General features: G+C 45.2%; 4 protein-coding genes across 10 annotated transcripts in view; 1 reads left to right on the top strand and 3 right to left on the bottom strand.

Annotated features, from left to right (window-relative positions):
• RNASEH1 (ribonuclease H1) overlaps positions 1–4,945 on the bottom strand; it is an 11,559-nt gene extending 6,614 nt beyond the window's left edge. Inside the window, exons 1-5 of the mRNA XM_061569161.1 lie at positions 4,546–4,945; positions 3,105–3,177; positions 1,640–1,701; positions 474–570; positions 318–372 (exon numbers count right to left, since the gene is read on the bottom strand). Of these exons, the coding sequence (XP_061425145.1) occupies positions 318–372; positions 474–570; positions 1,640–1,701; positions 3,105–3,166 (276 nt within the window). The 5' untranslated portion in view covers positions 3,167–3,177; positions 4,546–4,945. The remainder of the gene's footprint in view (positions 1–317; positions 373–473; positions 571–1,639; positions 1,702–3,104; positions 3,178–4,545) is intronic.
• A 14,155-nt stretch (positions 4,946–19,100) lies between these two features.
• Positions 19,101–52,975, bottom strand: LOC133353052 (zinc finger protein PLAG1-like). Of its 5 annotated transcripts, none has more exons than XM_061569147.1 (6): positions 52,845–52,975; positions 32,899–32,983; positions 25,859–26,008; positions 23,608–24,153; positions 22,772–23,070; positions 19,101–21,308 (listed from the first exon to the last, which is right to left on the bottom strand). In XM_061569147.1, exons 3-6 carry the CDS (start codon positions 25,946–25,948, stop codon positions 19,838–19,840), a joined length of 2,406 nt encoding a protein of 801 aa, XP_061425131.1. In that variant the 5' UTR covers positions 25,949–26,008; positions 32,899–32,983; positions 52,845–52,975; the 3' UTR covers positions 19,101–19,837. The 5 variants fall into 5 exon arrangements, with proteins under 5 accessions (XP_061425131.1, XP_061425129.1, XP_061425130.1 ...); XM_061569145.1 differs by having other exon boundaries at positions 32,941–32,983; XM_061569146.1 differs by lacking the exon at positions 52,845–52,975 and adding an exon at positions 51,410–51,596 and having other exon boundaries at positions 32,941–32,983.
• Positions 52,976–56,247: 3,272 nt separating this feature from the next.
• Positions 56,248–58,314, bottom strand: SF3B5 (splicing factor 3b subunit 5). The gene has a single exon (XM_061569165.1). The coding sequence runs from the start codon at positions 58,267–58,269 to the stop codon at positions 58,006–58,008; it is 264 nt and encodes an 87-aa protein (XP_061425149.1). The 5' UTR covers positions 58,270–58,314; the 3' UTR covers positions 56,248–58,005.
• Positions 58,315–58,364: 50 nt separating this feature from the next.
• Positions 58,365–68,891, top strand: LOC133353056 (regulator of chromosome condensation-like). Of its 3 annotated transcripts, none has more exons than XM_061569156.1 (11): positions 58,366–58,917; positions 59,838–59,932; positions 60,529–60,630; positions 61,883–62,070; positions 62,599–62,778; positions 64,148–64,244; positions 64,933–65,055; positions 65,862–66,017; positions 66,363–66,479; positions 67,081–67,233; positions 68,097–68,891. In XM_061569156.1, the coding sequence occupies exons 3-11, from the start codon at positions 60,540–60,542 to the stop codon at positions 68,261–68,263; spliced, it is 1,272 nt and encodes a 423-aa protein (XP_061425140.1). In that variant the 5' UTR covers positions 58,366–58,917; positions 59,838–59,932; positions 60,529–60,539; the 3' UTR covers positions 68,264–68,891. The 3 variants fall into 3 exon arrangements, with proteins under 3 accessions (XP_061425141.1, XP_061425140.1, XP_061425139.1); XM_061569155.1 differs by having other exon boundaries at positions 59,838–59,939; XM_061569157.1 differs by lacking the exon at positions 67,081–67,233 and having other exon boundaries at positions 58,365–58,917; positions 59,838–59,939.
• Positions 68,892–72,089: the final 3,198 nt, after the last annotated feature.

Here is a 72,089-nt window from a genome sequence, read left to right as displayed (position 1 = left end):
CCCTCAACCATTATATATACGGAGTGGTATCTCCTGTAATTCCTCATTTACTTGATACAGCTGTCGGGCTGTGACGGTTCCACCTGAAGACGGAAGCTTGTGTTGCCTCCGAAACGTCGTGATTTTTATTTTACTTTTATTAATTTTATATCCTTGACTCAATTCCCCCATGGTGTGCCACGGGTAAAAGCTTCTATACCCCCTGCATACAGATCAAATTCGACTTGTAACCTTTCGCAAGGCAGTGCTCAAAAGTCACTCTGATAAGCACAATTATTTAGCAGTAAAGGAGAACAATTAAAGCAGACGTTACTCACTTCTATTTCTGCCCTTTGGTTGGTCGGGCGTCCTCCAAGTCTTTCACTTACGTTCCTGCAAGTGAAAAAAAACGAAATTGGATCACCACATTACAGGCCTAGCAAACAAAGCGATTGCACGAGTGAAGAAGCCATTATGAAAGGAAGAAGACTTACATTGGGTTTCCTTCACCCCAGTACACGCCTACCCCTCCAGAGGCCCCTGGCTGGCCGTTCCTCGTGCAGCAACCGTCCGTATACACGGGCACGCCATCTAGTGGAACAACACTTACATTTTTCCACACTGCGTATTGTTTGGTGGTTGTGCTGCGTCGCCCATCGAAGTGTTTTTGGATTGTACCGTGTGTTGTATGGCACGATGTCTGATGTTTCGCTCGAATTACTGGGAGCTTCTTCAGGACTGATTTCAGTTCTTGACGTTTCCTGCCAAAGCTAATTTATTATCCTTACCAGTCAATAGGATGTCTCTGATTTGTGTCATTCTCTGACCCACGTGCTCCGCTTTCCATTTCTCAGCTGAATGCAGTTCCTGAATTTCCTGAAGCTTCCAGCATGTGTAGTCAAGACATCATGCCGAACAAATTATGCCAAACACGCGGTTCAATCCTCCCCACACCACGATTTGCTCATTAGATATTTACATTTTATGATAGCTTTTATATGCAGCTGCATACCAAGAAAACATAAGTAGACGAAAATGTATTTGCATAGAAGTGTGGAAAGGCAGCGAGGGCTGAAAGGAGAGAACCACTTAATGGCCAAGCTCGGAACAGGGAAACGTGGGTTCAGCACAAACAAGCTAAATATATATCACATTCTTTCGGTCTTTCGATACATACTTTGATACTGGCAAAATGGTTCCATTTTGAAGCTAAATATAAACACATCTGCTCAACCATCCAATTTACAGAGGACGAAACTGTTGAAATTCAATATTTACCTTTTAATGCACGATGGGTTTAATTTTTATTTAAAGCTTTCGTGACTGCAGGGATTCATCTTCTTGGTTCTTTCGGTAAAGTCACGTAGAAGGGAATAAAACAATATAAATATAAAATAACACAAGCAATCATCATCATAATGATTGCTTGTGTTGCAGTCAAAACGTCGTGAGAATGTTTATTGTTTCATATTAATATTATTTTATTATTTCCCTTCTACGTGACTTTACCGAAAGAACCAAGAATAATGATGGATTTGTTTACACGTTGAGCAGCTCAGCCTATCACTGGCTGTGGCTTCTACCCTTGCAACCACTACCATCGCCTGGGGTTGCCTGGGCCATTCGGAATGGAACTCATCCTTCCACTTCCAGCGTGTACCTGAACACTGCGTGTGTTCGTATCTCGATCCATATCCAGAATCATAGGAGTCGCGGTAGCCACTGTTGAATTCAGACAGAGCAATGCAAAGTTAGTAAAGGCGGGCCTCGCTTTTACGATACAATGCGTTCCTGGAAACAGCGTCGTCGCAAAATTGGACCATATTTTCCCCATGGACAAGTAGAAACATCACTTGTCGATGTATTTTTTCTTTTGTCAGCCATATTTAAGAGGCTTTAATTCGTAAAAATCCATAAAACACTTGAGAACAATACAAGTTCCACGGCAAGCCACATCAGAAACCAGACTGTTCAGTCAGGTCGAAAGAGGAGTTGTAAATCAAGTTTCCGAGCCATAAATTGATCTGTAGCAGCCCTATATAAACTTCGTAAACGTGGATTGTGGTAAACTGGACCATCGTAAACCGGCGACCGTCTGTATTATACAAAAAAAGTATTCCGTGCTGTCAATCTGTAGGGTCGTTGCAAAATGCTCCTTGAATTTAATTTCATAATGCACTACTAGCAAGCTCACATAGGGACAGTGAATGGTCAACTGCCTGAATGACGATTCTTTCCTTGACAAAGGATGGCTGGGTACAACATGGCATTCACAATCATAGGTGAGATCAGTTTCACAGTCGCCAATACACAACATGCCTGGACGTGTACATAACTGGCCAGATTGTGTTGGAAGAGATCGGAGTACACCAGTCACTGGGAATGGGTGCAATGCCATCCATGCCCACTCTGTGGCGCTGTAATTGCTAAATGTTGCTGCCAAATCAGCAGGTCTGGGGCAATAGGGGAGGGGGGGGGGCAACTGCAACGCTGCAGCGTTAAAGAGACCAACATAATTACAGTACATAGCGGCAGGCAGTGGGAGTAGAGCCGGGAATGGGACCCGGTGCGAGACGAACCGACTACATTCTCTGCTCGACAGTGAACCCAGCGACGGTAGTTTTCAGTGACAGCGCCATCAACATGCCGACTTGCCTTTGCCACTTTCGCTGTTGGACATCAGTCCGTGCGAGTGGCCGCCGCATTGGAAACCATTGGATTCGACGGCACGATGGGTTCTTTTCATATTTGGGGCGTCACGGTGGCTCCGAGATGTTAACCACCTCGCCTGGTATACACGAGGTTGTGGGTTCGATACCGACTCTGGTCGCCTGCTGCTGTATATTTGGAGTTTGCGCGTTTTCTCTCGCAGTGGTCGCGTGGATTTTTTTTCTTCTGGGTATTCCGGTTTTGTGCTATACTCGACTTTATTGAGCCAACATGTCTGTGTGTCCCGCGCATGACGTCACTCCACGTCGGCCAGCCCCCCTCATTAATCATCATGAGCGGGTGACGTCACTCCACATAGGGGGGGGGGGCGAGGCGCTTCCTCCCCCCCCTCCTCAGCTTCAACTCGCAACCCTCACTACACAGAGACATGGGGGGGGGGGGGCATGGAAGCTCACCGCGAGTCGTAGGGGTCCCCCCCCCTCTGGCCGCCGTAGGAGTTGCGAGAATTCCACGCCATTTGTGTTGTAGCTGGGCGCGAGTAACAACAACAAGAACACCGCACCAGTTGTCACGGCGTTACACCATCGCACGGCAAAACAGCACAAAGACAATGCACCATCAGGGAGTTTACGGTGTCTGTGCTGTATGTTGAACTTCTTTCGCACCGTACGTAGACAACCGTGCTAATCGGAGGTGCCGTCTCAATCCCGGTTACATTCTCTTAAATCAATCCCTCGTGAAATTCCATCACGATCCCCAAATATCCCTCGAACATCAAATGCCACCTACCCCACCACCACCATCATCATCCTATTGGTCGCATACATCAGCAATGACCGATCCACTGCTGGATGAAAGCTACCCCAATGATTGCCATCCTGTTTCTCGTGACGCAGTCCACAGAGTTCATCTCGCTATTGATACCCCTCCGTGTGTGGCCTCTCGTGTGTTCTCTGCCCTGTGTGGGTGTTGAACTTGTCTCGCACCTTGACGCACGACCAACCAACCTCGCCATCGGCATCGCGGGAGGCCTTCGTCCAGCAGGGGATCCACCATGGCCGATTAAACGATGGCCCAATTTTATTGGTTATTTCGGTAAAGTCACGTAGAAGGAAAGTAATAAAATAATAAAAATAAAATATAATATTTTATTATGTTCTTTTTTAAATTATTTTATTAAAAAATATATTTTATTTTTATTATTTTATTAAAATAACCAAGAAGATGAATCCCTGCAGTCACGAAAGCTTTAAATCGAAAGATTGCCCAATTTTTGTAAAACTGGATTACATTGACGTCCAACTAACAGCAGAAAGGATCGAACTTATAAACGTGCTTTATAATCTTAAATTAATATTGGATATTGAATTAACAATATTAAATGGACAGAGCGGGAATTCGTCATTTTCCCGCCAAATATCCGAACACCGCCAACCCGCACAATCCAAACAATTGCGAAATAAACAATTACACATTCGAGACATCGACTGCTAAAATTATAACTACGACTAAAGCAACCGACTAAGTTACCTAAGATGTCGACGTCTTATTTACGTTCGCGCTGAAACGCAATTGGTCCTCAACAGCACTGATCGATCGACTGCTGGATGAAGGCCTCCCTGAAGCCTTCATCCCTCGACGAGGCCCCCCATTGCATCGCTCCACATTCTCTCAAAACGCGTTCCACACCTAACCAGCAGAGTACGACTGCGTTGTTTTCCCGCACGAAGATTTAAAAAGTGTTCCCCTGGCATCCTCTGCGAGAGATGATTGTATCGACGAGCAAAGTGTATGCGCCATTAACGACCGAACACGTGGCACCGTAATCAAAAACAAGATGGCCACGTTGAAGTTGAGTCGTCTAAATTCACCGACTAAATCACGCTCACACCTTACCTGCTCAACGAAAGCCGGGACGACGGCAAAGAAATCAATCGAAGTGCGCTTATAATAATCGCGAACGTTAGCTTGTTAGAAGACTAAAGTTAGTTGCTACTACACCTTCTTGACTTCACTCTGACTGCAGACAAACGTCGGCGTGACTGGGTCGGGACTTTTATAGAGGGCGACGCTTCCATCACCAGCCAGAGCCCGCCCATCACCACACACAGGCAACGCCCTCCTCCTGCTCAACTCAATTCAGACCCTATTGGTCACACCGTGGTGCCCTTAAACATCTCAACATTCATCCTACAATGTCCCGGCACAAGCGAGAATAATAATAAAAAATAGACAAAAACATTTTTTGCCCGGTTTTGAAAAGGCTGTTTTCCGTGTGGACCTGAAAACTCAATTTCCCTTTACAGGAATACAGTTAAACCTCATGGGTTGGACACGGTATCAAATTTCCTCGTCTCATCCCAAAGGTGTCTCTCCACTCCCTCTGAAAAATAAAAACTTTCCTCTTCTTTTCTCAAATTCCTCACCTTGTCAATTTCACGTACAGTGTGTTGAACTTCTTTCGCACCGTACGTAGACAACCGGGCTAATCGGAGTTGCAGTCTCAATCCCGGTTCAATTCTCTTAAATCAATCCCTCGTGAAATTCCATCACGATTCCCAAATATCCCTCGAACATTAGATGCCACCCGCCCCACCACCACCATCATCATCCCCTTGGTCGCATACATCAGCAATGACCAATCCACTGCTGGATGAAAGCCTCCCCAAATGATTGCCACTCCTGTTTCTCGTTATGAAATCCATATGGTACCTACACGTGAACAGAGTTCATCTCGCTATTCATATCCCGCCGTGGTTGGCCTCTAGCATGTTCTCTGCCCTGTGTGTTGAACTTCTTTCGCACCGTACGTATCCAGCCGTGCTAATCGGGGGTGTGGTGGGTGAAGGGCGACACACTAAATACAAAAAAAGTTCTAAATTAACAAAAATCATTTTCGATTTAAAGGTGCAAAGCTCCCAGGTGGCTTCCTGGCTGCCACTCTCTCCATTGCCATTCTCGACTACGATATTTTGTAGAACGCTTAACTCTTTCTCAAAATAATAAAAATAAAACATAATAGAATAATACAATTCTCACGACGTTTCGGCCACAACGCAAGCAGCCGTCCTATTCTTCACCTGAGGACGGCTGCTTGCGTTGTGGCCGAAACGTCGTGAGAATTTTATTATGTTGTATTTTTGTTATTTTATTATTTCCCTTCTACGTGACTTTACCGAAAAAACCAAGAAGATGAATCCCTGCAGTCACGAAAGCTTTAAATCGACAAATCTTTCTCAAAAATCAACACTACATCTCTAAATAGCATTTGTCGCTTCCGATTGATGTCTCTCAGTGTGACGTCAAGTGTTCATCTCTCCCACGTTTCTTTGTGAAAGTGTTCAGTTTTTGTTCCATCCTCTTCAGTGTCCACGTGTCCAATCCACGTTGCAGCAGATCGTACGCATTCATTGAAAGCGTTCATCTACTGTGTTCGGGAAATCTGGACGGTGCCTTTGATTGTCAAATTCGGTTTAAAGAAAGTTAGGCACCATTGGGGGAAAATGTGTGACCGTACTTTTAGCACGTTTGTTACATTACAGTATACATCATATGAATTCTAGATTTGAAGCTTTCGTGACTGCAAGGATTCATATTCTTAGGTTTTTTCGGTAAAGTCACGTAGGTAAAACATCAAAATTAATAAAAAATAAAATAAAACAAAAATCACGACGTTTCGGAGGCAACACAAGTCTCCACCTGATGACGGAGACTTGTGTTGCCTCCGAAACGTCGTGATTTTTGTTTTATTTTATTTTTTATTAATTTTGATGTTTTACCTACGTGACTTTACCGAAAAAAAACCTAAGAACATCATATGAATGTTATACAATTATACTGGCATTTTACGCTATTCTACGTATTAAATTGTCATTATTTATTTCGTTTGTAAGCTATTCCAGTGAACTGTGCCGCGCATGATTCATCTCCTACTTGCGAAAAAAAAGAAACAATGAAATCAAATTGTATCTCAGCCGTCCGATGTCTGTCATCTACAAAGTAAAGGTCACGCGAGGTGGCCCCTAAACTGTGACCTCGTGATTTACGATCGCATTTCATAACGAGAGCGTGTGACACCTTCCCTGCCCAGCGGCTCACTCTGGGCGCAGTGTTTTTATTTGAGGATTCGCTGCCGTGCAGCATCAGCAGCAGCAGCTTCAGCAGCAACCCCATGTGGCATCGCTCGCATTCTCGCACAGCAAGAATGCGGTGCAGAGATGCGTAGACATTTAAAAGCATCCGCCGTTCACATGGCACCTGTAAGCCAATGTAGTAAAAGAAACACTGGTGGACATATCAACTTTGGAATTCACTCCAATCATCTCTCTTTCCACCAAGCTCTTATAACTTTTCACAATTCAAGAAGCGCATTGCCATATGCTTTGCATGAGGTGCACATTCCCCCCACTGTATTTTAAAGACAATGTTTGGGGTGTATCTTATAGTCTGGTAGCTGTGTGAGTATATTTGTATAACTACACGAACACGAGGCACAAGTATTCTTTGGGTCTTTCGGTAAAGTCACGAATATAGGTTCAAATTCATAATAAATAAATAAAAAAACACGACGTTTCCATCACAAGCGATGGTAATCTTTCTCCTGGTGACGATCGCTCGTGTTATGTTCGAAACGTCGTAATTTTCTTTATTAATTTGAACCTACCTACGTGACTTTACCGAAAGACCCAAAGAATATGAATTCCTGCAGTCACGAACGCTTTAAGTCAAGATCTTACTAGGCACAAGGTTGGGGTGCATGTTAACACATTCCTGCGGAGGGAGCTGGTAAGAGCGTTGGGTTGCTCGGTCAATGGCCAGGGTCAACGGCAGCGTGGTGTATTCCGCAAATATGCCCGACTGTGAGGGTGGGCACAATCCGGCGTGAGTAGATTAAACGTTGAATTTTATAAGGGCACCACGGGGTGACCAGCCCCTCCCCACCCAGCCCTACCCCTCCCAACCCCTCCCCTCCCTCCCCACCCAGCCCCTCCCTGCACGACGGACGGACACAATAATCCCCTGTGAGCTGGTGTAACCAGGAGGTTCCTACCAGTATAATGCAGAGAATATGGTAACTGCATGAGGTTCCTACCAGTATAATGCAGAAAATATGGTAACTGCATGACACCTTCAACGTGGAAGAGTAGGCCATGAGCAAGTAATTGCAGAGCTGTACCTGCACTTTTCGCACCTAAAATTGTAATAAAACGTCAAATCAAGATGTAATAGGCATGTTTGCTGCAGGCCGCTTGGCGATTTTGGCTTGTGCTCGGCGACTATTTATAATAATAAAAAAAGCTCCAGAGCTTCCGCGTTTTGCAAATACTGTACTTGAGGTGTCTGCTATGAAGGGACATTGCCTGAAACGTCTTTATTCATCTTCAGGACAATGTTGTTGACAAATATGATTTGTTCTTGAGCATAGCACAGTATTGTGGTTGTTTAAGCCAAGTACTGTAATGTACTGAAAATCCCTCGAGTCCTATCCGACGTTTGGGTTATATAACGTATGTTAAACTGTTGTTTGCTGTTACATAAGCCTTACCAACCTGCAATACAGAGCTGTAACGTCATATATATATGCAATACTCTCAGACAAGAGATAAGTCAATTATTCGAATGCTTGATCCTCCTGAAAAAAGTCTTAAGTCTCAGCGATATTTTAATCTGGATAACCAAATTGAATTAACTCGTCGCTTATTAATCCACTGCTGGATAAAAGGCGTTGCTATCGATCACGGTTCTGTGATGTAACAATCCATCCAGCACCTGCACACGAGCAGATTTCAGCACTCCATCCCTGCTATGTATGGAGTCTCGTACGTATTCCATTCCTTGGCCGCTATTCCGTCACTAATCTTGACCATTTCCCTAATTTTAACATCCCATCCCAGGAGGTTAAAGTAATTGTCATTGCGTATTTGGATACATTAATTTTCACTTAAGTTGGCGGCGTGCAGTTCTGTGGACATGCAAAATGCACCTAATGCACTGGTACTAGTTTAACATAATAGATTAAGTATAGGTATTATAGACTAAATCTGCCGGAATGTGCCTCCCCATATCTCGGAAGACAAGCAGGTTGGAGCCTGCAGTGCTTGGATGGGTAACCACCATATATAAGAGGTTGTCAAAGCTATTAGAAGCAGAGGACAGTGCAGAACAAACTATGGTTTGTAAGCATAAATCCAATAACCCGCACACTACACGGAGTCAAAGATTGTTGGATGCGGTTAATTGGATTTATGCTGTACTCTATGTCTGTGCTTATGCTTCTGCATCGATCATTACGGTGAAGTGCTGGTCAAATAACCTCCACAACCTCCACAGCACGATAGCCTCATCCAGCAGTGGATTAACAGAAGGGCTGTACACGTACGGTACTATAAACTGTTATGTGGCTATTAAAGGCAAGACACACACACATCATATTTCTAAAAAAGACGCACAGGGCAGACTAAACTTAATGAAATAATGGCACATGACACTGGCAGTCCATTGAAAAATAACTACTTTACTTGTTATTAGTCATACTTATATAGCACTTAGAACTTAAAACAAGCATAGTTTATCATACATGTGTAGAGGTTATGCTAAAACTGAGAACAATAACAAAATACCAGAATATGTATAGATTTTACAGGGTCAGGGTATAAAACTGAAAAAATATTGCACGTGTTGTGTATGAATAATACTTCTGCACTTTTGAACGAGTTTTTTTTCTTCTCTAAAACACTTTGAACAAGAAAAAAAAATACAGATGCTACTGAAAACTTGGGAGGAAAAATAAAATCGTACAAAAATAAGTATCCCATTTTACAATCCATAAGTACTTTAGCAATACACATTTATAATATACATTTTTCTGTAGATGTTTTCAAACTATATCTTAACGACATAAAATGTTAAAGCAAATGCAATTCTTATTGTCCGAAAGCACCTTCCGTTACGGCATAAAGAGAGTAACACACACACACACACGCGCGCGAGCGAGCACGCCGGGTACTGCAAACACGGGCCACCAACGCCTCCTTGTCCCCATGGATGTCTGGCTGTAGTGAAGGGTTTCCTGTCCCCATCCCTGTGTACGACAGCGTCCGCTCAGGACTCCTCCGTGACACGCGACTCCGCCAGGAGACAACGGAGAAGTTGCCACGCACAGAAGCGGCTCGGCCACTTAAGGCCGACTCGGTATGACGAGGGGTGTGGGGGGTGGTTTAAAACAGCGCACGTGGGAAAGCAGCGATGTGGCGATGCCGTCACATTTGTCATGAGCTAAGTTCCTCCTATCCAGCACAAACTGACTGTTAGACGGGCGTTAACAGTTGAGGTTTACATAAAGTGACTGAAAGGCACCAAGAACCACAACTTATTTTGTTTGTCGTCGTCTTTTCCTCCTTCTCATCCTCCAAAACAGCAGCCAAGGACATAAATAGAACAGAACCGATAAGAGACTTTTCTTTGGCAAAACTAACCTGTGCCCCGTGCTAAACGATGATACTTACATGAGATATAGTTGTGAGAAGTTATTGCGGCGATGTCAATGATTTGTAAGATACTGCAGAGTTTCTAACAACAAACAACAATGGCACAACACACTGAACAAACATCAGTAGTATGTAGGATATAAAATATGCAATATACAAAGACACAAACTTAATGTTTTTTGTCAGTATAACACTCATTGTATCAGTCAGGAACCAGCAAGACTTGTAACAGATTTATAGTGTTTGGAATGCTCCGACAACCCTTGCATCCTTCAGCTTCTTTTCAATGGATCGTTACTTATAAGTAAAAAAAAAACCTCTAGCAGCAAAGAACACTGGCCATGAAAGCCTACATAGCACCTCTTGGCTCTACCTGAAAGGGTCCGGATAAGCCAACGTAAAACGTCCCTTCAAAAATCACTTGCATTTCTTTCGTCAACAAATTCATGTGCCTGTACACGAGTTCAAAGTCGGCTTGTTGTTATCACAACAATCATACCATCATGAAGGCTAACAACAACAACAGTGCATCCCCCGCACGACAATAACACAGCACGGGATACACCGCCGTCTGACGGGTGGCAAATGCCGCAAACACGGAGCGGGCGACGGATGTTGTGATGCGACTCGCACGGCCGGAGACGTTGTTGATCTGCAGCGATGCAAGGCAACTTTTAAGAATCCGAATAACAGTACAGCTGGCTTCATACTCATAAAATCAAAACCAACTTTTGTAGGTCGTACATGCGTTCCATTAAACGAACACTAATCGTGATTTTTTTTTTACATGATAAGCATACTTCATTATCACTCAAGATGATTTGTTTTGACCCAAAAAGTTAATTTACTCGAGTGAATATGGTGCTCGCATGAATGCTTCCAATTTATTTTTTTGCCCAAGAAAACGCTTGCACTTAATGTGGCTTTTACACAAATAAACCTAATACGGTTCTGCTCTGATGTCCAGCCGCCCATAAACCACACTGTCGCCAATACTACTGCTGCATAAGTTATTTCTCAATGCTAGAACTGCAAAGTCTTCAATGACTTTAACGTGTCCGTCTTATCTCGGAGCGAGCAGTCTGGATAACTCGGAGGCACAAGGAAACCTATACATTTGCATCAACCTCTCACAAATTGTAACAACGCACCACCGCCTCTCTACCTGGTGCAACAACTCAGCAAGCGGCTCTCATGAGTTCTACAGGTTAGTAATGCACACCAATAATAATGTGCCGCTGTGAGAATAAGCAAAGTTAGAACTGGCAGACCGTGGACAAATTCACAGCTACTGCTGCGTAAACGTTCGCGGTTGTGCTGTGGCGCCTCGCCGGTGCTTCGTTGAGTTTGTGCCCCGCGTGTTACTCGTGCGTGATTATCCAGCATTGCACACCACGTGCCAGACAGGAGCTTCTTGAGAACCACACGCGGCACAACGCGAACCAATTACCAACACAACCGCCATTCGTCACTAAGTGACGGTGGCGTCACCACGACGCCTGTGCCAGGCCAGGTGCACTTTGAGGCCACGTGAAGTGTCGAAGGCTCGTTGACAGGAGGACAGACCCACGTGCCTTGGGTTGGCTGACTGAGATGACTGGTAGATGCACCAGCTGTACTTCCTACTATGCCAACTTGCTGAATTTTTTTCCGCCCAACGCTCCGCTCGTTGTTGTGAGCGTCGCTCCTCTGCTCTCCGTTGTTGTTGGAGGGTGACTGCCTCCAACTGCCCAGCAGCCTCCTCCATAGAGGCCGATCTTGACACCGCTGTTACCAGTCGTCGGCAAGTCCACTCTGAAGCTAATCCGCGGCGCAACGCGAACACACACACACACGTTGGGGAAGATCCACAGCTGTCCCAGTTCGTTGCTAATAGCACTGTCCATGAGCACTGTTGAGCGTTAGATCGCAGCCCAAACCCGGTCAGTAATTGCTATCCACTGCAGTCAGCAGGACGCATTCCTTTCTGAGAGCCGGTTGTTCTGGTGTGAAGAGGGGGGGGGGGGGGGGGAAACCCCCACACAGCTTTGCCAAACACAAAGTCACTCGCTCCTTTATACAATTACAGACGGTGGTGCGGCAGAAAGCGCTCAAAGTGAGAAATACGGAATGAGGTCCATTTGAACATCCTGACGCAAAATGTGAAACAATTTAAAACTATCTTATCATTCTCATATTGGGGAATATAGGGGCATATATAGATATATTTGGATTTCCATCTCTTTTTTATCTAAATATATATTTTAAAAAATACAACATACTATCAAGTATGCAACAATCGATTCCCACCCCCGCACTTAAAAGCTTCCTACAGTTATCCTATCAATCAGATGATAACTATAAAGTATGGGCATATACAATTAAAATTACTGGCATATTGGTACAATTAAAGGAACCGTTCATAAATTCCCAAATCAAATAGAGTATGTACCTCTAAAGATATACAAAATACGTTGGGTTAATATAATCGTCTGGGTATGTCTTTCCAATACGCAGTAACAAAGGGTACTTTCCCTGCTAATCTTTTTTTAAATTAAAAAAAGTTTTAAGGAGCTTACATATAAATCCGTTTTTTGTTTACCTTTTGGGTAAAGTTTAAAAAGGCTACAAAGGTAGATGGGTCATCCTAGTTAATGTTTGACAGGCTAGAGTCTCCACACACACATCAGGGACCATTGCAGCTTCTGAATTGATAACAAATTATATTATCCAAGTGTGGTCCTTGCAGCTTAGGCCGCGAGTTGAGTACATTTAGGGCTTAATTTATCAACTTTTTTTTACATTTAGAAATATTCGTTTAGAGTATTTGGTTGCTTTTCATTTCCAATTGGTTGAGCTATCGTTTGCGGCCAGGTCGCCTCTGAAACACAGCTCTAGAACTCGTTGGACCTTACCTGGTAAAATAAAAAGTAAAAAAAAATTGTCTCAATCGATTTCTTCCGGAACGCCATCAGGTTACTTTAGAGTAAAGGATTATTGGCGCAAAATACTCCGAGTAGTGTCCTCAAGTACATCTGCCAACCGTAAGCACTAATCACACCGTCGCAGTATCATGAAAGGCCAGACGGATGTGGCGTATCAAAATAATGTCCGACATGACTGTTCCGGTTGAAATTAGCCACCGAGCAAATCGCCCCACACATGAGTGCGTGGCAAAAGCTTGCGGGAAGATACGCTCAACACACAGCCCCAACCCGGAGCGAACCACACTTGATTTACGAGTGGCTATGAAAGCCTACGTGCTAAATGAACAACAAAAAATAGCCCAACGAAAATGCTTTGAAGTGGAGCAAAAGGTGTTATGGAATCGTCCGAACATAACGGCCTTAAGCATGCATTTCTATACTTTGCACCGAGCTGTGCGAACGCATATGGAACACATGCTAAGAACCTGCCAAACATTGTTCTCCACTTCAGATATGAGGAGAGGGGGGAGGGAGACACACACACGAGTGTTGCCTTTACAGAATAACTCCGTTGGGATATTGTATTTGTGGCGAGTGTCGTGATCGAGGCTGCTGAACCCAGGGGTCGTGCACCTATTCAAAAACAACAACCCGGAGGAAAATAATAAACAAGAAGTGTACTGCAGCCCAGCTCTTGCTACCAGGCTACACAACAAGCCACATCGAAAGTACCTCATAGAGCGGAACTGCAATCAGTGCTGTGGAAAGACACTATGCATATACGCAACTGTACTTTGAAAGGGGGTAGATAGTAATTTTTCTCTTCACGTTACTTACATTTGTAATCACTAAAACAAACGATGTTTTGTTTATTGCCACGTGGGTTTTGTTGACGAACAAAAGACACGCGTGCCCATTACTGAATAAAATTCAATTCAGCTAGGCTGAGGCACTGTATTTTGCTTTTATTTGGTAAGTGCTGAACCCAATGTGAGGAGTTGCCAAAAATCACAAAAAACAAGTGCTCTTGAGGGCAGCTGGCTGCAATAAAACTTACAAAACAATTACTCTATGCTTTTGCATATACGCTACTGCACGTATCAATAACAGGGTTTCGATATATTTTTTCTTATCTCACTTTCTCTCTCTCTCTAATTTCTCTTTGTACATGTTTACTAGCATTGAAATTTGGCCAATTGAACCTTATGGCGGTACCTCGCATAATTTCCGTGATGCAGTCATTTTTAGTCTGATGGTCGGCGATGCGGCAATCGATTCATCTCGACGAGCTGTACACGATGCACACTATTCAAAGTTGCATTTCTCGATAACGGATTTTTTTTATGCTGTTTGGCGTTTCGACATGGCGGTGTAGCACTGATTTCGGATTGATTGGTAACCCAGTCGCGGAGTTAAGTTACACCCCAGGAAAAAATAGTGTCCCAGAAATAAAATATTTAATTGCCTCGGCTATTTTGTATGATTTGTTACCCCGGGGTACCGCCATCAGGATCAATTGCTGCGCGTGCATCATTGACGCACGCGCATGTGACCCATTCGTGCCAGGCCGGCTTGTGGTGTGTGTGTGTGTGATGACGAAGATGAGGTAAGACGCGTTCGACAAGATGTGAATGTTTCACAATTACTCTCGAATTTCAGTGAGGCAGGGTAATTAATTCACCAGTACCATCTCAACTTTACCCTTTGCACAGATATGTGCAGTTGAGGGGGGGGGGATAAGTAAAACATTATTATTGTTTTGCTTTTAAGTGCCTGTACACAAAAAAAAGACAAAATAATAAATATTCTTTGAACAAACCAAAAAAAGGCACTTGTTCCTAATATGTGGCGATTCATGCCCACAATGTGTTTTTCTTAAACCACGGGCTAATGCGTTGAATATATCAGTCGTATCAGGCTCATAAGGTATCTTCAGTTACAAACAGGTAATAATGCAAGACATTCACGTCCGTATTAGTAACATCAACAAACTTCCGCAATTTCCAAATTAATGCCATATCAACGTGACTCCTGGGATGTCTAGAGTGTCTGCATGCTCTGTGTTCTGTAAAGCATGCCAATGACATATGAATCGGATTTCTTTTTTGAAGACTCGAGGCAATGTTGCAAGAGTCCGTCGTTTTACGGACGCGTTTAAAAAAACACACGGATATACCAACTTGGGTGTTGATATGGCTGCGACCTGGAGCTATAGGATGCAACCAGCAGCACACTTGTACGCAGAGAGATGACCGGACAGAGCGTATATATCGACGTAAGTGTGCGAAGCTCTTTCGCGCTCATGGATCGTGGACTTTGATGGCAAAGTTGCACGCGCAGAGAGGCACGCTGCAATCCGGGTACGGGCTGCCTAACCTCACCTCTGCATGCCGATTCTACAGATCCTGGCTACGCTCGTGTTATATACTGCAACTAATAAACTGTACATAGCTATAGAAATCTGCTGTAGTATAAAAAAATAAAACGGACTACACAGTGTCTATTTTTGAATGAGGCCATCACAGTTAAAATGGGCATATCTTCAAAAATAAAATCGAGAAAATATGCAAACGTTATAGAATACCTCTATGCATAAATACTTAAGGCTTATTTCCTTCATTTTAATGGCTATGATGAATATAGACTTTTTTGCAAAAGTAACAAATCTGATGTTTTAATGCCAACTCTCTCAACTCGTTAGTGTAAACGGCAGTGAAATGTGTTTTTTTTTCTCTCACATCCTCCTCGTTGCTGCTATGGATGAGAGCGGTTGTTGTTGTTCTCCTTCAATGTATCAATTCTGACTTGAAACATTTGTGATTTCATCGCACCCAGGAATCGTCGTCGATCGATCGGCACAACCTGTTTAGATAAGTGCTGCCCCCCCCCCCCCCCATGGTACACCGCGGCTCCCCGAGTGACGATGCTCAGCCATGGATCTGGCTACGCCATCGTGGTTGCTACAATTTACCAACGTTCACTTTTCCGTTGCTGCTGGAGCAACAACAGTTTACGTAAATAACATGCGTGTGATGGGTTGGGATTCCAGACGTCCGCAATATTCATCTTCTTGGTTCTTTCGGTAAACTCTGTCTTATCGACAGACATGTTCTTCACCTGAGGACGGCTGCTTGCGTTGTGGCCGAAACGTCGTGAGAATTATTTTATTATGTTTAATTTTTATTATTTTATTACTTCCCTTCTATGTGACTTTACCGAAAGAACCAAGAAGATGAATCCCTGCAGTCACGAAAGCTTTAAATCGAAATTTGTCCGCAATATTGTCTCCATAACGTATTTGGTGTGCAAACCTATCCGTTTAAACCACGCGAAAACATTGTGATGCTGCGTTGGCAGGAGTGCACAAAGCACACAAACTGGATACATTCGGTCAATAACACTGCCCAAAGCAGATTTTTTTTTTCAATTAAATAATCGACGTTTTGGGCAATGGCCCTTCTTCATAGCAGCAGGCGCCATGAACCCACAACGTCAACTAGAAAAAAAAGTTTCCCTCTTCAGGGCAGATTATTGACCAACGTGTCGATCACGCTTCTAGCTGGACTCCTTCAACGCCATCCACTTAATGCTCAGTCAAAAGCAAATCAGTTACCTCTAAGGAAAGTGTACAAGTAAAAATGCCACTTTTTGATGGATTTCGGAAAAGTTGTTACGTTTAACCAATACACCGTTATCCCCCTCGCATGCAAACTAAGTGCCAAATTGTTTTTTACTAAATATTTTAAAGATACAATTAAAATGTTAAACATGTACAGATGTAGTTAAGTGCTTACTATTAGATCATCTGCATCCCAGACTGCGGTAATAAAGCAAGTGCGCATTGCCTGAACCAGCCCACTGTGTCAATTGACGCCACGCTATTCGACTGGAACATCGTCGTCAGTCGTCGTCAGAAAAACACAGGCGCCTAACTGCCGCTGTGACCAAAACCTGACGCCAATAAAACTCTCCTTGGAAAAAGCAGTGCATCAAACGTACCTGGATCACATGGCAGCTTAACACATACAAGATGTAAAAACCCAACAACAAAAATTACATCACGGAATAAGAAAAAAAAAGAATAAGATCCGAGGGAGAATATGTCTTGGCAAATGTTGGCGAGGCGCGGTGGCGGCGGCGGCCCCTCCGTGCGACTCTTGTTCGGGTAGCGCAAGAGGGAGCGTGGAGGCTGGGGGAGGTTTTTGACAATTGGCACAGCGCTCCTTGGCCCCCAGCGAGTAGCACACCCATCCACAGCGCAGAGGATGGAGAGTGCCCTTACCCCCCCTCCCCACCCTCCATCTCTGCCCCCCCTCTCTCCGCTTACCGGCACAACTCCTGCATCTTTCTAACAGTCTTTTGAGCCACGGTGGTGGCTAAGCAGCAGCAAACATGGTTAATAACAATACATTTCAAATATGAAACATAAAAAAAAACCTTTTAAAAGTTCGCAATGTACAATAATTCACCCAATAACACTGTCCTGTCCCGAAGTAACAGTTACAGGGCTTCCCCCCCTATGAATTGCTCCGATCTTAACGGTATTTTGTCAAGTGCCCGCATTCTTCAGGTATTTTTTTTATTAATGCCTAGTTTCAAGCAATCCATGCCATGCTGCGCCGACTCAGATTCTGAAATGACAGAGGCATTTCGATTTTTGTGGGTTTTGAATCAAATATCTTTGGCTTAATATGTAGTCCAGGATTTTAAAATGTGTGTCATGGGTATACACTACAGTATGTCCAGTGAGTGTAATCGTCGAAAGTATGCATTTGGGCGATAAACATGTCATGTCATAAGCATGTCATGCATTTAACCAAAGGTAAAACAAAATCTGAGGATGCTGCCGCAGTGTAACGGTTAGCACATTTGGAATTGCAACCCAGATGGCAAAGGCTTGATAAGATTTTCCAACGTGGCAGTTGAACGAACCGATAGGGGGAGTTTCTTAACTTAACCCTCCGTCCGTGCAGCACTATAAATGGGTAGATCACAGTTCGTCAACCAGCAGGTCGTGTGTGATCGGGTGAAGTTTCAGTACTCCCACGACTTCCAAAACGCCTGGCCAGTGAGGAAGAACAGACCAAATACCCTCTAAAGGGGATCTCAAAAGCTCCATCTAGTGTAGCCTCTATTGGAGTAGCAAGCAAGCAAGAATGGCTGCACTTTCAAATTCACTTTTACAACCAAAAAAAAACCTACAAAAAATAAATGTTACCGAATCAGAACAGCTGAGTCCCCACAAGGCGTTGTATGGATTGCTCTGTTGCATTGTCAGTCATGATCACACACAATACCTACGAATCATCCCCAAGGCATTTTCAAAACTGTTGTGACGACTTTCATAGCAAAGACCTTGCTTTGGGTAAAGCAAAAGTCAAACACTGTAAACAACATGCCGCTTCAAGAGAACACAATGAGGCCAGGATGGAGATTAAACTCTTGAGCAGACAGTTAGATGAAGTGTGCTTCAGAAGGCCACGCGAGAGCACACCACCGACACAAAAGAATAGTCAAGGCACTAACAGGACTAATCCCACAAAAGTCCCAACCTTAAGGCGTTTGTTATGCCACGTGCTTCACATTCACACATTGGACATCATCACCCTTTGACATCAGGAGATAAGAAATACCTTACAGACTTTGGAAAGGAAAACCTGGCATCATGCACTATTTGTCAAATTGCTATATAGCGTTTTAATGCTTTACTGATAACTTATTATTACTATGATTACCACTTCGTACGTTTTCACGGTTGTGCTGACATCACTCTCCGATGCGTTGTTAGGGTTGTACCCCGAGTTTGTTCGGCTCGATCTCGGACGTTTGGAAGCTTCGTCAGGAACTTTGAGACATCACGCCGGACAGGATGTGGTACAACCCGAAGGTGCATGGGAAGGCATCGTTATTTTACATTATTGTGGATTTAAGTGCCCTTCTTCTTGGTTCTTTCGGTAAAGTCACGTAGAAGGGAAGCAATAAAATAATAAAAATAAAACATAATAAAATAAAATAATTTTAATATTATGTTTTATTTTTATTATTTTATTGCGTTCCTTCTACGTGACTTTACCGAAAGAACCAAGAAGATGGATCCCTGCAGTCACGAAAGCTTTAAATCGAAATTTAAGTGCCCTTGTTAAAGCAGTCGAAAAAAAACCCCAGCCAAAATCACGAGTTGTGTCATTAAAGTTTGCAAAAAATATAACTTTAACACTCTCTTTGATAGATAGGGGGAACATGATTCTGGCCAGTTCTATTTGGCATTTATATTTTTTTAATGCTGAATCAGTTAAGGATTAAATTAATACTTTCCACATTTCCAAAGTCTGTAATAACTTAGGTAGGCACAGACTTAATAAATGCTTTATCACACTGTCTGTAAAGTGACATTACAGGTGTCTTAATAAAATGCCCATCGACAGTAAGGTAAGAATAAAGGGCGCCCAACAGGTGCATACTAAAGTGCCTCAATAACCAGGCCACCATCAAACGCACTTAAATAGTGAAATCGGCAGAGTAATATAAGTCAGTGGGACCACCAACTTCCCTTTACGTACATTTGCTTACAATTTGAATAACTGCGGGTACTAAGCTGACAAGAACAACACATGCTTAAGTGAAATACGCAATGGCACTCTTTCTTCAAATATAAATGGAATTATTTTAAAACGTGAGCGAGTTAAATGCCGTCAGAGCAAGTTAGCGGTTCCACAGATTGCTATTGGCCCTGAAAAACAAGCATGCAGAGCAGGGCAGTGACAATAGCTCCAGCACGACCCTCCGCTCGCACTACTACTGGAAGGCCTGGTGGAAGCGTGGCAGTGACGGCGTGCCGACGCTTGAGGTATAGGGAGGAACCATGGGGTGCATGTGCCCCATGTTCAGGCCACCGCCGACCCCCTGCTCGCTCGGCTCCAGCGAGTCTTGCTCCAGCGCGCCACCCATGTGGCCGCCTTGGTCCTCTCCAGCCAGGTAGCCCCCTCCGCCGTCGCCGGCGGTCTCACCCATGTCATCGCCGGCCGGCTGGGCGGGCCCCGGGAGGCTCAGCGGCAGGAAGCTGAGCAGCTGCGAGAGGTCTACGCCGGCGGCGCTAAGCGTCTCGGCCATGGCGGCACTCTCCTTCTGCAGCAGCGGGTCAGACGAGCCGTCATCCATCGCGCCACCTGTGTTGTGGGCCGACGGTGATTGCTGCTGCTGCTGGTGCTGCTGCTGCTGGTGCTGCTGCTGCTGGTGCTGCTGTTGGTGCTGCTGCTGCTGCTGGTGCTGTTGGTGCTGCTGGTGCTGTTGCTGTTGCTGGTGCTGTTGCTGGTGCTGCTGTGAGAGGCGCTTGGCCTCGTCACTGCAAAATGAGGTAGATCCCAGCTGATACTTCTGCGTCGGCAACTCGTGGGGCAATGTCAACGGCAATCCGTGCACGTGCTGCGGCGTCGAGGAATGGATGGGCGACGAAACGGGTTCCATGCAGCCCAACGGCAAGCTTAGCGGATTGTGGTGCTGCTGGTGCTGGTGTTGATGCTGCTGCTGGTGGTGGTGGTGATGGTGGTGGTGGTGGGGGGAGAGAGGCGGCAACGACGCCCCTACTTGCGAATACACATTCATAACCGGCATGGCCTGCAAAAAGGCTTGGGTGGACTGCGCCAGCATGCCCCCGTAGTCTTCCCGCACGTGCTGGTGATGGTGATGATGGTGGTGGTGCGGCTGCTGCTGCTGCTGCTGCTGTTGCTGTAGCGATCCCACGCCCAGCATGCCCAATATTTCCTGGTGCGTTTCCATCCGGCCTTTGAGCACCTCCTGCCCGTGGCTCTTCTTGGCGTGCCTCGTCAGGTGGTCCTTGCGCCCGAAGCGCTGGGAGCAGAACTGGCAGACAAAGTCCTTGCGCCCCGTGTGCACCACCATGTGGCGGCGCACGTCCTTGCGCGTGTAGAAGCGCCGCTCGCATTGCTCGCACGTGTGCCGCTTCTCCTTGAGGCCCGCCGACGGCTTGCTGGCGTGCGTCTTGAGGTGCTCCAGAAGCGCCGGCGTGCTCTCCAGCTGAGCCGAACACACGCGGCACGTGAGGTCGCCGCTGGCGGCCGCGTGCAGCGCCACGTGCCGCCTGAAGCCCAGCTTGGTGTTGTACTTCTTGCCGCACTCCTCGCACTTGTAGGCCAGCTTGTTGGGGTTGTGCGTCTGCAGGTGGTTTTTGAGGTGGTCTTTGCGGTGGAACATCTTCTCGCAGTGCGGGCACTTGTGGGTCTTCTGCGGGGAGTGGGTGGCCACATGCCTTGGGGTGGGGAGCAGAGAAGTGCAAAATGTAAGTACGTAAAAGGTTCACTAATAATATATATTTTTACATTTCGCCACATACAACCAAAAAGTAAATTATGAATCCCAATATTGACTGCAAAAGTGAAATATAAAAGCTTACGTAATAATAAGTAAAAATTTATGTATGCATGCTTATTCAATTAGGCTAGCAACCCACATATGAAGACAACAACTAACAAACACTATTTAAATGATTGCATTAAACAAAAAATCTTGCACATACTTTCCAACACAATGCGTTTGTGCCCTGAAATATCAAGTTGTAATGACGTTACCTTCAGAGCTGCACAACCAGATAACGCCACACTCAATGATGTCATCACATGGCGTGTGAAGTCATCACCTTGGCAGAAAAAACTTTTTACTCAGTGTTAGCTTTTCAATCGCCAAATGTTGCTAACGTTTCAAATAATTTGGTCGATTTTCTCCAGCGTAAATCCTAAAAGTAACACAACTTGAAACTGTCATTTAATTTTATATTAGGTCATCTCGTACGAACGTTATCATGGCCCCTCATACGCCGCTAGACAGAGATAATGTATGAATGCTTTCAACCCTAAGTTGGCTTCAATATTCCTAATTTATTTACTTCATCATTTTACATTTTTTCTGCATTATACAGCACAATCAATCATTCAACAACTGTAAATTTCACCTGAGATTGCACATTTTACCTTTCCTATATTAGTAAAAAACAACGCATGACACAAACTGCGGTAAACGCAAAAAATCGGGAGCTTGCGGCAAAGAACGGTCAGTCTAATTATGGGAGCACCACTCTCCATTTCCCATTCCTTTCTATCGTTCTCATATTGGTGATGCTGTGGCGAGATGTGAACTCCCTCGCCTGATATGCAGGAGGTCTTGGGTTCGATCCCGACCCTGACGCCTGCTGCTGTATATTTGGAGTTCATATATTCTCCCCGTGGGCGTGTTCGTTTTTCTCCGGGTTCTCCAGTTTTTCCCTCTATATTTAGAATCGTGTAGTTAGAGTATTTGCTTGTTTTTAATTTCCACATAAGACACTTCATTGAGCTATCATTTGTAGCCAGGTTGCGTCTGAAAAAGAGCTAAATAGCTCAGTGGGCCTTACCTGGTAAAATAAAAAATAGTTTAGTTTTTTAGTGTATTGTTTCCTAGATCATGATGAAGAGCGCCTATTGTCACATTTGGTCATGCCGGTTACCTGGATGCCATGAACCCTGGTTCTGTGCTTTCAAATATTTGTTGTCGTTGAATACATAGAGAGTACGTACGTATGTATGCTGAACTTCTTTCGCACCATAAGTAGCCAACCGTGCAAATCGGAGGTGCGGGGGAAGGACAAACTAAAAACAATCAGTTCTAAAGAAATAATCGGAGGTGCGGGTTTTCTACGCAAAGAAAAGAGAAAACACGAGCAAAAAAGCATCGGAGCACCTGAGCAGCTTGTACTTGGAGACGAAGGCTTTGGAGCAGCCCTCGATGGAGCACTTGTAGGGCCGCTCGCCCGTGTGCGAGTACGAGTGCACCTTGAGCTTCTCCACGCTGATGAACACCTTGCCGCACGCGCTACACGGGAAGGCTCGCCGCGGCCGGCCCTCCCGGCCCCGCCGGCGCGACGACAGGAGAGGGCCCGAGCCCTCCCGCTTGACGGCGCGCAGTCGGGGCGGGCTGCCAACGTCGGCGGCGGCGTCGCCGCACGGGGGTCCACCGCCTGGCGCGCGCACGCGCTCCGCCTGCGCACAGCACCACCCCCCCCACCACCCACGCACAGCAAAGGCGGTCAATGCCCTTCGCTCGTCCGGCTGCCTTCAAAGTTAAAACGTTTCGCGGGTTACGCAAATGCACGAGCATTGCAATATTTGACGGATAATGTGTGCGGTGGGAGAAGGGGAGGGTGGTGGTTTGTTTGTTTGTCAACGTCACGCAATGAGACGAACAATCCATTCGGAAGTCTCGCAGAGCAGTGCATCGCTGGTGCGATCGGGGACGGCTCATGGAAGTAGATCTCAGAGCTTTACATCTGAGATCTCTTCAAGTGACCTCTGCTCCACATGGTAGAGGGCAGCAATGTTTTCAATGTGGAAGTTTAAAAAACAAAAAATTCTGACACCACGGCTATGCAAGGAGGACGATGAAACGATTATAAAAATACATTTTACCGAATACCACGTATACGACACATTACCGAGAGCCCCGAGCTGTCTGTTGAACTTTGAGTGATTGAGGTGTGTATATTGGCAATGTATGAACGTGCATGGGAGCGGCCCAACCTTTAGTCCAAAAGTGCTTAGCTCCTCCGCCGCCGCCGCAGGTGGCTGGTGGATCAGCAGGGCCTGCTGCTCGAGCAGCGAGCAAAGCAGCGCCTGCTGTCCGCCAGAGGTTGGGACTGGGCCGCCGACTTCAATCTGCCCCACGTCGCCCAGCTGGCCCGGCCCTTGCCTGTCCGCCCCCGGGGGGTGCACCATCTGATTCGGTGGTAGCGTTAACCCGGCAGGGCCGCAGTCGCCCTTCGGCTCTTCGTTGGCGAGGTGCCCCTCCGCCCGACGACCCACCGCCGCCCTCTGCTTGCCCTTTTGCCGTCCGCGACCTTTGCCGCCGCCAGGAGTTTTCCTCCGAGCCAAAGTCAGTTGTGCCTCCAGCTCCGGTTGAGTCTGGTGGCCTGAAACGAGTGCTTGCTTGCCTTCATCCAGATCCAGCACTCGCGCGGGATCCAGATCGGAGTCATCGTGGCTGCTGCAGTGATGCGACTCCAGCAGGGAGAAAGTGCTGAACACGTTGCTGCAGTTGGAACACTTCCAGGGGTCAGGGGTTTCTGGCTGCAAAGGAACGACGCAAGCGTCACGTTCGCGCACGCACGGCCCGTTTGCACGGCGTTGAGAAAACCTAAATCACGTCAATTCAGGGTAATAGCTTTCATGGGCTCGTCTATGAAATGCTCCAACCTCCAAAGGTTGGGAACTACTGCCCTAGACATATAGCAGTGCCAAGTCTGCAAAATCAGTGTAGGTTACCTGGTCTTCCTTAGCACTGTTATCATGTTAAGTAAGCTATTGGTGTTTTGTATTGATCTATGTTCATCAGCTTGTCCTCATCATGGCTAAACACGACTTGTATACATACTCCTCTAAATGATATTCACAATCCAGAGGTTGTTGATTCACTCTCCTGGCATGGCAGTTTAAACAACACCTCCCTGCTTCTATCCATCCAGCAGTAAGACTGGGTGCACCACAGGTACTCGTTTGACAGGTCACGTGGAGTGGGGTCGAGCCCGGGTATACTCCCAACTCTTCCAAGACATCTGGGCCAGCGGAAGAGCGCAAAAATACACTTTACAGCAGTCCATCATAGAGGTTGTGGGTTAGATCGCGTAAATATATAAATGTGTCGTTAAACCCGCCACCACCCGACACAGCCAACTAGTAAGGTTTGTCACGTAAACAGAACGTGGCCAATTCGTCACTAGTACAGCACACCGGTCTGTTGGAGAGCCAAGCCACAACATTTACAATACATTGTTCTGTTTACGTGACAACCCTTACTAGTTGGCTGTGTCGAGTGGTGGCGGGTTTAACAACACATTTATATATTTACACGATCCAACCCAAAACCTCTTATGGATGATATTGGTCGCGAAAGCCTACGTGTTAAACTGACTCTACAGCAGTGGTTCTCAACATTTTTTGGCTACTGTACCCCTTGACGAATAATGAAAATCAATATTTTAACCAATTGTCCATTTTGTGAGTTATCTTAACGCGATAGGATTTGCAATTTTTTTAAAAAAATTCGACAGACGCTCTGAATGCATGACGCCATTTGTTGGTGATCGCGGGTTACGCTTGGAGTTACCACATTGTTTACGATCAATGAGTTTAGAAAGGTCCTTTTTATCGTTTTAGGTTACCACACGGATTTACATTTTATAGTAGTTATTTTACATTGGCAGATTCATACGTGATTATTCACCAATGACTCCCATATATGATGTAGTTTCACCCCCAGGGATCTGTGTACCCCTGGTTGAGAACCACTGCTCTAGAATAGCTCTTTAGGGCTCCCTCTAGCAAAGGCTCTTCCGCTACCAGTGGCATGAGCAAGGTTGGAAGACTACTTATCTACATTTACCTTACCCAGATAGAGTAACAGTGAAATACGTATATTACGTGGTCAAAAGTTAGCCTTAGATGGGAGTGCAGTTAAGAGTTTGTATTATTATACATTTATTTATATACTCCCACATCTACGTTCACCGCCTTCACAAACCCAACGCTGACCAGCGTGGTGAAGTATGGTCAAACAACCCCCACGAACCACACTGTGTGTGGGGGAGGGGCCCTCATCCAGCAGCGGATTGACAAACGGGCAGCAAGTGAACAGGAACCCGTGAGCGAGAGGGATTTTACAACCGCGTCCACGTATGGTGCCAACGCCGTTGCGTTTTTCACTGCGCTGTGACTGGTGCTGGCATGCGCTGTCGTTCAAGAGGCAGCTGCAAACGCACGGCCGGGCAGCGCCCACCTTGGTGTTGGTGATGTACACCGGGCCTTGGTGCTGGTAGGCCACCAGGTTCTGTTCCTCCTGCGTTTTGGTCGGACGCACAAACATCATCCAGTTGCTCGAGTCTTCGTCCGGAGCGTCCAGGAAGAGCAAACCTCTCTCCACGGGCACCTGAGCGTCACGCAAACATTACCTTTATGATGACCACAGCCTTCAAAAAACGAAAATCCTTGTCCCTTCATAATACACCTATCGTAATTATTATTCGCATGTTCACGCAGTAAAACCTGTCTCACAACCCGTTTTCAGGAGCAGGGGACAACGACTGTGATGTATAATTCCAATTTGGAAAGTTGCGGGCAAATTTACAAGTGACACCAGCACACAATGGCATACTCTTGCGAATGACATCACAGGATCTTTAATGTCCACTGTGAAGAAGACGGCGTGTAGTTTTGGTGACTACACACCGCAGTGATAACCAGCGCGGCTGCTGGGATCAAACCGGGAACCTCTGCAACAAGCGGCGAACGAGCTACCGCCAGGCCGTGTCAACGACACCATAGCCACGGCTTATTTCCTTACTCGATGTTTTCCTGAATCCTGCTAGGTTATATTGTATGTATGTTTGACTTCTTTCGCACCGTGCGTAGCAAACCGTGCTAATCGGTTGGCTTAGAGTAGAGATTATTGACAAAAAGCATTCCAACTACAGTAAAGCGTACGTAATAATCCGATATTATTATACTCTATATTCCAATAACCGTTTAGATAAACCTATTGATAGGTTGAATGTGGTACACAACAATTATTCCTAGAATGTACAGCGTGCTGGACTGTCCTCGCTAAAATTAAGCACTCCCATAAGAGGCATGAGCTACACAACGATTTTCGATTAAACAGCTTAATAAAAAAAAAGGCTGCAATGTTGGGCTCAAGATGAATATGAGAAAAAATTCAAGTCACGAACAAAAAGTTTGAGAGAAGATGGACTGATGTGATATAAAAGTATGCGGAGCTAATTGGACTTGCTGATGACTGGTACCAGCAGTGTCATGATCCGCCTCTAGAGGAGGCTCGTGAAGGACACTACTGGGCAGTTAGAGGCAGTCACCCTCCAAAAACAACAAAGGGAAGAGGGGCGATGCTCACAACAATGAGCAGAGTGCTGGGTGGATAAAATACAGCAAGTTGGCACAATGGGGAACACAGGTGGTGTATCTAGACACAAGACATCTCAGTGCATCAACCCATAACACCAGGGGTTATCCCGAGACCTCCTGCGAGTGAGCCTTCGACACTTCAAGTGGACTCAAAGTACACCTAGCCTGGCACAAGCGCCGTGGTGACACTACCGCCACTTGGTGGCAAACGGAAGTTATTTTTGATGTTCTATGATCACCTGCCAGCGAGCCTTTGTGGGGAGTAGTGGCAAAGTGGTTAGTACCTGGTATGCCTTAAATCTCATTTCAAGCATTACAATTACTACCGATAGTTTGAGCCTAGGGGACCCCTGGTGGAAAGGCATCCCTGTGCAGCACAAGGTACACACAGCAGGACAGTTACACCATGCACAACGATTGCACTGGGTGTGGACGGTTAATTGATCAGGGTGGATATGTGACACTTCTATTCATTTTTCACTTTAATTCTTTGACTCGTTTCTTCAAAACTGCTTTTTGTTGTGTCTAGTTTGTTGTCCTTCCCCCACGCATCCGATTAGCACGGTTGGCTACGTACGGTACGAAATAAGTTCAACATACATACATTCATTCACGACGTTGACCTGTATCGTGAAGGGCGAGGTATGCCACCGATCCGTACTATAGTGTAAACCGAAACATCGATCCTGACACTTATTATACCTTATCCAATCACTCAAACACTGAACATCTGTGAAACAGAGCTCCACAGATCATCGGATTTCTCCAGGATAAATAAAGATTCTGATTCAATGGCGTTCGACGCCACGGTGCAATCACATACAACTGCCGATGCGGTACGTGAATACATATCTATGTAAATAAAGACCTTAATCTGTACATGTCTCAAAACCTCTAGGGTACTTCTCGGCAAGGTAGACAGCCATGATTCCTGCCTTGATAGAGTGTTAAACAGCAAATACAATTAAAGCGAAACCCATTTTTCTATCTTTTATTGTTTGAGATATTTTGAACGAAAAAATACGCATTTTATGATATTCAAATCTGAATAATTCGAAAATGGTAAAAGAAAGGAGCTTCCCCTCATAGAGTATTAAGTTAATACATGTGTGTTCTTTCCAATAAAAAAGAACAAAATTTTTAAATTGAGCAGTTTCCGATGGTTACGTCTCTAAATATAAGAAGTTGAATCAAATCGTCAACATTTTTTGCAGAAAAATACAAAGTTTTGGAGTAGTTGTTAGTGTCTGATCGTAGATAAAATAAAAATTGTAAAAAAAATCATAGGTTAATTATATATTTTTAAAACGATTGCCTGGCATAGACAGGCTTTATGAACTAGAATGTATATGGTATTGTAAAACAAAATGTAAATAGCCAACCTCACCTGGAGCACAAGCTTATTATTATACGCTTTTTAACACATTCCTGCGGAGGGAGCTGGTAGGAACGTTGGGTTGCTCGGTCAATGGCCAGGGTCAACGACGGCGTGGTGTATTCCGCAAATATGGCCGACTATGAGGGCGGGCACAAGCCGGCGTGAGTAGGTTAAACGTTGAGTTTTATAAGGGCACCACGGGTTGACCAGCCCCTCCCCACCCAGCCCCACCCCTCCCACCCCCCACCCAGCCCCTCCCCACCCAGCCCCTCCCTACCCTCCCCTCTGCACCCAGCCCCTCCCCACCCTCCCCTATCCACCCAGCCCCACCCCTCCCATTTTTGGATGCACGACGGACGGACACAATAATCCCCTGTGGGCTGGTGTAACCAGGAGGTTCCTACCAGTATTAACTCACTCTGTCTGTTGTTGTATCCTCAAATCTTGTAACTCAATTTTAAACCCACTTCCCAATGTGGTATCGACTGCAAACGTGGCATACTTACGGCATACTGATGACAATACTATATTCTATCATTAAAACGAAAATATATATATTTTTAAATCCTTTATATTAAGTTCGCTTGCTTGCTTGCGTGCTTGCGTGCTTGCTTGCTTGCTTACGACCGTGCAAATCTTTCGGTCGTTTTTTAACCCACTTCCCGTGATCCAATCGAGCTGACATTTTCCACACAGACTCGTTGTGCGTGACAATTAATTTTCGTGAAAAAACTTTCCAAAATTTTACACTGTTTAGGGAAAACAAATTAAATATTTAATTACCAATTGCTTAATGCTGGCAGACAATCATCTGACCCATAGGTGGCAGCCATCTCAAGCCACAGGACGAGAGGACTCTAGCCGCCACGCATATAAAGGATTTAGAGTGAAAAACTTTGTTTTTACGGGTTAATTTTTGAAACATTATTTTTTATATGTTATGTTTCGCCTTGGGTCTAATTGTCCACGCTCAACTCACGTTGGCTGTAATGGGCCACGGCCCCTTACGTTATGGCAAGCTTCGGGGCCACTTCCTGGAGTCGTGGAATTCTTCTATTACTAGTATGGTACATTTCATTAAAGCGTGTTTTTTCAAAAGTTTTTTTAAATATTACTTTTTTTTGTCTCAGTTAGTTGGGGTGGAGGACAGGCAACCATCAAACCGCCCAAACTGTGCACACTTTTGGATACATTTCTTGGAAAACACTCGGAGGGCTGCAGAGCAACACAAAATAACTCAGCCTTGACAGAGACGCACAACACTGCGACTAACAACCCACAAGCACTTGCCAGCCACAACACCAAATGTGTTAGGCAAAACATAAACAGTTGTTCGTTTATGCAACAATGTTTAAAAAAAAATCTATTTTATTGCGAAAAGCTCTTAAAAGGTGCCTGCGACAACTTGTTTTAATCTAATTACATATCTATTACGAGGGTTATTTCCGTATAAATGCAAACTTGTGCATTAAACAAGAGACCTTTTGTGGTTTTTCAATTATTCCATGTGGTTAACCTGCAATTGAAAATGGTCCACAGCCGCCTATCAATGTGAAGGTTGCAATGAGACCTTTAACTCCCCCGTGCAATGTGGGCAGTCATGTGAAGGAACGCACGCTTTGTGATACCATGACCCCTGTCGCACAATAGGGGCACAGAAGGAGGAGGAGGAGGTTTGAACTGATGAACTATGCACTGCTTTGGAGCCACAACACGACTCCTTATATTTGAAACTAAACTAAATTTTTTTTTTAGCAGGTAAGGCCCACAGAAGCGACCTGGCTATCACAAATGACAGCTCAACGAAGTGGCTTATCATGTGGGAATGTATCGCAGCCAAATACTCTAAACGCACGTTGATTCTAAATGTGGAGGGAAAAACCGGAGGATCCGGAGAAAAATCCACGCGACCACGGGTAGAGAGACATGCAAACTCCAAATATACAGGCGTAAGTGTCCGGATCGAACCCACGCCCTCCTGGATACCAGGTAAGTGCGTTAACATCTGGCCACCGTGGTGTGAGGTTATCACTGGGGGACAGAAAGATGGCATGGTACAATAATCTGAATATATCTGCAAGTGAAAAATGTAAAAGGCCAAAGGCTACAACTATTAGTCAGCTGATTCAAATTCTACATCACGAACTTTGACATAGAAATAGTCGAACATAGAAACAGTCAAACGATGCTCAAGTGAGGTCCATCTTCGACGAATATTCCATCTCAATTTGAGTTTAACATCGAGCGTGAAATCCCGCTTGAACCCGCGGCCAACGTAAGGAGCGTGCAGCGGTCTAACCAGATGGGATTCTGGTTCTCAGCTCCAGCTCTCGTGCTAAGGGGCATGGCTTCGCTCTCCTCTGTCCTGCACTGCACGGCAGGCTACCCAGCCCCGCACTCCCCACAAATAGGTGTCTCGTTCTCACACAACACCGCACGTGCCTTGTCCACGTACGCCACACGTTGAGGGTGGACACACAAGACACAAACATGCCTCCTCAGCAGGGATTCATTTCTCACTGAATATTTTCCGGTTTCGCTGGTAGACTGGAGTAGATGGCATGTGACTATGTGCCACATCCATGGGAATAGGTATACTGTAAGTGGAGTGTCAGGTGCAGAAATATGTCAGAGGTCATTGACCCAAACATACCCAGCAGAAATGCGGCCCTTCGTGTGCGCTTGCGCAAGCACACACACATGCGACGCGAGTGTTCAACTCATGACCACTCTGTTTTGCACCACCAAATATAGGTGTGTGTGCAGTCAGGCATTCCACCTGAACATGTGAGACTTCAGTATGATGACAAGTATGACTAATTTATAAATTAATACTTGAGAAAAACTTGCTTTAGATAAAAATAAAAGTTGCCACACCTTCAATATTTTAAAACTTTGTTAAGTAAAAAAAAGAAACCCATCTCTAAAATAGCATACACATGTTCGATTACAAAATGTAATTTAAGGCGTCCAACAAATATTTTCTTAAATATGAATCACGTTATGAGCACAGGAAACGCAATTCAGGGTCACCGTCACCACCTTCCAAATTCCCAACCTCTCGCATTATTGCCAAACGATGCGTAATCACGAATCGCGTTCAACGAGCAGGAATAGGCCCAGGAAATGCCTCATCTCCTCCAGACCTCCACCGCTGGGCCCAATTACCACTTCCGAAAGCAGTCAGCCCGGCCTCTCACAATAAACAGCGCGCTGGCATGAGATAATGCCCGCCGTTTGGACTCCTTTTGTACTGGGTACAACTCGCATTCTTGGGTAATGACACGTAGATGGGTTTAGTTGCTGTCGAGGAACTGTGGGTCACTTGAACTCTTGCCAAGGCAGGAATCATGGCTGTCACAAAAACACTCTATTAATAGCACTTTTGTCGTCACCTATTTATAAACATGCGCAGCAAAGGGCCCGTCAACAACATGTTGGATGCCCAAAAACAGGCCTTACCCTTACGTATGTCCCCCGTGGTCAGAATTTATCAGCATTGTCAATGATTATTTATACCACATCTACCATGCAGTACATCTCGAGGCACGAGAACAAATTGGTATTTGAAATGATGACTCGGTAAGGAAGTGATTTCAGACCAAATACTATGTTCAAAAATATGGTATAAGCAGTATACCCAAAGATGGAGACTAAACTAAATCGAACAGCCCAACTGTGCTCAAGTCTTTTGTCCTTTTTATTCACTTCATTCAGTTATGCATATGCTAAACTCATCGATTGTGACTACATGCATCAATTAAGTCCGGCTAAGCTGTTCCTCAGCTTCGGAATCAATCGTGCGCGAGTTTGCGTTGGTGCGAAGCGGAAGCCGACGCGAAGCCTTTGGTGATAAAGACCGAGCGCGTCTGCGTGTGCGCGCGCGTGCGGTCTCGCAGCTTCCCAAGCCAGGCGCGGGGCAGTTGCCTATTCCGCCGGAGCGTGCGCACGCCCCGCCCCCCGGAGTGGGCACGCTCCCCAGGCAAGGGCCGTCCCCGAGAGCAAAGCAAAACAGAGCGGCGAGGCCGAATGATGTGACGAGGGGACCCGCGCTCGTAACGCGTCTCCCCAATCGGCCTGTCACGGCAGAGCAAGGGGGACTCGTCAAACCCAGGGGTTCTCTCCCTGCCGACACTAACGCCACTGTGAGCCTGGCTGACCCCCTTTACACCCGTGGCCATTTTTACTGTCAAAACGTTTAAAACTTTTCAGCGACTCAGGTTTAAACGCTTACACATGCTTCCCTTTGGCAAATGCAGGTCCGGCAATTCAAGCAGTTGTGTGAAATCCTTTGGCCGGATATTTAGAACACGGCCTCCCTCTCAAAGAACTCGAGAGAGACAGCGCAGGTTTACAGGTCGCACGAGCACGAGAAGGCTCATCTCGTCTTTGCTGTACGTACTTGTACGTGACCGTGGCTCGACTGGAGGAGCGCCGTGGCAAGCGCTACATTTCACCGGCAGGTGTAAAACAACTGAGATGCAACCAGGCGGTTTCATCCGCATGCATCCTCCACTCACGTGTGAAGCAAGAGAGCCTGGACTGGTCAGCAAGCTACTCACATAGCAGGTCCGAGGACATCTTCAGCACCCGCCCACACGAGCCCTGAAAAACAAGGGGCAAGGTCAGTGCCATGGCGCGACCTCTCCGTTCGCACGCAAACATTCCCTCGTTTATTTATTTCAGAAATGTTTAACCGCGACGAAGTCCCCCGAAGTCAATGAAAGACTCAATTAACCACCAAAAAAACACATCGAAATAATGCGCACGCATTCTAGATTGTTACGTAAACTGCTGCTGCCAAATACAGTGCTGAAGGAGAATTCTTGGGGAGCTATGAACCTAACCTTGACCAAATCACCTGGAATCAGCCTGATCTCATCAGTGCGGCAATATTGTGCTAAATCACAAGTAGCAAAGCCATTTCCAAGCTTACGTGTAAACCAATTAGTATATGGGCCAACACCAAATATTTTAATTGTTGGCACCACGTAACTTATACCAACATATTAAAATTTCCCAGAAAGTGAAGTGTACAATAACCTTATTTAATAAGCATGCTATTACACAATACACTGTAATAGCCATATGCACAAACTGGAATTGCTAAATATTTGCTACTGCTTATAGTACTGAATTCTGCTCAGATCCACGGACTAAATGTGTGGTTGCTCCTGCGTGAGTTTTTGCGGCCGTGCCACAGAACTCTCCGATGTGTTTTAGGGTTTTAATGCTGCGTATTGTTCGTCTTCTTCAGAAACCGAAAGCTCTCGGTGCACGGATAGCGAAAGGTTGCAGATCGTACCATTCAAACATGGGGCACAACCAGAAAACAAACGTCTAAAAACACAATCCGGGAGTGCAATCCGAGATTGCAACACGAAACAAAAAGAGAACGCAGCAGCATTCAAACGCTGACACAAGGAAGCAATGTGCTTGACAAATGACTGTAGCTGAACACAACTCACAATCCCACACGTAGGGCTTGAGCCGGCGTTTACAATCATTGTAGCAGTGTACCTGCACGGCACTAATGTCGTGTTGCGTACGAGTCACCCGCTGGTGGATATGCGACTACAACTCCCTGGGGACTGAGGTACTGTTATAGGTGGATATGTGATACGGTTGAACAAGTGAACATCTTTAGAAAATATGACCATTACATCCACGCCCAAGTCAGATACTGGACAAAGTTGAAGCGCAAACTGCCTTAAATGTGGGAAACGTGTTGCTGTGCTTTAGAAGCGAATGTATGCAAAATTAACAATTACAAGACTGCATGTGAAAAGGTCGGATTTGTGAACGTCTATCACAAACGACTGTTACACTGTGTACTGCTCAGGGCGGAAATGTGACGGTCGGATATGAGACGTTGCACTGTACTCACACTGTCACCGGCAGCAAAACAAGTGAATAACCTGAGTGGCAAAGGAAATGCCAAGAAATTTTGGAATACCATTGAAGCAGAAATATTCAAGCTAAGCGGCGCGCAATTGTCCTCATGGACATTCGTACAAACTACTTTTAATTTAGTTTCTGAGCTGCATCTGTTTACTTTGTAATCAGCCACTGAATAGTAGTGGTGTTGTAGGTACTGTATACGGAACGCGAGAATTCGTGTGCCACTCAATAAGCATATGGGAATGTGAAGTTTCAGTATTCTTTGCTTACATCCTCTGAGTGTGTTAAAACTATTTAAAACTATTGCTATTTTTTATTTTACCAGGTAAGGCCCACTGAGCTATGGAGCTCATTTACAGAAGCGACATGGCCACAAATGATAACTCAACAAAGTGGCTTATCGTGTGGAAATGTGTCGCAGCCAAATACTCTCAACGCATGTTGATTCTAAATGTGGACGGAAAAACCGGAGGATCTGTAGAAAAATCCAAGCGAGCAGAGGGAGAGAGAGATAGACACGCAAACTCCAAATACACAAGCGTTAGGGTCGGGATCGAGCCCATTACCTCCTGCATACCAGGCGAGGGAGTTAACATCTTGCCACCGCAGCACCCGTATTGCTCTTCGTGTAAAAGTCAATTGCTGAAAATGTCACTGATGTGTTAATAATTACACGTTGCTCAGAATCCCTTTTTTATTCTTCTCCGCGTCTATGCCTCTATACTACGACTCTATGTATCCATTGTAATGCATTATTAAACTCCGTTGAGCAACTGGTAAACATTGAGGGATTGTCTTTAAAAATGTAGTGCTTAAGGTTAAAAAGAAAACTGAATCAAGCCAGCAACTGTGACCTTGAAAAAAACAAACTTGAATTTCGAGTGGCACCCTAGCGAGAATCAATTCCAAAAGAAACGTACTTGTTTTTGCACTATACCATACATCGGTATTTTAAAACATTAAACATTAGACTGCGCAGATTTTCACAGTTGTGCTGTACAGCTTTCCGATGCGATTTTCGAGATTTGTTTGGCATGAAGTCCGACGTTTCACTCCATGTACTGGCAGCTCATCAGGAATGGTTCCTGAGGAAGAAAAGGGTCCCAAAGAAAGTCCTGCAGTGAACGTTGGACATCAGATCGAACGGCGTGCGGTAACAACCCGACAGCATGTTAGAGAGCTATAGAACATCAGAGAGTACCGGCATAGCTAAAGACACCCTGTTAACGCCACGCTTGATCCTAGTTCGCCGCGATTATACAAGAACATTCGATCCAAAAATCCTGACAATTTATGGGATAGCTAAGACCTCTTTCACACATTAATTCTAGATTTGAAGCTTTCGTGACTGCAAGGATTCATATTCTTAGGTTTTTTTCGGTAAAGTAACATAGGTCAAACATTAAAAGTAAAATAAAATAAAAATCACGACGTTTCGGAGGCAACACAAGCTTCCGTCTTCAGGTGGAACCGTCACAGCCACGACAGCTGTATCAAGTAAATGAGAGATTTCAGGAGCTACCACTCCGTTTATATAATGGTTGGAGAGGGGGGGGGCCTCTTTCACACACCACTTCTGTCATGTCACTGCTGGATGAGCACCTCTAAATGCCATGTGGATCGTGTGGGTTATTTTGGCCATACTTCACCAAGCTGATCAGTGCAGTGTTGAAGGTGGCAGATGGTATGGACACGATATCATAGAAGTGCAGTACAACACATTTGTATGCACTGCCCTCTGCTGCCCACTGCACGTAAAACGTGATAACAACCAAAACCACGTGGGGATGCCTTTTCTGTGTTGTACCTGGACGCTGTCGAAATTTAAATTCGTTTTAAAGACTTAAGGGAAGGGTCGTGGAAAAAGTAATTATGTCATTTTGCAATTACTTTACAACTAGCTTTTGCTAGTCCAAGGACGGGTGTATTGCCGTAAATCTGAAACTTGCAAGCGAAAAGCTGAACCGCGACGGGATATTAATTGCATCCATTCGTGTGTAATTTGTAAGGCCACGGTGACACAGACTTATTTCATTTAAAGGTTATAATCCCTTGTTCATCATGACGTCCTTTTTGTCTCAATAGCGTTATGGAGATCACGTGACGTGAGGGTTCTGCCTTTGTAGTGAGGGTTGTGAGTTGACGCTGAGGAGGGGGGGAGGCGCCTCGCCCCCCCCCCATGGGGAGTGACGTCACCCGCTAATTATTATTAATAGGGAGGGGGTGTCCACGTGGAGGACGTCACCTCTTCATGATTATTAATGAGGGGGGCTGGTCGACGCGGAGTGACGTCACGCACGGGACACACAAACATTCTTGGCTCATTATAGTAGTAAATGGTTAAAACAATGGGAAAAGTTTCTTAAACTCAGCTGCCCTCTGTCGACCCAGATGTATAAATGGGTAAACCTCAGTTCTTTGCTCAGCAGGTTTTAAATTGTGGGATAAAGTCTGAGTACTCTCACCTTTACTAAACGTCTGGCCAAACCTAGTAGCGTCGGGTAAAAATACCCTCTTAGAAGGGCACCCGAAAGCTACCTTTCGTTGAGACACTTCTGCAAGGAATGCCATGAGCAGGAAATTGCCAGGGCCGTACCTTTAATTGTTACGTCATGACCGAACGAGCTGAGCATTGCCGAAACTCCAGATTCCAATGACCTCGATGTAACTGATTATAGCCAGTGTCGGTTTGGAGAGCAGCCAGTCTCGTCATCCCCATTCCGGCCCTTCAAGAACTATATCAAATGATTACAGAGTCTCCGAAAATTTCCTGGCCCGGAGGGCTGCCCTGTACCACTTACTCCACGTGTCACAAAAAAACAAACCTTCTCACTCGTTGTGGTTTTACGGCTCTTGGAAGTTCGTGACCGCAAGCACTCACGTGCCCCCCCCTTCCCCAAAAACCCAACCCATCTGACAACGAAACACTTAATTGTGATGTCCACCCACACACATGCAGGCATGAGAGCATGATTTCAACTCTACTCATCCAGCAAAGGTGCAAAAAGTTATAGCTCTGACAATTAGTCGAGATTAATTAATCAAATAACAATTATAAAAATAAATGACTATTTTTTTTCGTGGATTACTCGGGAAACTTTAAAAACAGCGGCCATCCCCTACACCTTTTCTCCTGAAGGCGGGAAACCCCCGCCACGAGCCACGGCCAGAGTGACACGGTTGATGATGTCAATGATGTCACCAAGCACAGCCCAGCACCTCCCGTCCAGTGGCACACATGGGAACAGAGGTGAGACTGTTCCCCCCCCACCAATGATTGTGTTATGGCATAATCGATGACTTATACAATCAGACATACTGTATCTACAAAATATAGATTACTGCTGCATACAACTTTTAACCGCAGGTGAAAACAAGAAACAAAAAGCCCGATATAGTTAGTTTTTTTGCTGTGAATCTAAAATAATATCCATGTCATAACATAGAGTATATACGGTAAAAGGTCAAGCAACAAGACTCGATTATGTAGCATTCAGCGTCTCTTGAGAGAGAAAAAATATCTCCACTGGATGTTTTATTGGCACTCATGTGGTCGTATCTTTAAACTAAAACCAAACGCAAACAACTGTCAAATAAACTCCATACGTAGGCTTTCACGACCAATTTTATGATTCATAATTGGAAAAACAAAATCAATTGTCACATTTGCGGCACGTGACGTGTTGATTTGGTCGGCTTTGTGTCCGGTGGTGGAGGCTGCATAGCTTTATCTCACATTATACAGCATCTACACAATGACCTAACCCCAAATAAACAAATAACGTGTCAAATACGACGTTTTTTAAAATGTATTTTGTAGCACGCCCCGGGCTAAATTTCCTTTCAAGATTTGAATGGCGTTTCAATTTAACGCAATTCTAAGTTGACGTCAACAATAAACGCTCTCGACTGAAATTTCTCTGCATTTAAAAAAAACTTTTACTCCGCAGAGAGGAAAAAAAATTCGCTGAATTGGCTGCTCATGAATGTAGCAATGATAAGCAAACTCAAAAATATGTTGACTCAACTTCTAATTTTAGGTTGGCACGTTCGGGTTGGCATACAGTCCGAAAATGTTCTGTTTATGTGGATCGGTTTCCCAGAACATTTGGCTTCCAACGTGGACACACGGAGAACGCGAAAAAGCATTCTTACGAGTGGAGCTAAAGCACTTCAAGGCAACACTGTAAGGATAATACTGTACGTCGCATATTCCAACTCGCTGGGTGCCGAGGTGCTGTGTGGGTGGGCAATGGGAGAGGGTCAAGATATATGAACATCTGTGGGAAATGAGTTACATCATGAGTGGACATTTTCGATTTAAAACTTTCGTAACTGCAGGGATTCATCTTCTTGGTTCTTTTGGTAAAGTCACGTAGAATGGAAATAATAAAAATAAAACATAATAAAATAATTCTCACGACGTTTCGGCCACAACGCAAGCAGCCATCCTCAGGTGTATAACAGGTCTGTCGAGAAGACCAAGTCTTCAGAAAGAACCAAGAAGATGAGTGGACATGTATTGGGTACGGGTAAAAAAATCTTCACGTAAATCGCTTTAAATATTCACCAATGCCTCACTGTAGCTCAGAATAAAGCGAAGGTATTTGAGATGAGGAATGCAATACTGAGTGTGAAAAGGTTGGATTTGTTGACGTCTATAGAAAATTGAGTTTGCCCATGGCCATATCTCCTGCACTGGGTGTGCCGCAGTTAATTCAGGATGCTGCTGCAAAGTCTGAATATAAAATTTGTCTTTGCATAAAATGTAATTTCAGATTTTGATGTGATATGACCGTGAGTATAGTGCTTTGCATTTTTACTTTTATTTTCCAATTTAATAAATAAATTGGAATATAATTTATATTTAAAAGTGGTGTATTTTGTATAGGAGTATTTGTTTGACGATGTTATTTTACCCTAGGAATCAATAATATTTTATCGTGTTAAATATTGAAGTTTAACACGTAAATTCAACAAAAACGCACATAGAGCTTCATCACTATCATCAGCCATGGTCAATCCACTGCTGGATGAAGGCCTCACAAATCCACCAATATTTCAAAGAGAAAATCCATCAAACTCTTCCTCCCAAATTAGGCGTAAAAAAACTGGAATACCTGACATTAGTTCGTGGCAACTTTGCAATTTATGCGTCAGTGCTATGAGCTTATGATGCCGTTTCACACAAAAAGAGTATTGCATTTGGATGCTGTAAATATATTTTTAAGTCTACGGCTTTGCAGCCCTGTTCTGAATTTTCTAGGATGTGTTTTGAGATTGTACCGCGTGTTGAATGAGAGAAGCTCCCAGCACGTAGAGGGAAACGTCAAGACATCGTGCCGGACAACACGCAGTTCAGTACAAGCCCAAAACAAGTCAGAGGCCACAAACACAGCAGCACAACCGTGCATTTAATGCCTATGCAGCATTCAATGTACGACTTTATTATGGAATAATGTACGGCTATATATATCCGATTGTGTCCATTTGTTAAAGCGCGACCATAACAAAACATTACAAGCACTCCAGGAAATGATATCTGCTGCTGCGAGCAAACGAAAACGGGAGAGAAAAAAAATCGGCTCCTCTCAGCTGTGCACAACGCCACAGGGCTCTATAACACGTCTAGTTTCGGAGCCTGAGACAATCCACTGCGTGCCAAACTGGCATTACAATTCACGTAGGAAAACCAAATAGGGAGTTTTCTTGCTGCGCCTAAAACACACACACACTTTGGCAGCTTTGCGTGGCATGATCAGAGACTCGGCGCTCCCGAATCGGGGAAAACCAGCGCTGCTACACACGGTTGTTCAGCCCAAGCTCCTGACGATCCGCTGGCAACTTCTTCAGCAACTGAATCGATGGAACTGAATCGCCAGAGGCTCTCGGAGCGAAACGTCGGGCATCATGGAAAACTGAAACGAATATTGAAGGTCCCAACTCCCTGGAGTGAAACGTTGGACATCGTGCCAAAGAACACTCAGTACAACCCAAAAACACGTTGGAACGTTCATCGCAATAACCTTTGTAACAGTAGAAACCAACATCAAAATTCACACTCAAATCTGGTGTCAAATTCATCCATCTGCTCGTCTCTGGTGACAAACACAGGTAGGTGTAACTATGATAACTAGAACTGGAACAATAACTAGAATAGCTGTTGCACTGGCGTGATAATGCCTGCAAGCGGTTTGTCGAGGTCAAGCATAAAGTGCATCCTCAATAACGTGAGGGGATATGTCGCATCCCGCATATCATAGGGTTTTTTAAGAACCCTTACTTACGTTTATACGATTTAGGAAAACCTGAAAACCGCATTCCCCGAAGCTCAAAAACTGTAGCTGTATCTCCACAACAGATCAGAAACGTCACGGGACAAGCAACCCCAGCTTTGTACTGAACTCTACAGTAACATTAGAACACGTAAATGTGTCACACTGTAAAATCACCTCCACCAACACAGCGAATTAGTAAGGGTTGTCACGTGAACAAAATGTGTACATTTGTTACTAATTTTCAGCACACCGGTGTGTTAGACAGAAAACCCACATCAGACGATTGCCAGAATTCTGAGAATTGTCTGATGATGCTGGTTGCAGTCACCAGCAAAATGTCGTATTCAGAACTGCAAAAATTGTGGGTTTAGTAATAGGTTTTTACCCTTTCAACTGGTACAAAAACTGATACCTTTATACAAGGGATAATGTTTGCAATAACCACAACACAAGCAGTCAAAATGCAAACAAAAAGAAACAACTCTGATAATGATATGCACTGTCCTTGAAGTTGACGCCTTTTGGCGTCATCTGGTCCAACACCAATGGAGACTAGGTTCTAAGAAAATCTGTCTCGGGTCTGGACCAATCAACCTCAAGGACAGTGCATATCATTATCATTATCAGAGTTTTTTTTTGTTTGCATTTTGACTGCTTGTGTTGTGGTTATTGCAAACATGATCCCTTGTATAAAGGTAGCAGTTTTTGTACCAGTTGAAAGGGTAAACACCTATTACTATATTTTGCCACTGGTAAAGGAGATGTCTCATGTGGGTTTGCTAATGCGTCGGTGTCCTGGAGTAGTAACACATTGGCACGTTTTGATCACGTGACAAAGCTTTCTTCTGTTTACAGCCCTGAGTCAGTGGTGGGAATTCCACATTCCTATGGCCTGGGGCAAGTCAAATCATGAGACCAACACGTGACATAAATGTTGGCCTAGTCCCATGGACTAAAAGTGGTACTCGATCCTGAATTGGTAATGGGCTGAGTTAACCCCGAACAAGGATTTTAACTCTCAACCTTTTAATCTAGCACAGTATATCTTTTACACACCAATGGTTAGTTCGTGACTATTGTATAATAATGATTCGTGCAGTATTCAGGGAACGTGTGACAGTATTTTACACTTTCTGACGGCATATAGAAATTATAGGCCAGTTTCGGAAATGTATTTCTTTGCCCAAATATATCTTGATCATGATGATTATGACACTTTTTGCTTGGCCTTTTTCAACGTGTAATGTCAAACTTCTGAAATCCACAAGGCGTTAGCGCCATCGAGTGTTCTTCTGGGCTCGTAGAAAACATGGCATATTTAACAAAAATGTGTGCAATTGCATTAAAAAGTCAGCGATTTCCCTGCTTAATTGAACATTGAGGGTGGAGTTCATCTCGTTTACAAACAGAAGCCAGTGGTGGAAATTCCACATTCCAACGGCAAGGGTAGGTCTGTCAAATAGAACTGTGGACTTCCCCACAAAGTGGTACTTATTATACATGCAATGTACAAAACATATTTAATTTTATTGCATTACAAACATGTACACCGTACCTCGAAAACGAAAGTTAATACAGTGCCCGCATTAGATGTTTGTGAAAAAACACATGCCGTATTAATATGTAGGCATCTTTCAATGCTGAAGATAAATTTTAAAAATACGAATCGAAAATGTATGTTATTCATCGAGGAGGATGTTAGTAAACAACACAAAACAGTGTACAAAAAACATAGGCAGCAGAGTGCATGTCCTTATTTTCTGTAAGCTTGGCATCTGTAATAAGATCAGGCAGGCATATTTTTTATTTTAAAAGTGATGCTAAAAACTCCGAATATACAGTATAATAACTGCACAAACAATAGCTTATATATAATCAATTAACTTTCGGGGAGACTTACAGGTGAAACTTTTACGTTTAATCAACAGTGTTTATTCATAGCCGAAATGGAATTAATAAAAATTTTGGTTGAATTTTGCAGTACTGTATTTTTTTCTATTTACACACCGATACGTTACACATAAAGAGCATTGTTGTAACGCTGTACTGTAGATCTCCTTCTAACGTAGGAAGATCCACAATTCATGCAGAGAACTTTAATTTTTTGGCAGTTTGTGGGTCCTGGGAAAAGTGGGGGGGGGGGGGACCCCGCAGAATCTGCCGTATTCCCAAACTCTATAGGTGGTCCCATTGCTGGTCTTGAGTCAAACAGCACTTACAGCTCCAAATTCAATAAAAGCGTTTGCAAAAAAAAAGCTGTCAATTTTTCCATGCACGTTTTCACAGCGACATTTGTAATACCGCGTTGTTTAGAGAGGCAATAAAAAAAAAACTTTTCCTTGAAAGCGGCATTTAAATTGGCCTGCCGTTCACTGATGTGTATTTATACACAGCCTCTTTGTGTTCCCTGTCTTACGTTTAAACTCTGACTGGGCATCTGTGTTGTAAATTATTCTGCCAAGTTTAGGGTTGCGGGAGCCCGAAAATATTTTTTGTGCGAACCATTACCCAACTAAAGTTAGCGGTACAGTACAAACGTCGCTTATCTGACTCTCGCTGGGCACTTCGGTACCTGTATAGGAGGGCGCTCATTATTTATTTGGTGGTGCTGCTGCTGCGTTGACAGCAGTGCACATGAACCATCGGCAAAAAAAAAACTAACACACTTGTCATCAACACTGCTTTAAAATCGAAAACAAATCTGCGACGTTTCGGGCAATAACCCTTCGTCATAGCACGTGTGCCGATTGTCTATATTGTTTTCCTTTAAAGGCAGTTTTGTTGACGATTGTATAGGTCTTCTTGGTTCTTTAGGTAAAGTCACGTAGAAGGGAAATAACACATTAATAAAAATATTACATAATAAAATACAATTCTCACGACGTTTCGGCCACAACGCAAGCAGCCGTCCTCAGGTGAAGAACAGGTCTGTCGGAAAGACAGCGTCAGACCTGTTCTTCACCTGAGGACGGCTGCTTGCGTTGTGGCCGAAACGTCGTGAGAATTGTATTTTATTCTGTTTTATTTGTATTATTTTACTATTTCCCTTCTACGTAACTTTACCGAAAGAACCAAGAAGATGAATCCCTGCAGTCACGAAAGCTTTAAATCGAAAGATTGTATAGGTACGTGTGTGAAAAGGAGAGATTTGTGAACATCTATGGAAAATGATAGTTCCACCACTGTGCACAAATACTGGCACCTTGTGGGTGATGGGTCAGATAAGCGACGTTGTATTATACTTGCGCACAAGATTTCTGGAATGTAGTTAGTGAAACAGCAGCCCACAATGTACGATGTGGAGCAGTACATCTGCAGATAGAATGTAACGGATGTGAACACGTGTATTATACAGTACAAAGCATGTGTTATGGTTTATGCATTATCAAGTCGATGGATATGAAATTTGAGAAGATAAATGGAAGAAAATAAGTGAAATAAGAATAATGCTGTGAAACTCCCTGTATACTGTGTTAAGATTAATTTAGCATTACACTGATGCCCCCTTCCAGTGACAGCACACTGGGAATATCAAAGTTAACATGCAGTGAAGGACAAATTCTTGTGATTGTAAGAGGAAAAGCAATGGAGCATTACATAACTGTTCACCACAGTGTACAACACAATTATATAAGCAACCTGTTGGTCCAAGTTTAAGGGGGGGAACCTGGTGTATTACATTTCTTACTTACAAATTAACTTTCAACTATTTAACACGATATTTTATTTCAATAAATAACCGGCAGGCAAGACAATAGTATCCCAGATTTGTATGTTGTTTGTTGTTATTTTGTTGCTAAAATGATTCCAAATCCCATTTTTCTACACAGGGTTATGCTCCAGATTGACCAGCCAACGTGGAAGAGCGGGAAAATTACGCTGTGCAGGGCTTTTGAGAGCTCCTTCCCGTGGAAACTCTTCCGCCAGCAGTGGCAAGAGCAAGGTATTGCAGGGCTGCCACGACATCTGACATCAAAATAGTTTAAAATGAAAACCACACGCAAGTGCCTTTCAAAATGCACACAGGGCCTCCAAAAAAGCAGGGCCCACTATTTACATCCTCCCTCAGGAAATGCGCATTAGCAGTCAAGTACTGCCACTCTCTCGAACACACTACGTGGATCATAGTAGGCGACAATTTATTACAAATCACGTGGTTTGCCAAACACAGCTATGTTACAGTGCAACTAACTCTTTATTATTTGTTATGGATTTACCCGGGTCACATACAAATCAAGCTTGCAAAAAATAATGTTGGTATTCGGCTCATTTCGCATGTATTATGAGCTGCTCGTCACCCAAAACACAGTGAAAATTGCTTTAATAATCGACAAAACGAACAACGCTTTCTATTTCTTTAGTCCATGGGGCCAAAGAAGAAATTGGTACCAGCTAAGGTAGCAAAACTTTAGTCGTACCGGTTAGATTATATGGCCAATAAAAGTGAATTCTTTACGAGCCACCAGTAATTTCAAATGGTTGTTACATAACTTCCTGTTAATGACCACGTAAATAAATAATAACCGCGAAAGTGAACCACCGTGGGTAGCGCAGATGTTATCTCCCTCGTTTCGTCGTGGGTTTCCATCCCAACCCTTGACGCCTGTATATTTGGAGTTCACAAGTTCTCTCCGCGTGGTGGCCGCACGGATTTTTCAACGGAGCCTCCCGTTTTACGCTCCACATTTAGAAACATGCATTTAGATTATTTGGCTGCTCCTATAAATTCACCCACATGTGATGATATAATCCTTCCTCGATGCGCAATCATGTTTGGCCAGGTCACCTCTGAAAACACGCGAATGGTTCGGTACTTAAAATGCGACTGACAACCCAAATGTGTCGTCTGTACTCATGGACTCCTTCACCGCCCATTCTAAGCGGGTGGGATACATACATTGTAGAGCCTATTTTGCATTTCTTCTTCCTGTCAATACTCTGGATAATTTATAGTTGATCAGATATCAGGAATATTTAATAGTATTTCTATTTTTAACAAGAATTAGAGAAAACCAAAGAATGAGGGTATGCAGCGGCCAGATTATAAATGTCCAAAGTAATGTTGTTATTATTATTGCTAGGCTTGTTTACGCAAGAACGCCTCACAGAGAACTGCTTTTTGTTGAGTTTGTTGTCCTTCCCCCGCACCTCCGATTAGCACGTTTTGCTACGTACGGCGTGAAATAAGTTCAACATACACACATACATACAGATTATCACGACTATTTTTTCGCAGTAGGGGGCGAAGATTTAGGAAACTATATTTTAAGTGAGAGAAAGAAAAGATGGATATAGGGAATAGGGAATATAAATAAAGAAAAACGTAAAGTACGTCAGTAATATTGGGGGGGGGGGGGGGGGGGTGCGGAGGGACAGTATCACGACATGGTTTTCATAACAATTGAATGAGATTATATTTTGATAAGCATGCTCCATCTCGTTCAATTACGACGCTAAACCCTTTATTTTCCTTATTCTTCTTGTTACAAGGCGAGGGGTAGGTGGGTGGGGGGGGAGTATGCCTGAAAGTAAACGAGCGCACACACACACGCAGCAGCAGCAGTGTGGCAGGTATGCGGGAGAGTTTCCTGCTCAGCTGTGCCGCGAATGCTTTTTACTCACCCCGCTCACTGGCAGCGATTACAAGCCAGGCTGGCGGGGTCAAACGCGTGACCCCCAGAGCACAGCACACTTCCCTGCCATGACCTCTTCCAGGTCATAAGTCACAGGGCAACATTCAACTTCCCGCCGACGTTTGGGATTCGCCAAGGCACACTGCAGGCAGCAGTGCGGTTGATCGCGTCGCATTTGTCGCCAAAGCCAACGTGCAACTTGTTTTTTAGTGCTGCTCACCACTGCAATTTAAAATATATACGTCCTATAAATATAGGGCAGGAAGGGATCACAGTTACGTTTTAAAGTGTCCAAGTGTAGCTTTAATGGCCCACGATTTAGCTTCTCATGCAGGTCACCTGCGAGCCACATGTATCATAGACTGTGTTCATCGTGCCGTCCAACAGGGACAACACAAGTTTTTCTTTTTCATATTCTGAACAATAATAATTCCTGAACACCACTACTCAACAACGTCTGTCACGATAAACAACAATTTTCAAATTTACAAAAAATTTACGGAACTTTTAAAAAAGTCGCAAAAATATTGCGGAGATAAGCTACTAGTTTTTCGAACGGCAACAAAACTTAGAAATCGAAGTTCTGGGTTATTTAGTCAAAGGCAATATTTGTGATCTGATTGTTTTGGATTTGTACTTTTCAATGAGGACGATATCTACGTTGGGGCAGGTGCTGTTAGCGAGCACCTATGAAGGCCAGGCTGGCACACAAGGGGGTGGTGGCCAGCACTAGGCCCAGCCACCTGTGCCTCTCCAATGCTGATGTTTAAACACTGCACCAAGCAATCTTTAAGGGTGAGCCATCGATCTAGTGAGACCCAGGACTGCCTGTTCAGATATTTGTCATTGATTCCTGCCATAAGTGGGAATCAAACGAGGGGGGGGGGTCAGAGCGTTCGTAGCGCAATGCACTTAACCACGCCACTTCTGCTCGCCATGCCTGTGCAGAACGCACACACTCGTATTCCCCACGTCGCAGTGTTTCGGATGCTGATGGATTTTTTTTTTACTGTAGTTCGTGGTAAACATTGCAGCACGTGAAAGCTTGGCACATTTCCCAGTCAGAATTTTGGCTCCCGTTTCCGTAAAGTTCCCTTTTTCCCTGTGCCCTGATTGGTCCAACCATTACTTTGGGGCTAAAGGCTGCGGCTATTTAATATTGCTGCTGGTATCAGAAATTCTTTAATTTAGCAAACATATTTTTCTTTGTGAAGTTCTTTGAAATAAACTGAGATGAAGGTCAAATGAATATTGTGTTCTTTCCACAAGCCTCCACTATAAAGCTGCTTTGTTCCCAAATTTTTACATTCATGGTTTGCTTTGTTGCAGTGACTCTACACTATGCATTCCTTTAGCACACACACACAAGCTATTACTGATGGCAGTACAGCAAATGGATGAGTATATCTGTGCAATGTTTTGCATGTTGTTTTCTCTGGATACTTCAGTATTTACTGCTACGTGCAAAAACACTCACGAATGAAATCAGACATATTCCAATGCTGGAACCACCTGTAAAAAGCATACTGAGACTCACTGAGGTGTTCCTGCTTTATTTTGCATCGTTATTAGAAGTTTCTATGGTAGGAGTTCAGATTTTACAGAACATTTACAACGCCTAACAAATAATGGCCAATCTTAGAGACATTAGTGAAAGGCGCTTTACAAAAAACTGTACATTATTATTTCTCGGCACACAAGAGGACAGCTGGAAGCAGTAGGGTCTGGCGTCATGTTATGATACAAACAGCATTGTATATAATCTGACTGAGCGTGCAGTGGCCAACAAACCAGTAAGAGGTACATTTGTATGACCCCTTATTTTAAATGATGAAGTAACTGCCAGCTATCTCGTGGATAAATAACCACGATTTTAGACGTACAATGTTTGCTATTCAAACACGGCCAAACACAAGGATAGCAGCAGCAATGATTCCTTGGTTATGTAAAACAAATCGAATTCAAAGGCAATGCGCAAGTTAAGATGTGCTCAGCAGTGAAAGTTGTTGGTTCTGGTCTGTACTATTTTGATTGTTGTATTGCTTCAATCGGTTAATAATTTAATTTGCTGTATAGTTACATATATTTTACAGAGGAATTATGTGGTTATATAACAGGTGTGCAATCAATGCATTTAAACGTTCTTCGTCTTTATATATCAATTGTATTGTTGCAATCAATAATATAATACACATTTTGCCGTTTTAGTATTCCCCTTACAGTATTTTGTCTTTGGAATAACTTAAGTGCCGAACTTTTTGATCACGATAAATGTTGAATAGCACAGCTGACACCATAAACAAATGTTGTACACACCAGGACAAATGCTACCCACCATCACCGCCACACATGATGTACCTTACTCATCAATTCAGATCAGTGGGTAACTCTTAAGTGGTCCAAGGGCAAGGGAGTGATCGATTCCCTATTTCATGGACTTGATAGGTGCTTAAATATATATTTTATTATGGTAAGTCAGAAAAATTCTCGAAATTCATTTGAACATTGGGAAATCATTTTGGCCTGAACTGATTGCTCAATCCAGACCAATAGGTGAAAACTTTACAAGCTCCAATTGTAACTTAGTGATCATAAGCTATTTCATAACATTTCTGGATGTGATTGGTTGGGGCTTATTATATAAACTATTTCAATTCTCTGATGGTGTGAGTGTTCAGAATATTGTTTTATTTTCATTTTTGATTTGCGGACCGAGTGCTACTGCCAAGTGAAATGATATGCAGATGCATCCGGATACATACACAACTCGACGAAAACAAATTAATGTAAGTTATGAATTCACTGAGAATCTCTTGTTACAAGAAATGTGTGCATGAGAGCTAAATAACATTGCTGTAACATTTAAAGAGGGCCTCAATATTATCTAAAATATATTACACTTTAAACATATTACCATACTATAGTATTTCAAAACAGACTTTGGTAATAATGGATTTTAAAAAATAAGAAAAAAATGAGCAGAACACTTCTAACTTAAACAAAACATCTTAAATGAAATTAACAAATGGTAAATATCACAATGAGTAAAACTATATTATATACTAAATGTTATATTTAAAGGCATCATAATTTACATACAATACAGTAGCTGAATAAAATATTAAATTTCAGCAATTTTTTTCAGTAAAAAACTCTGCTTTTCCCCTTTTATGCTGTAAACTTAAATTGAGCCTTACCTTGCAGTGATCAGCCCACAGTTATTCTGAGACAAATACTAGTGCTTTGTGGTTTAGCTTTCTATGAATTAAAATCCATTGTGTTGTGTATACATGATAATGTTAGACAAAAGAGCTGCTACATACACACCTTTGCTGGAATATTTAATTATTGAAAAAAAGTTTGGCAAATCCTGGTAAAAAAAATTATACTTTAATATTTAAATAAATTTTAATTGAATGTTTTATTCTATTTGTTATAAGTGCAGTTTTCGGAGTAACTCGTAGGCGTTAGATAACAAGGATTTAATACAAATAAAACGAATTTTAAATATTGTGTACTTTTTAAACGAAAATAACAAACTTGAGCACACTTTGCAAGCGCAACTCAATACTGTGAATCTCTTTTCAGTGACTTTTGCATAATTTACCATAGTTAAAAGATAGAAAATTGTGGCCCACTATATCCACCACATGTGAAATGCCTCAAAGTAATTGGCACTACAACTTACATACAAATGGAGTGCATTATATTACAATAACTGTCTGATCACGAAAATTCAATCAGCTGATGAGTATGTGTATGTATAAAAAATATAGATAAAAGAATGGAATAAATAAGATTTCAGCGTGACCACGGGTAATCTAAACCCGCCACGATCGCACATCGCTGAACTCTGGATCAAAGGCCACAAACATGACATCTCCACGTCAACAAAACACACACTCACTCGCATGCCTTCCACGTGCACACACATTACACGCATCTTCACGTGAGCATTCATCAAAAAGACACCTTTACATGACCACTTTCATCTCTTAAATATATATATCACACATCAGTGACACATCATCTTTCTCACACACACACGCGTTACTTCACGTGAATAATCACACACACGCATACCTTCGCGTGAACACATGCCTTTACAAACATACGCGTCGCCATCACGTGAACACTCGTACCACTTCCTCACATGAACACGTCACATTAAACGTACACGACGCATTACTTAAATCATCGATCATGAACAGCACGTGCCTTAACGTGAACCATATCACCAAATGAACACACATTACACACACACGTATCTTTCCCCCTGACCACACACACACGTACCTTCACGTGAACAACCATCACACGCGTACCTTCACGTGAACAACCATCACACACACCTTCACGTGAACAACCATCACACGCGTACCTTCACATGAACAACCATCACACACGTACCACCTTCACGTGAACAAACATCTTCACGTGAACAACCATCACACACGTACCTTCACGTAAACAACCATCACACACGTGAACAACCATCACACACACCTTCACGTGAAACAACCATCACACACGTGAACAAACATCACACACGTACCTTCACGTGAAACAACCACCTTCACGTGAACAACCATCACACACGTACCACCTTCACGTGAACAAACATCACACACACACACCTTCACGTGAACAACCATCACACACGTGAACAAACATCACACACACACACCTTTACGTGAACAACCATCACACACGTGAACAACCATCACACACGTACCTTCACGTGAAACAACCACCTTTACGTGAACAAACATCACACACACTTCACGTGAACAACCATCACACACGTACCTTCACGTGAAACAACCATCACACGCGTACCACCTTCACGTGAAACAACCACCTTCACGTGAACAAACATCACACACACCTTCACGTGAACAACCATCACACGCGTACCACCTTCACATGAACAACCATCACACACGTACCACCTTCACGTGAACAACCATCACACACGTGCCTTCACGTGAACAACCATCACACGCGTACATTCACGTGAACAAACATCACACACGTACCACCTTCACGTGAACAAACATCACACACATACCTTCACGTGAACAACCATCACACACGTGCCTTCACGTGAACAATTTAAGAAATACACATTACGCAACTATCATTACGTGAACAGAAATCACGCGACATGAATTACAGACCACATTATCTCGCATGAACACAGCACCATGAACACAAACCTCGAGTCGCCGTCACTAGGCACGGACTTCGGGGAAACTGACGACTCTCGGCTCCGCCATCACGCGCCGACCAACCAATTAACCAATAAAAAAAACCAATTAAGCGACTGATAATCAACCAATCGAGAGACGCAAGCGCACTAACGAAGGATCGCAATCAACTAAAGTTGCTCACAACTGCGCTCTCGGCGACGCTCAATTTTTAAAAAAATATTTTTTGTTTAAAATTTTATTTTTTGCTTCAAAATAAAAAAAAAGTCATTTTGGTGTTTTTCTCTCTCTCCGAAGCAAAAACAACGAGGCAACAAAAACGTGCGCACGCGTAACAAAAAAAATCACGCGAAACTTTAAAAGTCCGAGTGAAAAAAACAACTTAAAAACAAATAACGAAATACATAACAGACTGCCAGCGAGAGCGACCGAGCGAGCGAGCGCTGCTGCTGTTGCTCCTCCTCGCTGCCCCCCTCCTCCTCCTGCTGCTCGCTCTCGCCATCGACCACGCACGCGCGGGGAGAGCGCGCGGGGAGAGTTCCCGACGAGAGGAGAGAGCGTGGAGGGAGGAGAGGGGGCAGAGAGACGAGAGATCGTGGAGCGTGGAGGCGATGGGAGAGAGCGCGCGCGTCAGTGAGAGCAGAAACGACAGTGGGAGCGTAACAGTTGAAGGGGGGGGGGGGGGGCGCGCGCGAGAGTTGTGGGGGGGGGCGCGAGAGTTGTGGGGGGGGGGCGCGAGAGTTGTGTGGGGGCGAGAGTTGTGGGGGGGGGCGCGAGAGTTGTGGGGGGGGGGGCGCGAGAGTTGTGTGGGGGCGAGAGTTGTGGGGGGGGCGCGAGAGTTATGGGGGGGGGGGGGCGCGAGAGTTGTGTGGGGGCGAGAGTTATGGGGGGGGGCGCGAGAGTTGTGTGTGTGGGGGGGGGGCTCGAGATGAGCTGAGGGGAGGGGTGACTTTGAGATAGAGGGGAAGGAGGGCGGGGGGAGTGAGGGGATGGCTGAGGAAAGAGGAGCGGAGGAGCGGAGGGGGGGGAGGAGGAGAGTGAAAAGTGAGGGGAGGGGCTGAGGAGGGGGGGCTGATTGGGGGAGAGGGGCTGAGGAGATGAGGGGTGGGTGGGGGGGGTGACGAGCTGAGAAAGTTGACGGGCGATAAGCAAAAGTGATGGGAAGAGTTAAGGGGAGGGGCTGGTGAGGGGAGGGGCTGGTGAGGGGAGGGGGAGGCGCGCGCGCGCCCTCTCCCTCCCCTCACCCGGGGAGCAGCAGCAGCAGCAGCGAGAGAGAGGAGGAGTAAAGAAACTTTGTGCGCTCAGCTCTCTCCCTCCCCTCTCTCCCCCTCCCCTCTCTCTCTCACACTCTCGCTCTCTCACACTACACACAAGCGCACTTTTTCGGCGGGATTTTAAACCGGTTTACGTCACGACTCGGCGGCCCGTGTGCGCGCTAACTTACCCTCGGGGCGCCCGCATGCCGCCCGCCGGCGTCCGCGACGCGCTGCGACGCGCGCCCGATTTTTGCAAAATTTATTTCAAATTTTCACCGCCGCCTCCTGCATCTCTCCGCGGCCGCTCGGAGCGCCATTGTGGCGGGGACTGCTGGGAGTGACGTCACCTGTACACAGCGCGCCGCCGCCGCTGCCGCTGCGGCCACGGCAGCAGCAGCAGCAGCGCGTGTGGAGGGATGCTCATGCTCGTGGTGGTGGTGGTGGTGCGGTTGTGGTGATGTGGTTGTGGTGGTTGTGGTGATGTGGTTGTGGTGGTTGTGGTTGTGGTGATCTGGTTGTGGTGGCTGTGGTGATCTGGTGGTGGTGCGGTTGTGGTGATGTGGTTGTGGTGGTGATGTGGTGGTTGTGGTGATGTGGTGGTGGTGCGGTTGTGGTGGTGGTGGGGATGCGGTTGTGGTGATGTGGTGGTGGTGCGGTTGTGGTGAAGTGGTGGTGGTGGGGATGTGGTTGTGGTGGAAATGCGGTTGTGTGATCATTGTGGTGGTGTAATTATGATTGTGGTGGTGGTGATGTGATGATTGTAGTTACGGTGGCGTGATCATTGTGGTGATTGTGTACAGCGATGCTCCTGGTGGTGGTGATGTGGTTGTGGTGGTGGTAATGCGGTTGTTATCATTGTGGTGGTGTGATCATTGTGGTGGTGTAATGATGATTGTGTTGGTGACGTGATAATTTCAGTTACGGTGGAGTGATAATTGTGGTAGTGGTGGTGGTGTATAGCGATGATCGTGGTGGTGGTGATTGTGATGGTGTTGATGTGATGCTTGTAGTTACGGTGGAGTGATCATTGTAGTTGATGGTGTATAGTGATGATCGTGGTGATGCGGTTACGGTGGTGTGATCATTGTGGTGTAATGATTGTGGTGGTGTTATATGGCGATGTATAATGTGGTGTGCAGAGATATGAGTGTGTGTTCTGTTAGTGCGGCTGCTCGTGATAGTGGTGTGACGATCGTGTTGCCGGTACGACTGTGGTAGTGGTGTATTCTGTCAGGGTGTACCTTCTTCACTGGTAGTTGGGGTTCGTTGTTCACTTGATGGGGTGTGTGCGGTGGCTGTGATGGGGATGATTGTGTGTGTGTAGTGTGTGTGTAGTATGTGCGGATTATCTGGGAGCGGTAGTGTAGCGGTTAGCGCGCTGCGCTACGAACCCGGCGACCCGAGTTCGATTCCTGCTCACGGCCAACACCGGCCTTCCCCCTAGGTCGACTCAGCCTCAAATCAGTACTTGGTGCGGTGTGTAAACATCGCCACTGGGGAGACAAAGGCGGCCGGGCGTGGTGCTGGTCACCCACCCCCTCGTGTTAGCGAGGATCTTCATAGGCGCTAGCCTTCGTTGGCGAGCACCTCAGGTGCTGGCTAACAGCACTTGCCCCAAGTCTGTTAAAAGTCTTGAATTCTCTGGGTTTGCATGTTGAATGAGCGCATGTGACTGTCAGCAAGTCACTCCTTGCGGACACCAAATACAACTTACCACTCGCTCCTGTCTCCTGATCGCCCTCCACTGAGACCCCCTCCACAAGACACCATCCGCTTAAACGAATGATAAACAGAATAAGAATATTTGTACTGGAGGAATCCGATGAGCTATAAAGCTCATATAAAGAGTACATATATACTGTACTCCATCATTGCCTTGTTGACCAAACCATCCGGGATGCTCCCGATGTCTTAAAAATATCGGAAGCTAAGCAGGTTTGAGCTTGGATGGGCAACCACAATGCATATCGAGTGTTATAGGCCGCTAATGGGTCAGCAGCATCGGGACAGTATGGTAAAAACCCTTAAAATTTGAAGCTTTGGGAGACGCGAAAACTGGACTCTTCCAATTTGTGCAAACAGTTTTAAGGTTATACTGTATTCACTTTTTCTACACTGAAGTACATACAGTAATGTAATTGCCGTATTTTTGTTATGCACCAAATATGTGGTGCTCCGTTGGCAGTCGTGGTGCACAAACATAAATAACAAAAACTCAATACACTGAATAGCACTGCCCTAGAGGAACGATTATATAATGTGACGATTCAGGCAGTTTCCATTCAGCAGAGAAGAGCAATTTGCCCAAATCGTCAACTGTAAGAGCAGTGTCATTGATGAATGTGGAGTTTTTTTGCATGCAATGTCACCTTTGTGATTGGTTGTTCTCTAGTGACTCTCATGATGTAAATGTCATCATGGTGGTTGATTACAGAGGTGCTGATAACATTGATTCATAGCTACATATTCTGGGTAAACGAAAACATATTTGCGACTTGAACTTTGTAGACGTGGCACATTGCCTAAGCTTGTCGCGATGAATAATGTGATATATTGGTTGATTTTACAGTCATATTACAAGCCACGCGCTGCTTTTCCCCTTATACAAGTGAACCATCCTCTGTAACCGGAATCCAACTGGGGTGTTAACAAGTAGGGATGTTACCCCCAGTGGGTTCATATAGGGTTGAGTGGTGGTATGTAGTACAGTATAAAACAAATTACAGTAATTTAAATGACCTGGAAAGGTGTTTTCATTGGCACCAAAGGTATGGAACACCTTACCCAAACATATACATACAGAATTTCATGAATTTAAAGCGAAATAAAATACAGTTTCAGATGGTGTATAACTTAAATGAAGCAGGTAAAAAAACACTACTCTCGAGTGCACTTAGCTGTTCGATTTAGTTTATTCTTCATAGTGTATATGGGCCATGCCATATCATTTTTGAACGTTGTATGTCTGCAATCATTTCCTTCCTAATTAACTCAAAGACCCCTTTGTCCTGGCGTCTCGATGTTACTGCATGGCAGGCAAGGTATCAGTTATAAATTATGGCTGAGACAACCCTCATGCTAAATAAAGTTTGCAGAATTACCAACTTTTATCTCGTATTTTCCCTTATCCAAATTTAAGCAGGTTTGAATTCATGGATTAGCCATTCAGTGGAAATAAAATAATTGATCCATGAATCATGACCCATAAATTACGGCTACTGAAATGAACTTCTTTCGCACCGTACGTAGCCAACTGTGCTAATCAGAGGTGCGGGGGAAGGACAATAATGGAAAGGGGAGTAGGCTGCACTATATCTATTTTACAGCCGTGTGGGTTGCTGCAGAAGGGGGTGGGAGAAGACCCAGGTCAGAGATCATTCGCCACTGACATTAGCCGTGACTGCGAACTGATCTAGGGTTGCTGGGTTCATAGGTTACCAACTTCTGCGTCATCACAACACAGATGAGCGACAAACCCGACATGGATTACATACACATCGAAACGTTACTTAAATGCCAAGGTACTAAATGCACAAGGTGTTTGTGCAACCTCTGTACTGTACACAACACATAGCCACAAGACAAAATATATCCAATTACGAAATAGCTTTTTATTTATACTAAGCAACTTATAAAAAGGTTTTCACAATCAAGCAAACCCTAATGCATCAACATAAAACAGTAAATTCCAAAGCCAACACAAAATTCCCCAATGTACTCCAAAAAAGTCTCCCACTGCCTTGTACTGTTATTCACCCATGGCCCCAAACCAGGTATTTTAGTGGTACCGATGTATTGATATGGCCAACAGTGTATCGTGCGATGTTTCCAAACAGTTCCCACAAAATTTAAATCTAATGGCCACACAGAATCATTCCCATTCATGTTTATCCACCTTGGGTAAAATCGATAGCGAGAAGCCATACCCGGCACAGGACCCGCACAGGATTCTGGTTTTCCACTGGATATTTTCCAGGACATACCCCTGATACGCTGGCCTCAGAAGACATCTGGGTCGGGACCACACAAGCACAGAGTTGATCATTTTCATCATGCACACGATGTGCGACTCCTCTTATCATTTACGCGAGCCGCAGAGCTTATCTTCTGCAGTGGAAAAACCTGGCTCTCCGCGGCGCTGGTCTAGCACACGACTTGGTAGCTCATTGGAAAAAAAAGTGTCCCGGTTTGTCGGCAGGGTCTGTGAGCAGGCCACGGTTGTTGATCCCCGTCAACTCCAACCTCCAGGAGCGAAGGTGATCTTCTCGTGGCAGCAGGCGGGCGTGGAGGGAGGATATGGACTCGGCAGCATTTCACCAGGTCGATGGTGGTTTAGGGGTCAAAACTTTACAGACTGGACCTCATCTCCATGAGCTGGTACACCAGGCCATGGGCATCCATCTCAACAATTTGGATGTCAATAGCGTCTAAATGCAGTGGCATATCACGACCCCTTTACAATTGATACCGATGTAAATGGGGAAGTTGTGATGGTCGGGAAAACATAGGAGATAGCAACACCGCAGCACAGCCCGGGACTAAGCAAGCTCAAGAGCTCTAGCATCGTCCCGTTCCAACATCCCAACTCGGTATCACCCCAACAACCAGTGGACGGTTGCAAAACAAATTTAAGTAGAATCCCTTAGTTGGTGGTTGCAAATAGTACAAGCGAAACAAATAACTTTAGGTGATTTATGCAACAGTCCACGGGTCAAAACACCATCCGAGCCAGCAATTCTATATCAAGAGGGCACGACATCGTCTCCACCAGGTGCACCCATCCACCTGCCCTCGATCCATTCAGCCAATGCATCCTGGAGGCCCCAGCCAATTCCTCCTCCATCCAGCCGGTCAACTCACCCACATGGACAATATCACCACCCCCGGCCCAGTCAGATCTACCCACTCTACAACAACTCTTCCACCCCTCCCGATGTCTCCAGTCCCCACCCAATCCTTCCCTTATCCACTCGATGTTTTCTATCCAGCAGCAGCAGCCAGTCCATCCGTAACCGTGTCTCCATTCGCCACACCCGGTCACAGCCAGCCCATCTTCCACCCAAACCTTCGCCGCCCCATTATCTTCATCCACCCCAAATTCTTGCCATCCTCCGAGACCCATCATCACCATTTCCCATCCAACACGAGAGGCGCGGCATCGTAGCGAACACGTGCATTGTGGCGCCCTCAGTTCGGTCGGTGTCCGGTTGGTGTCCAGCTGGGGGTCGGTGTCCGGCTGGGGGTCGGTGTCCAGTTCGGTGTTCGGTTGACGTCCGGTTCGGGTGGGTGGCCGCCGGGGTAGTGAGCGAACGAGGCGGCGATGGGTGGTGGGGGTGCTGCGTGGCTCTCTCAGAGCGCGTCCTCGGGCTTGTAGGGCGGCGGGCCGCATGGCTGCAACATCTTCTCCATGAGGTTGAAGCGGACGCGGGCCTTGCTCTCGTTCTCGGCGATGGCGAAGTAGTTGAGCAGGTCGAAGTGGCCCATGTAGGACGAGTAGCTGTCGCGGTGCTGGTTGACCAGCCACTCGTAGCGCGTCGTGTCGGCGTGGCCCGTGCCGATGTACTTTGACTGCAGATGCTCGAGTTGGCTGTGGATGTTGTAGCGGTCCGACATCGTGGCCCAGGGATTGACGACAATGGAAGAGGAGGAAGGAGGCCGCGCCTCTTCCGCCGGAAGTGACGCACTTTACATTGGCACAATTTTTTTTTTATAAAAATTAATTTTAAACGTATGAACAAAGAAACACACGTGAATGTGACTTTGTGTTTGATTGTTAATTGTTTTATGAGTAAATGTGGTGTTTGATGATGATGATGATATTTGTGGTCGTCGTCACCACCATGGCCGCCTCTCTCACGTCCGGGTCGCGGGGCGAGAGGTCGCGGCCGCACTGTACAAAAGACGTCGCTTCGGCAATAGCCACCGACGATCCTTTACTTCTGCTGAGTTTATGTTTTTAATCTTAATTAAGTGCAGTGTTATTGTTACTCTTAATAGCGTTGTCGGTATTGCCGCGCTTGGGCGGACGCGACTTAACGGTTTTTAAAGTTGCCACTTTGAGGGACTTTCTCGACTTTTTTTTTATTTTCCCGCGACTCGGAAGCTGTCGATGTTGGAGATTTGTTAACCCAACTTTTATGTTATTTATGGTTTTTTACAATAAAAGTTTTAACCGGTATCGCTGCTGTATGAGTGTGTGAGGCGGCCATCGTTTGTTGCAAATATCGCGACGGGGAAAAAAACTCATCACCTGCACCCAAGGTCTCAACTTCCTCACCTGGGCCCCCCCCCTCACCTGGGCCCCCCCCCCTCACCTGGGTCCCCCCCCATCCTCACCTGGGTCCCCCCCCCTCACCTGGGTCCCCCCCCCCTCACCTGGGTCCCCCCTCACCTGGGTCCCCCCCCATCCTCACCTGGGTCCCCCCCATCCTCACCTAGGTCCCCCCCCCTCACCTGGGTCCCCCCCCTCACCTGGGCCCCCCCTCACCTGGGTCCCCCCCCTCACCTGGGTCCCCCCTCACCTAGGTCCCCCCCCTCACCTGGGTCCCCCCCCTCACCTGGGTCCCCCCTCACCTAGGTCCCCCCCCTCACCTGGGTCCCCCCCCTCACCTGGGCCCCCCCTCACCTGGGTCCCCCCCCTCACCTGGGCCCCCCCTCACCTAGGTCCCCCCCCTCACCTGGGTCCCCCCCCTCACCTGGGCCCCCCCTCACCTGGGTCCCCCCCCTCACCTGGGTCTCCCCCCATCCTCACCTGGGTCTCCCCCCTCACCTGGGTCCCCCCCCCTCACCTGGGTCCCCCCCCCTCACCTGCCCCCCCCCTCACCTGGGTCCCCCCCCTCACCTGCCCCCCCCTCACCTGGGTCTCCCCCATCCTCACCTGGGCCCCCCCACCCTCACCTGGGTCCCCCCCCCTCACCTGCCCCCCCCCTCACCTGGGCCCCCCCCTCACCTGGGCCCCCCTCACCTGGGCCCCCCCTCACCTGGGCCCCCCCTCACCTGGGTCCCCCCTCACCTGGACCCCCCCCTCACTTGGGTCCCCCCCCCTCACCTGGGTCCCCCCTCACCTGGGTCCCCCCTCACCTGGACCCCCCCCTCACTTGGGTCCCCCCCCCTCACCTGGCTCCCCCCCCATCCTCACCTGGGTCAGTATCTCTCCTCAACCCGCCCTCTCACACCTGCAGGAGAGACGACGATGCCGGGCAAGCGAGGGAGGCCCCCGAAGCGTTCTGCTGTGTCCGTGAGCAACGACAAGGAGTCGTCTTCAGTGACCATGAAGGTGAAAGGTGATGTCCTCGACTGTTTCACGTAGCAGCGAGCTGTCAAAATTATTTCTTGTTATTCTAAAGTAGGTTCACGCACTAAAATGCCTATGAGTTGACGTATCAAACGATGGGTATGGCAGATAGGCAGATGTGATTGTGTAGTTTTCCAGATGCGGTAGTTTACAGCATTTAGACTGCTAACTTGCCATTGTATTTACGTTATGAGACCTTTTATTCAGTAGCAAGATATAGTGATAGGTTTTTATCCTTTTATCTGGCACCAAAACTGACACCTGTATACAAGGGATCATGTTTGCAATAACCACAACACAAGCAGTCAAAAATGCAAACAAAAAGAGACAACTCTGATAATGGTATGCAGTGTCCTTGAAATTGATTGGTCCACACCCGAGACGGCTTTTCTTAGAGCCTCGTCTCCACTGGTGTTGGACCAGATGACGCCAAAAGGCGTACAACTCAAATGTTTGCATTTTTGACTGCTTGTGTTTCCATTGTAGTCGATTAGAGAGTCAGTGCCCCGTCATCACCTGGTTCTTCCCTCCTCACCTGGGTCAGTATCTCTCCTCAACCTGCCCTCTCACACCTGCAGAAGAGCCGACAATGCCGGGCAAGCGAGGGAGGCCCCCGAAGCATTCTGCTGTGTCCGTGAACAACGACAAGGAGTCATCTTCAATGACCACGAAGGCGAAAGGTGATGTCCTCGATTGTTTCACGTAGCAGCGAGCTGTCAAAATGATTTTTTGTTATTCTGAAGTAGGTTCACGGACTAAAATGCCTATGAACCTACTTAATTTTACAATTGACGTATCAAACGATAGATATGGCAGGTAGGCAGATGTGATTTGAGTAGTTTTCCAGATGTGGTAGTTTACAGCATTTAGACTGCTCACTCGCCATTGTAGTCGATTGCAGAGTGTTGACTTCTGGTTTTCTCCTGGTGTTCTGGTTACAGAGATGTACATTAGGGCTGGACGATTAATCGATTTCAAATCTAAATCGCAATTTGAAACAATGCGATTAGCAAATCGCAAAGGCTGTGATTTTTTTGCGATTTGAAAAGTCCTATTACTTTATGCAAATTGTTTTATTTTTTATTATCGTAACTTTATTTATTTAACTTAACAATTGTTCTACGTTTGATTGTTCTATTTTAATTAAAATGTTTTAATAAATACATGTTGGAAGTAATTCATATTTTTTAAGTTCTCATCCTTGCATTAGAATATAAAGAGCAGTTCATATTTTGATGGTATCATGTGGTAATGCTCCATCACATGTTTTCAATCTATTACACAGTGAATATTGAATTGAAGCTTGACTTAAAAAATGTAATCGCAAATCAAATCGCAATATGTCAGAAAAATAGCAATTATATATTTTCCCCAAATCGTTCAGCCCTAATGTACATGCTCATAATGATATTGAGAGATAGTAAGAAGGGCACGTGCTTTTTGTGTTTAGTTCTTCCCCCACACCTTCGATTAGCACAGTTGGCTACGTACGGTGCAAAATAAGTTTAACATGCATCTATACATTGCATCTATACATTGGCGAACCAATACACCTGAGAAATATGCTGACTTTATAGAATAGCTTGTGAGCTTTGGGCAGGACAATGTATGAGACTATTGACAGAAAAATAGTCAAAGTAGATGATGCACTTGAGAAGACAACCACAACAGAAATGGAGAGATTACATGAGTAAATTTGCATGTGTGAGATGGATCGTGGCATCCCAGCACCAACCATGATGGACACTTTACTGCAAGAGAGGAGTGGTATGAATATTAAATGATGATAATTTAATCCAGCAATGGATACACAGTGGCTGATGATGACTGCGACGAGTGTGATTGACAATACACAGCATAGCATTTGCACACAACGCACGCAACACTCAACTGCTTTTTCCTTACATTGCTTCTGTCTGTGCCCCTCTGTAGTCACTCACCCGTCACACCGGGGTAAACCCGGCGCCGTGCTGGCAATTGGACAGGGCGACGTGGGTCAGCTGGGATTAGGCCCGAACGTCATGGAGCGCAAGAGACCAGCCCTGGTACACATGCCCGAGCCTGTGCTGCAGGCCGTGGCCGGGGGTATGCATTCCGTGTGCCTGGGCAAGAGCGGTAAGGTAAGCAGCCACTTGGCCTCCGCTGGGATCGGTGACATGGCCCAGCGCTAGCGCGATTGTGACAGAGATTTGCATTATAAGCCCTGCGGCCGTCCTGGTTGGTAATGCTGGTGTATTATTAACCATAATTACGTGCCGCATGCTTCGCAGTGGATGTCACAGAATCTGTGACGTCTCAGTCCAAATTCGCCAAATTTGAATTATTACTTGAGAATTACTTAATTGGGAAAATCAATCGCAGCATTGCCCTGCTGTTGGCAGACAGTTGCCCACTTGTAGGCCGGTGCTGCAAGCTAATCTACTTAAATAATTGGATAACACATAGCGCTAGTCGCAATCACCACAACTTCAACAACTGATATTCTGCACAGGTGTGCCAAACTTGAACTTACACCACATCACCAAATAGCTGGATAGTCCAGCTCTAAAGCATCAAAGAATTTGAACAAAAACGTCCTTGCCGTCACTTTTTCTCCAACGTTTTTGCTACCGATCACCCCCCCCCCCCCCCCCGCGTTCCCTTGCCAGGTGTACACGTTTGGCTGCAATGACGAGGGAGCGCTGGGCCGAAATACGGTGGAGGATGTAGAAGAGGCCATGCCTGGCACAGTGACGCTGCCGGAGCTCGCGGTGCAGGTGTCGGCTGGGGATAGCCACACGGCCGTCCTCACCGAGTTTGGATCCGTCTATTTGTGGGGGACCTTCCGAGTGAGATAGAAATCGTTCCAATGTCATTTTGCTCACTTAAAAACGTAACGCTTTCAACTACGATCCAAATATACAAACGGGGTTGCTGCAAACATTACTCCAACTTAAGTCCCTTACGGGCAGGTTAGTAAAGCGAATTCACAACAAAAGGTTCACATGCTCGCCAAAACAAAACCGTCGCCTTGCTGTGAACGCATTTACACATCAGCACTGGCCGTCTGTCCATCGGTCCGTAACATTGTGGCACAATGACTGGCAAAAATTATCAACTAAGATTGGGACCATAGTGTAAGATGTTGCTATTATGGAATTACTCTCATGAAAACTGATCAAATTGATACAATTGTTGCCAGAAACTTGGGTGACACAAACTATTGCAAAATCATTTGCAAATACTTTATGCAAAAAATTTTGTCAAGACAGCTAGCTGTCGGTTTCCAGACTGGTCATTCAATAGTAGTGGGGTAGTGGTGGTGCACACCTGCAATCCACCACTGTTCAGGTGAGGTTTTGTGGATCACATAAATGCTGCGAAAAACGCCCATTCCGTGAGCATCGAGGTGCCATACCCTGACTTAACAGGAAAAGGCAATACAGCAAATGTGGACTCCACCTGTTCAATCTGTATGGTATAGAGTGTTGCACTCTTGCACATGTGACTTTTCTTCGGGTGATTTGGTCGGCCGAAAACACCTTCATATATAGAGGACCACAGAGCTCGGGTTGGAATTTGGCGCCAGCTCACCACATGTATGCCTTTCCTGCTGGCCTGTGGTTCCTCGTGCCTCTAAGGCGTTCCCTCTCTTTGAGAGCGAGCGCATTCCGTGCCAGCACGTTATGAGTAATAATTAGTATGAAACTGTTACATAATTCCATGTGTTTTGCAAGATTTTACCTCAATTATTTTATAACTACTGCTTTTTCGTAAATTTGCTGACAGTTGAAGATCTCTCAATTACCATGTCAGTCATGGAGGTTGTTTGACCATACTTCACCATCCTGGTCAGTGCAAGTTGTTGAAGTGGTAGGAGACGCACTTCTGTTTCATATATCACTCACTGTTGGGTAGATATGGCCTTGAGGCCCAGAGCTTCCCCAAATTCTGCTTTTGACAGGAAAAAAACCGCATTGGTTATTTTGGTATTTTATGTCATTCGACAATGTAAACAACAGAAATGTATTTAAATGCAGGACTCGCCAAATTGCTGCCCCAAAAACAATACACCTATTCTGGTTGTACAAGTGGCCTCCACTCAGCCACCCCGGATGCTGTGGAATGGCTTTACAAAATTAAAGACACAATCGTAGCCTTTTGTAATGTTTCAAACGCCGTACAAAAGAAGCATAAGTATATATTGTTGTGTTGCAGGACAACAACGGCATTATTGGACTGCTGGAGCCCATGATGAAATGTCCCCTGCCCACCAAGCTCACCCTTGACACCCGCATAGTGAAGGTGGCCTCTGGTTCGTGCAATGTACTCGTACCGGTCATCGTTATTTGCATGGGCTCATCGAAACTTAAGTGGCTTTTTCGGCGTATGATAATCTTGCTGCATCACTGAACTCTGTTACGGCCTCACATACTAGGGGTTTCCTGGGAAAACGTAATCACGTACATTTTTCCAAGACATTTAATCCTGACTTGATTGAAACCTCACATCAACTTCTGACTGTTTCATTGCATCATATCCCCCACAGACAGCTGTACAATTAACTTCACTTCATAAACATTATCCAACCACTTATGCTAATAACCCTTTCTACCAGATATTAAACGGTTATTGGTTATCACATTTTTCCAGGACATCCCCTGATATGATAATGAGGAGCAGTTTCTGAAATCCATAATAGAGGTTTTATGGATTAGATCGCGTAAATATAACATGTGTCGTTAAAACCTGCCACCACCCAACAGCCAACTAGTAAGGGTTGTCACGTAAACAGAACGTGGCCAATTCGTCACTAGTACAGCACACCTGTGTGTTGGATCTAACCCAAGAAAACCTGTGGATTATATCGTTCGCGAAACCTACGCGTTAAGTGTGAAATGTACAATATATTAATCTGTAGCTCGCAATGTGTACGAACATAGTTCCTTGATAATGGCACATCGTCCATTGGTAACTGTATTATCGTGGTGTTGTTTGTGCAGGGAACGATCACCTAGTGCTGCTGAGCGAGAGCAGACAGGTTTACACCCTGGGCTGCGGGGATCAAGGCCAGCTGGGAAGGGTCGCGGAAATGTTCGCCAACCGTGGTGGCAGGAGAGGACTCCGTAAGCCACCAGCTAAAGTTCACCCATGCGATAATACGTTCAACGTTTTAGTCATCGAAGCGTATACAAACCCAAGATTCGTGATAAGCCAACCTTTAGTTGATGATCTGGCCGCATCTGCTGTGATTGCTCTTCTTATGGTCAGTGTCACTTTCGTCCAAACGTTTTACTTTAGTCATAGTCAATTTTAGTTAAAGTCTTAGTCTGTGGATTTTCAAGTAGTCATTCTCTGAGTCGAGGAAAGCAGTCAACGTTAGCAAAGCGCTTAGTTATTACATGGTGGTGTGAGGGGCATGGAATTTTTCACCCATCCCAATGTTATCAGGTCAGACAATTTGTGACTGAATGAATATTTTTATATGCACACTGTGTGTGACCAATTAAAATGTTTGGTCTGCCTCTACTACTGCGGTCTCTATTAACAGCACGTTCCTTCGGAGTGGGCAGGTAGGAACTTGGTTGGACAGCGCATTCGTGCGATCCGTGTTGGATACCGTAGTCGTGTTGGAGGTTGTAGTATGCACGACAGACAGACAGATAATCCCTGGTGGGCAGTGTGGAACCTGTTGTTCCTACCTGTACTACCAACCTATCTTAGCCCGCATCTTCATTCAGACTCGTTAAATTAATCTCAAAATAGTCACACTTTGGTTTTTGGTGGATCGGCATCGTCATCGTCACGCTTGATGATTTGTCAAACTCAACAGTCGTCGTCGACTCAAATAAAATAGAAACACCTCATTGATGAATATTTTCATCACTAACTTCTACCTCACAAAATCAACACCGCTATGTCACGCGTGCAGTGCGTCTGCTGGTGCCACAGCAGGTGCGCGTCAAAGCCAGGAGGGGGCACAGCCACGTTGAGTTCCTGGACGTGTTTTGTGGCTCGTACTTCACCTTCGCGCTCAGCACAGATGGCAGCCTCTATGGCTTCGGCCTCTCAAACTACCACCAGCTGGGTGAGTCGCAAACGGACGAGAGAGAACAAACACTCGCGTGCCCCCCCCGCCCCTGTTGGAAATGCCTTAAAATATACCGTACTTCCAATATCTGCATACCGTAAATTTTTGTTATATCTACCTGTGCAACTGAGTGGATAAATTAAAAACTCAACACGTGTAAATAACGCTGCCATAGAAGAAAAATAAGATTATAAGGGATGTTTCAGCCAATGGCTTTTCTTAAGGGCATCCTATCTTCTTGGCTGCCACTCCGCCGGTCGTCTCGAACCCCGGCCATCATCCCTCCCAGCAACGTGTCCTGCCGCACCACGCTTGCGTCATTACATTGCATTTGCTTTCTAGGAACAGCCAAGCCAGACTCTGCATTTGTGCCCAACCTCCTCACTTCCTTTGAGAACTCCAAGACGTGGTTGGAGCTTTGTGGCGGCCAGCACCATTCTCTCTGCCTCGACTCTGGAGGTAAGCATGCTCACATGGCCGTGCAAAGTTTGGCCACGCATCATTTTGTTTTGGGGTAGGCCAAGTTAGGATCTGGCCACTTTTTTATTTGTAAAACATACACAGCCAAACAAATACAAATGTCACGTGTATAAGTGTTTAACGCTCCGATAATTATTATCGTGTCACCCCACTGGTAAAGATGAACAATTCTCACAACGACATTTAGTAATGTTCCAGCATTTAATTTCTAACACGAAAGATTGCGCTGTAGAATGAATCCCATGACACAATGCTGATAGCACGATCAAGATAAAAATTGTGGGACAAGATAAAAAAAGACAAAAATATGGAAGTGTCTCTTCCAGATGGCTCTAGAGGGTCCCTATAGAGAGTATTTGGCCTACTCTTTCACACTTGCTAGGCACAGCCGATCAGCGACCCGCGGTGAACCCGTTCAAAGAAACATTGCCATCATTGTTTCAACTGCTGCGTTGTGAGATGGAATTGAACCGGCGATCTCTGGATTGCAAGTCAAGTGTGCGGCTAATTGTTACACCACGGCAGCGTTAGACCAAACGCCGGGTGTGGTGAAGCCTCCCGTCTCTCGCCGTGCTCTCAGGCAAGGTGTACAGCCTGGGCCGTGCCGACTATGGGCGCCTGGGACTGGGCAAAGGGGCACGTGACGTGGCGATGCCCACGCTGGTGCCCACTCCCTCGCACATCAACTCCATAGCTTGTGGCGCCAGCGTCAGTTACGCCGTTACCAAAGACGGTAATGACACAGCATTCTCCGCGTGTGCCACCCAGTCGTTGTTGCAGAGGTGGTCTTCGTGTTGTGTTCGGGAAGATGAGCCTTAAGTTACAGGTGTCGGGAATTGTTGTTGTTGGATTTACACCACAAATTACTTCAAATTGTATGTGTTAATGTTGTGATATGCGCATGGCAATGCAGGACAATTTAGGGCAAATATAATAGCGTGGAGGTTTCTTGGAAAGCGGAACTTGATAATGAACATTAACGTAGCGGTGTGTCTTGAAAAGATCAGTTTTAATCAGTGTGCACAGTCTGCTGTGACATGGTTCAGAAACACGCTTATTAACAAATAAAAATGGAATGTCAAAATGGAAATGTGCACAAAGAACCGTGGTTACATTCATACTTGGAATTACACTGAGAGAGAAAGAGGAACATTGATTATGGGACTTACACGAATGAATTACATCATTAAAACTCTTTAAGAAAAATCAGTGGGCTTGGGCAGAACATGTTATTGTTATCAAAGATGATGGATGATTGTCGAGAATAATGGCAGTGGCCAGCAAGGAATGGAATGCGTCTCATGAGATATCCGCCGAGGAGATGAAGCGATGAGATCAGCTCGTGTTTAGGTGCAAGGTGGATTGTTACATCGCAGAAACTTGAGATGGTGGTGGCGGTGGCTTAGTGGGGAGGGCTTTATCCAGCAGTGCATTGATGATGGCTTATGATGATGACGACGACGACACGTTCAGTCGCATGTAACTTTGTTTTGACAGTAACAACGTCTTGACCGTAGCAAAGAAGGAGCTCACACCTGCATAGAAAACAAAACGCGTTACACCAGACCTAACGGCGGCACGAACGACGCTTTCCAGGACGTGCCTTTTCCTGGGGCATGGGCACGAACTGCCAGCTGGGCACGGGCGAGGACGAGGACGAGTGGAGCCCCGTGCAGGTCACCGGCAAGCAGCTGGAGAAGCGGCACGTGCTGGCCGCCTCCAGCGGGGGGCAGCACACCCTGCTGCTCGTCACCGACAAGTGATGCCGATCGGCGCTTGCGCCTCCCTTTTGAGACGGTCTCGCTGTGCAAGTCTGCTCGAAGGTTATTGGCTGGGGGTGGTAATTTCCCCATAGAAGTTGTGCGTGTGTGTTGTATGTGTGTTGCAGGGAGCAGCGGCGTAGTGTTTTAGCACGCTGCACTACTCACCTGACAACCCGAGTTCAATTCGCTGCTGATGTCTAACATAACTTAAGGATATCTGAAACCTCCTGCACCTCCCCAAGGTCGACTTGGCCATAAGTGAATACCTCCTGCGGTGTGTGAACATCAGCAATGCGGGAGACAGGCGGCCAGGCGTGGTTGCTAGCCCCACCAAGCCCTTGTGCGCCCTGCCGGCCTCTGTTCACTAACAGCACTTATGGCAACAGTGTATTTGGCTGTACGGACAGGTCTATATCTTTACCAATGTTTGAAAACGATGGGTAATTGCTATATGCCGTCGTTTCCTCTGTGATTTGCAAGAAGAACATTGTTTCAATCGTTTGTGCTGTTTCCACGAGCAGAGAAAACTAACCTATAAATTATATGCAATATCTAGTGGCAATTTCGATTTAAAGCTTTCGTGACTGCAGGGATTCATCTTCTTGGTTCTTTCGGTAAAGTCACGTAGAAGGGAAGTAATAAAATAATAAAAATAAAACATAATAAAACAATTCTCACGACGTTTCGGCCACAACGCAAGCAGCCGTCCTCAGGTGAAAACCAGGTCCGTCGAGGCGACAGAGTCTGAATGAAACACCACACGAGCTTGGAGCATATATATAAGCTGGGCGCATTGACAAAGGAATTTGCATATCAAAAGGAATTTAGCATATTTATGGGAAATGCAGGAATGTGATTAGTACTGCATATGCATGTGCATTATGCAGGATTAACAGCATCAAAGGGAGCTGCAGTTGCTGCTGCTGCTGCAGTTTCTGCTGCTGCTGCTGCTGCAGTTTCTGCTGCTGCTGCAGTTTCTGCTGCTGCTGCAGTTGCTGCTGCTGCTGCACTTGCTGCTGCTGCTGCACTTGCTGCTGCTGCTGCACTTGCTGCTGCTGCTGCACTTGCTGCTGCTGCTGCACTTGCTGCTGCTGCTGCAGTTGCTGCCTTATCCATTTTAATATAACACTATGTATTATTCTACCCACCCTAATGTGTATCATACTGCTATATGTTTACTGTACAATTACGACACCATACATTACTCTGCACACTGCACCATGCCAGTGAGTGGAACGTGGTCTGAAAGTCACCGTAAACGTGAACACAATCAGTTAAGATCCAAAATGGTTTATTACGTCCTTCCAATGATTGCTAAGCCAGAATCCATCTTCTCGGTTGAAATTGTCTCTGTGTTTGTATATGTGGATCGCCTCATGAACGAATCTCTCATGATAGCCAGATGGCTTGCAGAGAACCTCTGTCTTGGAGAAGTCAATGTCATGTGAGCCCACTGAATTGTAACAGTGATCTGCCACGGCTGAGGTGTTTGTCCTACCGTGTTTCAGGTCTGCCTTATGTTCACGGATGCGGTCCGAGACATGTCGTTTGGTTTCTCCAATGTAACTGCTACCACAGAGGCAACTTAGTTTGTAGACGCCAGGGTACTGTATGTCTGGAACCACATCTTTTACAGACGTCTGTAAAAGATGTGGTTCCAGACATACAGAACATAAGGCAGACCTGAAACACGGTAGGACAAACACCTCAGCCGTGGCAGATCACTGTTACAATTCAGTGGGCTCACATGACATTGACTTCTCCAAGACAGAGGTTCTCTGCAAGCCATCTGGCTATCATGAGAGATTCGTCCATGAGGCGATCCACATATACAAACACAGAGACAATTTCAACCGAGAAGATGGATTCTGGCTTAGCAATCATTGGAAGGACGTAATAAACCATTTCGGATCTTAACTGATTGTGTTCACGTTTACGGTGACTTTCAGACCACGTTCCACTCACTGGCATGGTGCAGTGTGCAGAGTAATGTATGGTGTCGTAATTGTACAGTAAACATATAGCAGTATGATACACATTAGGGTGGGTAGAATAATACATAGTGTTATATTAAAATGGATAAGGCAGCAACTGCAGCAGCAGCAGCAGCAGCAGCAAGTGCAGCAGCAGCAGCAAGTGCAGCAGCAGCAAGTGCAGCAGCAGCAGCAACTGCAGCAGCAGCAGAAACTGCAGCAGCAGCAGCAACTGCTGCAGCAGCAGTAACTGCAGCTCCCTTTGATACTGTTAATCCTGCATAATGCACATGCATATGCAGTACTAATCACATTCCTGCATTTCCCATAAATATGCTAAATTCCTTTTGATATGCAAATTCCTTTGTCAATGCGCCCAGCTTATATATATGCTCCAAGCTCGTGTGCTGTTTCATTCAGACTGTCGCCTCGACGGACCTGGTTTTCACCTGAGGACGGCTGCTTGCGTTGTGGCCGAAACGTCGTGAGAATTGTTTTATTATGTTTTATTTTTATTATTTTATTACTTCCCTTCTACGTGACTTTACCGAAAGAACCAAGAAGATGATCTAGTGGCAACCTATGTAATAATTTGATGCAATTTAATCTTACGTATGTTGTCACATCTGGAAAATTATCCAGTGGGCATTTTACGCACAAACTTGATCGTAATGGACCAAGAGGTGGTCTTTGTTGTGTGCCGATGTGCGAGCATGGCCTTGCATCATCAGCGTGTGTCTGCGGAGCACAGCATGAGAAAAAAAAAAACACGGTAATCGGTGCATAAATACGAAATTGAAAGAGACTGGCACAATTGATTTACGTGGTGACTGCAGGATTCTTGTCTGTCAAATAATCTGCACCGTCAAAGATTTCATAGCAGTCCTCCAAGTGAGAGATATTCACCGCAAGCCGCCTTTCCGAGTGCACGGTGAGCGATCGTATGTGACGACGGTGTGTGTCGGATCGCTGTGCATATTTTACAGTGAAAGGATAATGTTTCTCCCTTTTTTTTATTCCAAGGAGTGAAAAAAATGGGAGGCAAAACTTAAACCGACTTATAATCCCCATGAAAAACAATGGGTCGGGTAAAGTTTGAACAAAGTGATGGTTTTGACACTTATCCTCGATAAGCATTAAATGATCGCTTTAAGTAGGGCTTGAACAGTACAATATGTTAATGCGTCATTTTAATTGGACATAGTTGGGGTGGTTTTGAGTGCCAAGTGAGCAATGTTTTTTTTCTTAATCGCCACTTTGGGCAATCGCATTGGAGCGCACACGTGGCCCTTCTGTATGGACATGAAATTAATAACGTGTGAGAGTGATGGGCTCCTGCATGAGGAATCAAGTTTGTTCTCTGAGCTACTCTCGAATCTGTCATGTTCCATTTTAAATTGGACGCATCTTTCATTGCGTGGTAATGCGGTGTCACTGAACCCATTTTTTCGAAATGTTACAGGCAAGCTGCGAGGAGTGTGTTGTAGAATCTAATGGAAAATGGTGGTAATTGCAGTGTTTTATGCAGGACCATTTACAAAATGATGTTGTATTACATGTCAGTCTGGTAAAATGCTTACTGACATGGTAATGAGCGGTGCTTTATAGCATTTACTTTTTTAAATCTCGTGATAATTTTGCACTCCATGATGACCATAAAGGAGGACAAAAAATTCGTACACATGGAACAGGTATCACAAGTGGCAACCTTTAATAAGGGATGCCTATTCGCCTTGAATAACAGATTATTTTTTCTTGCTTCAGCAACTGCTTTGGACATATGTGAACATGCACTAAATGATGTTGATCAAGCACAGCCCTTAAATCAGAAGCGCCATAGCTCCAGGAGTAAT

This window comes from Lethenteron reissneri, chromosome 42, assembly GCF_015708825.2.
Source record: "Lethenteron reissneri isolate LAM-NWPU_2019-01 chromosome 42, ASM1570882v1, whole genome shotgun sequence".
Lineage (NCBI taxonomy): Eukaryota > Metazoa > Chordata > Hyperoartia > Petromyzontiformes > Petromyzontidae > Lethenteron > Lethenteron reissneri.
This window is presented reverse-complemented; position numbering and strand designations above follow the sequence as displayed.

Coding starts and splice junctions, on each gene's coding strand:
- LOC133353052 (XM_061569147.1), bottom strand. CDS start 25,948: ATGATGTTTGTGCGTCCGACCAAAACGCAGGAGGAACAGAACCTGGTG. Junction 24,154..25,858: donor TGTACATCACCAACACCAAG/GTGGGCGCTGCC, acceptor GTTCCTTTGCAG/CCAGAAACCCCTGACCCCTG. Junction 21,309..22,771: donor TCCAAGTACAAGCTGCTCAG/GTGCTCCGATGC, acceptor CCCCACCCCAAG/GCATGTGGCCACCCACTCCC.
- SF3B5 (XM_061569165.1), bottom strand. CDS start 58,269: ATGTCGGACCGCTACAACATCCACAGCCAACTCGAGCATCTGCAGTCA.
- LOC133353056 (XM_061569155.1), top strand. CDS start 59,849: ATGCCGGGCAAGCGAGGGAGGCCCCCGAAGCGTTCTGCTGTGTCCGTG. Junction 60,631..61,882: donor AATGACCACGAAGGCGAAAG/GTGATGTCCTCG, acceptor GCCCCTCTGTAG/TCACTCACCCGTCACACCGG. Junction 67,234..68,096: donor TTACGCCGTTACCAAAGACG/GTAATGACACAG, acceptor GACGCTTTCCAG/GACGTGCCTTTTCCTGGGGC.